The sequence below is a fragment of the Watersipora subatra genome, chromosome 4 (assembly GCF_963576615.1).
Source record: "Watersipora subatra chromosome 4, tzWatSuba1.1, whole genome shotgun sequence".
Classification (NCBI taxonomy): Eukaryota; Metazoa; Bryozoa; class Gymnolaemata; order Cheilostomatida; family Watersiporidae; genus Watersipora; species Watersipora subatra.
The window spans coordinates 61,613,051-61,685,139 of NC_088711.1; the positions used below are offsets into that span (position 1 = coordinate 61,613,051).

A 72,089-nucleotide genomic window follows, 5' to 3' on the forward strand; every position below is an offset into this window, starting at 1 on the left:
CAGAGAGTTAAGTTACATTTTTATATGGAATACTTCTCAAGGTATCTTGCTGCCTACCTGCATTTATTTACAATACCATAACAGATAATATTGACACAAACAGTCATGCCAAGCTATTATTTTTATTAGACTAAAATACATTTACTAAGTTTATATCATGATGTCTATTATCTAGTCTAAATACAGAAGGTCTGCTAGTGATTATAATAATTTATTGTTATAGAAGATGACTTTAAAAAGTCTACCAGAGGAAATGAGAAAAGATTTTTAACTTGGTGCGTCTATTCTCAGTTTATCCTGTGCAAATCTCTTGTACTTATGGTAACTTGGTACTTATGGTACTCACTGCTTCCCGCAGTGAGTTACCCATAACTTAATGCAAAGTTACTATAAAATATGTAAGAATATTAGGAGAATTCAAAGAGACTAAGGTCAGTATCATTTACATTTCTGTTGAATAAACCCAACAATATTAATACTGCATTTCACTTTAACCATGACTCACAGCTATAATTTTCATATTTAATATGTTAATATTTAATTTAATTTTATTAAATAATTATATTTAATATTTTAATTCAATCTTTTATTTAATTGATTAATGTTTTTGCTTTTATTAATTTGTTATTTTTGCTTTTTGTTTGTTTTATTTGCGAATAAATAAAAGGGAGGCCAAAACACATTCACAATTTTATTGTTCCACTTGTGCACTTTCAGCACACATCAATCTACCATAAGAGTTATGGAAGTTTTGTTTAAAGCTTCTCAGAGTCATTTCAAACAAAAACAGTTGCAGTGTTCAGTCTGCAAAAGTTTTTAAACTTTTGTGGCAGTGTCGGTCCAGCTGAAGTTAATTAAAGATATGAAGAAATATTCAGAAAAGTAGCAAACAGTAACCATAACAATGGTAAAAAAACTTTTATTGATGAATTAGGACAGGGAAGGTAAGAACTGTTACATAGTGCAAAATTTAATTCAAGAGAGTAAATCTATGTGATTTCATGATGCTAGTAAGTAGTGGGTCAAATCAATCTATCTTTCATTTCTGTTTGTACTTCTCTTCAGTGACAATTTCTTGCAGCTACTAAATAGATTTGGTGGAGTAGAACTCATATCCAATGAGTTGTCAATCCTGCCATTTAGTAGGACTTTTAAATTTTAGGTTTGATAGGTTTTAAGGAGTTATCTCCTTTTACACCAAAATGCCATTGGTTTTTTGCTGAGCGAGTCACAGTTTTTCTATTTATTGCACAGCTCAAAGACTTCTCTGCTGAATTTTTTTCTTGTCGTGCATGCTGGGTTTGCATTTTGACATGGCTTGTTTAGCCCACATACTGTAGAAAATTACTAGTTAATTAAGATTAGGCTCTCATAGTCTTGTATTATTATTATTCAAACAGTTAAATAGGGAGAGAACAGGAAACAGTAAAGTAAAAGAGGTTTGCACAGATAAAAAAACAAGAGTATTGTAGGGAGTTGCCCTTCCATTGATTAACATGAGGAAACAACTTCAAACTGTGTGCATGATATGATTTCCATTAAAAACTAAATAAACAATACTCCTACATAGTTTTTACAATTAGCAGAGGGAAATAATTGATACACGTAACCAACGAGTGAATTATTATTGTCAATGAACGAGTAGTTTACGGAGCTTTTCAAATCGGGGCTGAGAGAGCGGTTTTGTGAAAATGTCAGCTATGTCTTTCTCAGTCGGGCAATAAGAAGTTACTATGACACCGTTTGTGATAGCTTCTCTACAGTAGTGATACTTGATCTCAATGTGCTTAGTTCATTTCGTGTTTGAACCTGAGTTTGCTATTGCGATAGTTGACTGGTTGTCAACATAGACATTAATTGCTGGAGTCGGGCAGTTGGTCACAGTGTCGTATAGCTGACGAAGCCATGTGGCCTTCCTTGTAGCATCATACAGCGCTACATATTATGCTTCGGCGGTAGATACGGCAACAATACTCTGCGATTTACTGAACTAGCTAACAGGTGTAAGGCCGTGCATGAATACTAATTCGGAGGTTGAGTGTCTGTTTTCACAATTGTCCGCCCAACTAGCATCTGTATACCCGAACAGTTCACCAAGGTTATGTTTTCAATGGGAACACAGATGTCTATATTGCCTATGAGATATTGAATTACCCGTTTTACAGCTGTCATGTGCGTTTCGGTTGGTGATGGGTGGTACCTAGATAACACTCCCACCGCATGAGATATATCAGAACGAGTAGCAGATGCTGCATACAAAATACTACCTACCATCGATTGGTACACACATGCATTTGCTAGCTTACTACCATTGTCTTTCATAAACTTCACATTGGTAGCCATCGGGGTAGAAACAGAGTTAGCATTTTCCATTTCATATTTGCTTAGAACTTGCTCGATATACATGTAATGTTTTTTACTTAGCGTGATGGAGGATGGAAATTCCCAGGCAGTAGTGCAAACTTCCCAGATCTTTCATCTGCTACTATGAGACTAATGCTTGTTTAATCTTGCTCATCTCACATTTAGTATCTGACGTAATAATTAGGTCAATGATGTATACAGCAATGATGGTTTTCACTTCACATATGTTTCGTACATACACACAATGATCAGCATTTGAATTACTGAAACCAAGAGATTTGAGAAAGTTATTTAACACAATGCTTTAAACCGTACAACGACTTACTGAGTTTACAGACTAGGTGTTCTTGTTCTGTCTTCTCAAACCCTGGTGGCTGACACATATAAATTTCTTCCTCGAGTTTGCCATTTAAGAACGCCGTCCCAACGTTCATCTGGTGCACTAGCATACCTCGATCTACGGCCTGAGCAAGCGCAGCTCTGAGAGATGAGTGTCAAACTACTGAAGAGTATGTTTTATCATAATCGATGCCAGCCTTTTACGCATACCTTTTCGCCCCAAGGCTAACTTTGAAACGATTGACTTGACCATCGGCACTGTACTTTGCCTTAAATACCCATTTGCATCCAATTGATTTACGTTGTGAAGGCAGCTCTACGAGTGTCCATGTTTCATTGCTCATGAGAGCATCATACTCATTCTCACCTGCAGCTAACCATTCATCTCGCTGCTCCCATTTTTCTACTTCGATAAGGTTCAATGGTTCGACAATCTCACTAACATGACAAGCGGTGTCTATACCTAGCCGCTGTGGTAATTTGCAAGAGCGGTCAGATTGGTGAAGTTGAGTTTTGTCAGCACTAGAAATATTTACTGTTACAGTAGCAGGGTTGTCCACCCTTGGACTTGAGGCTGGGATGCACGATGCAGCTGAGATACACGATACATCAGTGATACCCAACTGTTGTTCATTGAATATAACATCCCTTGTCACAACCACCGAATTAGATTGATGGTCGTACAAGCAATAGCCTTTTGACCTTACACTATAGCCCACAAATGTCATGGATTCAGCTTTGTCGTCAAGCTTTCTACGAATAGCGTCTGGTATATGAGCATATGCCATGCAGCCGAATACTCGAAGGTGATCTCTATTAGGTTTCTCACCATACCATATCTGATAAGGTGTTGTAGGCGCTTTGTGTGTGCGAGTCGGAATTCTGTTTCTTAAATAAACCGTGGTGGCAACAGCCTCAGCCCATAGAGATTTGGGAAGATGTGTGTTTATGATCATAGCACAAGCAGATTCACATACCGTTCTGTTATAACGTTCGGCCACACCTTTTTGCTCTGGAGTATGTCTAACAGTCAGTTCATGATGAATACCTTGGGATTTTAGATGGTTTTCGAATTCTGTAGAGATATACTCGCCACCCCCGATCAGAGCGTATTGTGTGGATTGATTTTCCGGTTTGGTTAGTTACTGAAGCTGCAAACTCACAGAACCTAGAAAATACATCAGACTTATCTTGTATGAAATATGTATGGGTATATCTACTGAAATCATCGATAAAAGTAACAAAGTATTTACTACCTCTTATGGATTGTGTTTGCATAGGACCACACAAATATTTGTGTACAAGTTCAAGGACACGCGTGGACTTGATGTCGCTATTGGGCTTAAAGGGTTTTCTCGATATTGTTCATTTTATACATGGTTCACACCAACCTAGTTTTACACCAGAGAGATTAGCGCCACTCACCGGTTGTTCCTTTGTCCATACGATGTACAGCGGCTTCATGAACATGACCAAGGCGTTGATGTCATAGCTCACCGCTGTGAGAAGTGATGTGCGCATTGTCATTTGACGTTTCTATATCCAGGTATTACAGTTTATCTATGAGTGTTCCTTGACCACATAGGTTTTCGTTGGTTTTTAATCCAACATTGACTATGTTCAAATTGAACAATCAAGCCCTTTAAGGCAACAGCGCAAACAGAGAACAGGTTTGTGCTTAGGTCAGGCATGTACAGAACATCATATAACGTAGCTTTGCGATTTACTCTACGATCTAACTGGGTTGATACTTCCTATCCCAATGGCGTCTACGGAGCTTCCACCAGCTACTTCTATTTTATGAGGTTTGTCAAATTGAGTGAACTCACTGAACAAACTTTTATAAGGAGTCATGTGCTTTGTAGCGCCTGAATCTATGAGCAGTGTTGATTAGTTTTATTGGTGGAGTCACTACCCGTACCAGCCAAAAAAGCTGACTCACCCGTGTCAGGATAGTTACATGTATCTGCTGCATGCTTAGCTTGGCGTGGAACATCTTTGGGTTCTGCATTTTTGCTTTTTCCGTTTCTCTCTCTACAGAAACGTTGAACGTGGCCGATTTTATTGCAGTACCAGCAGGTAACCTGGCGTCTAATTTGTGGTCTGGTAGTCAAGAGAGCAATATCAGGGTTGACGACAGCATTTCTTTCACTAGAGGCTGATACAGAGCTATGTTCTTTTTGTTTCTGTTCTTCATTTTGAAGAGTTTGTTGAACAAATTCTAGCGATGGCGTATCTTTCTGCGTTTCGAGAACAGTAACTTCAGCGGAATAACTCTCCGGAAGGGAGTCTAAAGAGTTACAACTTGGTCCTTTTTAGCAATAGGTGATTTGATAGCAGCTAGCCGATTTGTGAGAACTTTCATATTCTTTAGATGACCTTCAATTGAAGCGCTCTCAGAGATTACTGAGCGAAGGTAGCGCTTCTTCAAGAACATTTTTTTAGCTAGAGTGTCTCTCTCAAATTGTTTAGACAGTTTGTCCCATGCCTCCTTGGCCAATTCACATTCAGTTATAAAGTAGAGCAACTCATCGCCAACCGCAAGCACAATATGAGATAGTGTCTTGCTCGAGTTCTTATTATAGGTAGCTTTCACAGCCCCATTAGCTGCGCTTGCGGGAGCAACTGTAGTTCCATCAATATGTCCAAATAGCTCCTTAGCAATCAACAGATGTTTAATATTAAACTTCCATGTGGCATGGTTGCTGCTAGAAAGTTTGTCTACATTCCATTTATTGTCCATAATGATCACATATGACTAATCTAACTAGTTATGCAATACATATAACGTTCCTGGGCCCATAACCTGTAAAAAGTTACTAGTTAATTAAGATTAGGCTCTCATAGTCTTGTATTCGTTCAAACAGTTAAATACAGAGAGAAAAGAAAACAGCAAAGTAAAAGAGGTTTGCACAGATAAAAAACAAGAGTATTATAGGGAGTTGCCCCTCTATTGATTACCATGAAGAAACAACTTCAAACTGTGTGCATGATATGATTTCCATAAAAAACTATGTAAACAATACATACATGGTTCTCATGAAAATAATTTGATAAATTTGACCAAACACACAAGTTAACCATTTAGTCACTGTGTAGATAGCCAAAACTACTTTATAAAATGCCTAAAAGAAGACTTGGTTTCAGTAGTATATGCTTTCAACTTGTCCGTAAGGCCTCTCAGATTCACAGACTATGCTATCAGACATTGACTAATAAAAGCAAAATTGAGGTTGCTAAGAAAAATGCGGCGAGGGGAGTGAGTACTTTTCTAGACTTGAGATACTTTACCACTCAGCCATTTAAGGTGAGATAATGGGCTTATACTTACTCTACAATATTATTATTTTGGAATTTAATTACATAATTTATAATTACTATTAAAATGAAAGGAATGTTGACATGGCAAGCTGTACAAAACTGTAAAGGTGACTCCTGATTAAGCAGCTTTTTCAGTTTAAAGATAACCAAACTTCAATCTAGCCAGTTATTAACTATTAGTCTTGACCTTGTTCATCAAATAAACAAAGTACATGTAGGTGTCTATTCACTTTGGATTATTGGTTTTTAATGACTCACTGATAGGGGTTTTAGTTATTTTTCTGGTCATTAATGTTGTCCTGACATTCATTTAGCCCCACGAATGGTATCAGAAACCTGCTACTTACAGTACACCTCGTCAAGATGAGCCACCAAAGAAAGCTTATACATGTACAATTATTGCAGTTCTTATGCACACAACATTGCTCAAGAAACAAATAATTAGCTAGGAATACATATACATGTGGGTCTAGTTTAACAAACATCAACAAATAAAGAGTGCATTACACTAGAAAAACTTCAAAAGTTATTTAAGCGAGCAATCTAACTTCATATGATTTTTATCCCTATCACAAGCAAGTCATGAGGATTTCCTGTTTATTAAGCTCATATGCATAAGTTTAAGCTCATTGTCTTTAAATATAACCTAAATATAGCTTGTCTTACTTTACAATCACAATCCTTGTTCTCTACTGATTTGAATTCATCTACAAGATGAGTATAGCCATTGTTGTTTAAAGCAACAGGAGTACCTTCATCATTGATGGGCAAAGAAATATAAGTTCTGTGACCCTTCCTTTTCACCAGCAGTCAGACCCTCTGTGAGCCATCTTGGCCTTACTTTAGGTACGGTGAAGTTTTCCACTCACGTCACCACATCACCACAAGGGACTCGGTCTTTGCTACCATGAGGGCTTCTGCTTTTAAAGGTAGTTTTCTATTCTGAGGACTACAAAATTTTCAGGCATTAGCTTGTTGCTTCCTGAGTCGCCCTGTTTGTATTCTACAAACAATACACCCTGTTTGTATTCTACATTGGCATGTTCTATCTTACCTCCTGTGAATCTTCCCACAGTTTTACAGGTTACAAGAGTCTCTGACTCCTTCAATAAGATGATAGCCAATGAACATCTGAATGGAGTGCCTCTTCTTGTTATAGCCAACAAACAGGACTTACCAGAAAGCATTCATATTCCTGACATAAAAGCAGTGTTCAACACGAACGCTAGTAAACTTGGACTTTGGGACTGCAGTGTCATGGCTGTCAGTTCTCTTAAAGAATATGGTATTGATGAAGGTATAGAATGGCTGGTAAAGTGTCTGTCTCGCAACAGAAACCACCATCCTCCGACAGAACCTGAGCAGTGATTCAAATTAATATATTAACTGATTCCTGTTTCTCTTTTTACGTCTACATAAGATTGGATATAGTAAGATTATTTACTCCTGTAATATTTAATGTCTGAGGTGTGACCAAAAACCTACTGTAGCTTTATTTGCTGGTTGAGCAAAAAATGTTTAACACAGATTATAGGGTGATGTCCCATGTCAACATTTTTCCAATTGCCCTTTTTAAGGCTTCCACTTTGTATCAGTGAAAAGTTTGTTTTGCTTATTGATGCTTACTTCGCATTGTCTTTAAATTGCTTTAAAACTGTAGCCGTATATGGAGTTGACCTAGCATAAAATGTGTGGCTTTCAACCATCTGAGTTTTTGCTGTGAAATATTTATTACATACTAAATAGTAGCCCATTTTTTATTCTAAAGAGTTAGATCCTAATCATGTGTAATCAAGAAGTTCTTCTCAATTAATAAACAGTAGAATAGCTATTAATAACATAAAACGTGTGGTCACTTACCTACATTGAATGTCAAGAACCAGTGACCAACTCATTGTTCTATTTATTTAATCTAATAAAATATTGCTGTCTGATAAACAAACACTTGTTTGCTGCAACATGCATCCTCATCAATTAGTCATCAAGAGGCTCTTCATGGAAAATAGTCAAAGGCTGCTATTTATGTATAATGAAAACAATACTAGTTCTAGAATAGAACTTTTGGAAATCACTTGTGTAAGCAGACAACAACAGTCATGAGTGAGCCAGTCTTGGCTTCACCAGTTCAGTGTACTGGCTTCTTATTTAAGCTATTTTGTAATCAGCCCACACTTTTATGTGAACAGACACATTTGATGTTTGAAATATTGGTCTGCAGTTGGTTTCTTCTGTTCACCAATTTTAAAAGCTTGCGCAGGTTAAAAATTTAGAATGATGGAAGAGGTACTGTACTCAGGTTTTCTAGCTCGGTGGGGACAGACCTTGACCTATTTTTTTATGGTAAAAGGCACAGGAACCTTTTTCTGCCCTGTTGTCATATGTAAGCTATTATACATATTGCATGCAGAGCCAAGTCTTTAGTAGCAAGTGTCATAATTGGTCTATCTTCACCATCTATGAATTCTTTTGCACACCTTTTGCTTATGCAGAGTACTGACCATATACACCCTCCTGTCTGGTTTATACAAGCATCTCACACAAAAGGAGCAGTACTATGTACTCATTCTTGGCCTTGACAATGCTGGCAAAACAACTTATCTTGAGCAAACACAGACAAGGTTCAATAAAATCTATCGTCCTACAAATTTAGCACAAATTACTACAACGGCCAGTCTGAACATTGGTAAGATATATATCGGTAAGATGAGGTTCAACTTTTGGGACTTCGGTAATCAGTAGGAGCTACAGTTACTCCGGATAAGTACTATGAATAATGCCATGCTGTTGTCTATATGATTGTCTCAGCAGAAACCGGCAGGTATTTTTAATCGCTTATTACTGCATTGGCATGTTCTATCTTACCTCCTGTGAATCTTCCCACATTTTACAGGTTACAAGAGTCTCTGACTCCTTCAATAAGATGATAGCCAATGAAAATCTGAATGGAGTGCCTCTTCTTGTTATAGCCAACATACAGGACTTATCAAAAAGCATTCACATTCCTGACATAAAAGCAGTGTTCAACATGAGCGCTAGCGAATTTGGACTTTGGGACTGCAGTGTCATGGCTGTCAGTGCTCTTAAAGGAGGTGATATTGATGAAAGTATACAGTGGCTGGTTAAGCGCGTGTCCCGCAACAAGGACCACCATCCTCCGGCAGAACCTGAGCAGTGATTCAAATTAATATATTACCTGATTCCTGTTTCTCTTTTTTCGTCTACATAAAATTGGATATAGTAAGATTATTTACTCCTGTAATATTTAATGTTCAAAATTTATGCTTTACATTTATATAGTGATAGTTGTTAGTCAGTGATGACTGGTTACATAAAGATATATATTGTTCCTGATAAAGAGTTGCAGTCTCCTTTAACCATAGCAGATCACGGATTCGTATTTTCTCTACGCCAAATAGACTATTGCTGTATAGCTTTGTATATTTGTTTATAGAACAGCATATCATAGCACAGTACTTGAAATAAACTAACTGCATTTAACTCACTAACTATTGTGGTTGTTGTGTAGAGTGTTTTCTAAACAGTATGCGTCCAGCTCATCTATGTATATCATACCAACGATGGCTGCTGCTGGAGATTTTCACATCTGGTCATATCCTTCTAGAGATCTCATCATTCTGGAGAGTCTTATGAATCATCCTTCTCATATTATTACGGCCATTCACATAATGCTTTCTTACAGTTTCTCTTTCATATAAATATGTCCTAAGTATATTATTTGTTAAACTTCATATTCCAAGTTACTTGATCAGGTGCTATATTTAGTTGAAATCACAATCATGTTAGAGTGTGCTTAGATTGTTGCTGACCGATATACCACAAGTCACAAGTTTTTGTTTTTGTTTTATAATCGACACACATGCTGATAGGGGAGTGAAAAAAGGCTGCAGTTTTACATCAACTGTTAAAGCGTGTCTATAAATTGTGTCTATGTGAAACCTTACGTAAGGCTAATGACTAAATAATACAAATGTAAGTTAACATTTGGTTCAAGTTTATTGGCATATACTGGAACATGCGCGTCAATGCCTAAGAAAATGGCTTTCTGTAAATGATATATTACTTGGAAGAGAATTAGATGTGTGAAAACAAGCACCAAATTAAGTTTGTTTATTCATCATTGATTTTTTACGACAGGCTATTCAGTAGTCTGTGGTGACTGCAACTTTACCAAACCCTTTGATGCCTCGGTAATACTTTGTGTAGATAATATTCCTAGTGTTTGGATAAATATATTTGTTGTGTTTTTGAAACATACACAAACATTGTCATCATAGTTCTGTGAACCGCATTTATTATGTTAATATAACCTATATAAGGAATAACCACAGCTATACAAAAAAGTCAAAGTCACACTACAGGGTGTTTGAAACAACATTTACATATATATATATATATATATATATATATATATATATATATATATATATATATATATATATATATATATATATAGCATAGGAAGATAGGAGGAGCACTCATATTAAAGAAATTAATTAATATATTAACTAAGACCACGTGATATATTATCTAATTATATAAACAGTATAAGAGAATAACACTCATTCACATCTGAGTAGGATGATCCTAGTTAGTAAATGTTAAACTATGGAGTCAGTTATATATTAGTTCTATGGAGATGATGATGTTTGTCTTTTCTTCATGACAGCGAGCATTTTTATATTTTATATTGTCAACTATTGTTATTGTAAATTCTATCAACATCAACATGGTAAGTGAACTTTCAGTAACCAGCCTTTTGGATGTCTAATGCTTGCTTCTTATATTTTCTCGCATCTCTGTAGTGACCGAGTGAGTTGTGTGCTAAGCTGATGTGTAAGTAGCAGGACACAACATGCTTATGATCTGTGTTCTCTCCATACACAGCCTTTAGCATTTCTAGTGCTTTTTCGTGACATTCTAATGCTTTTCTGTAATCACCCAGTGAGCTGTGTGCTGACCCAATGTTATTGTAGCTGGTGGCAATAATGGTATGGTTGGTGTTTTCTCCATACACAGCTTTTTGCATTTCTAGTGCTTTTTCGTAATATTCTAATGCTTTTCTGTAGTCCCCCAGTGTGTTGTGTACTGATCCAATGTTACTATAGCTAACAGCAATATCGATGTGGTTGGTGCTCGCTCCATACACAGCCTTTAACATGACTAGTGCTTTTTCTTCATACTCCATTGCTTTTCTGTAGTCACCCAGTAAGTTGTGCACTGATCCAATGTTACTATAGCTAACAGCAATATTGGCATGGTTGGTGTTTTCTCCATACACAGCTGTTTGTATGACTAGTGCTTCTTCGTAATATTCCAATGCTTTTCTGTACTTGCCCAGTGACTTGTGTACTGAACCAATTCTACAGTAGCTAGTAGCAATATCAGTATGGTTGGTGGCCTCTCCATACACAGCCTTTTGTATGACTAGGGCTTTTTCATAATATTTTAATGCTTTTCTGTAGTCACCCAGTGAGTTGTGTGCCAAGCCAATGTTACCGTAGCTAGTAGCAATATCCACATGGTTTTTGTTCTTTCCATACGCAGCCCTTTGCATGACCAGTGCTTTTTTATAATATTCTAATGCTTTTTTGTAGTCACTCAGTGATATTTGTGCTGATCCAATGTTACCATAACTAACAGCAATTTTGGCGTGGTTCGTGTTTTCTCCATACACAGCCTTTTGTATGATTAGTGCTTCTTCGTAATATTCTAATGCTTTTCTGTAGTCACCCAGTGTGTTGTGTACTGAGGCTATGTTATTGTAGGTACCAGCAATATTGATATGGCTGGTGTACTTTCTATACACAGCTTTTTGCATGACGAGTGCTTTTTGATAATATTTCAAGGCTTTTCCGTAGTCACCCAATGAGTTGTGCACTGAGGCCATGTTATTGTAGCTAGTAGCAATATCGGCATGGTTGGTGTTCTCTCCAAACACAGCCTTTTCTATGACTAACGCTTTTTCGTAATACTCCAATGCTTTTCTGTAGTCACCCTGAGAGTGGTGCAATGATCCAATGTTACGGTAGCAAACAGAAATATGGGTATGGTTGGTTTTTTCTCCATACACAGCCTTCAGTATCACTAGCGCTTCTTCATAGTTTTCTAATGTTTTTTTGTAATCACCCAGTGAGTGGTGTGCTGAGCCGATGTTACAGTAGCGAGCAGCAATTTTGGTGTGGTTGGTGTTCTCTCTATACACAGCCTTGTCCATGTCTAATGCTTCTTCAAAATATTCTAATGCTTTTTTGTAGTCACCCAGTGAGTGATGTGCTGACCCAATGTTACAGTAGCTAGTAGCAATATTGGTGTGGTTGCTTTTCTTTCCATACACAGCCTTTAGTATGATTAGGTCTTTTTCGTGATATTCTAATGCTTTTCTGTAATCACTGATTGAGTCATGTACTAAGCCAATGTTACTGTAGCTGGTGGCAATATCAGTATGGTTTGCGTATTCTCCATACACAGCCTTTTGCATGATGAGTGCTTTCCTGTGATGTTCCAATGCTTTTTTGTAGTCACTCAGAGAATTGTAAGCTGATCTAATCCTACCATAGCTAACAGCGATATTGGCATGGTTAGTGTTTTCTCCATACACAGCCTTTTGTATCACTAATGCTTTTTTGTAATATTCCAATGATTTTCTGTAGTCACTCAGTGTGTTGTGTACTGATCCAATGTTACCATAGCTAACAGCAATATCAGTATGGTTGGTATTCTCTCCATACACAGCCTTTTGTATGACTAGTGCTTTTTCAAAGTATTCTAATGCTTCTCTGTAGTCACCAAGTGACTGATGTGCTGAGCCCATGTTATGGTAATTAGCGGCAATATTGGTATGGTTAGTTTTCTCTCCATACACAGCCTTTAGTATGATTACTGCTTTTTTATAATATTCCAATGCTTTTTTGTAGTCACCCATTGCGTCATGTTCTAAGCCAATGCTACCGTAGCTGGTGGCAATATCATTTTGATTGTTGTCCTCTCCGTACACAGCCTTTTGTATGGCGAGTGCTGTTGTGTAATGTTCTAATGCTTTTCTGTAGTCACCCATTGAGTTGTGTACCGAACCAAGGCAAACGTGGCTGCTAGCAATATTGGTGACGATTCTGTTTTTTCCATGTACAACTTTCAAAATTTCAAGAGCTTGTTCAGAAACATGTAATGCTTCACTGTAGTTACACAGTGATCGGTGTGTTAGACCAGTATTACGGTAGCTGTTAGCAATATCAGTGTGGTTTGCACACTCACCATGTACAGCCTTGTGCATCTGTAACCCTTTGGTGTGATACTCTAATGCTTGCCTGTAGTTACCCATTGACTGGTATGTTGAACCAATTTTATCGTAGCATTTTCCAATATCTGTGTTGTTAGTTCTCGCTCCATACATGTTTTGATTCATTTTCAGTCCTTGAGTAAAACACCTCATTGCTTTTTTCTGTTCACATAATTCCAAATATACTAAACCAATATTCTCATATGCGGTACTCTTATCCCTGTGATTGCTTTCAGATTCTTTTTCCATATTCAGATCTCTGCTTTTCGGTACACTTTTACTTTTCATCATATCTGACAGGCATTCATCATCCTTTACCTGTTGACAAAGGTGTAACCATCAGCCATTTTTATACTAGACATTGATCATTATTTCTTGCTGATGAACAGATGCGAAAGAGAAATGTTAAGTCTATATCGATTTCTACACACTAAAATGTTATGTAACAAGTTTATATAGGTAGGTTGGCAAGTTAGTACAGAATCAGAGTTCTCCAACCTATTGTACCTAGTAAATTTATAGCAACCAAGTACATACAGGTTATAATATAGTTGTGAATTCTCTAACAACTTGTCAGAGATTTAGTAGAAGCAAAAGGGAATTACAAAAATAGCTGGCTGTCTAGTCTTTTAATTATAATAATGAACAAATATTTTCCAAATTTTGAGTTGGAATTTTAAGCATGTTCTGTTTCAAATGTTTTCCAATCATGTTGAGTTCACGTAGCTAATTTTTGAAGAAAATTGCTAGTTTAGCATAGCAATTTTGGCATTACAAGATTAATAATAATTAATAATTATTTGGCATCAATCATTCACATTCATCTTTGGAACTTGATACGTAAACTACAGGGGGACCAAAGTAGGTGAAAAATCAATGTTGGATGTTGTCTACTTCAATAAACTCAATGATCTGTAGCTATTTTTTAAGATAGTTTTAAACTTGCAGCTGATAGTTCTAGTTAGGTTAAAATAATGATTTAAAAATGTATACAAATTGCATTTTTATAAACAAAATTTTTAAAACACAATGTTGCCATAAAATATATTGATAATATAGTAATTGAGTAAAATATAGAATATAATAGATATTCCTCTCCAACCAACTTGATTGTGAGGGTCAGTAACATTGTAAAACAATGCATTGTTATTATTTAATTAAACATATAACATGTTAAATAATACATGCTAGCTAATATCTATTACTATTTACTGTAATGTCTATCTTAGGGATATTAAAGACATACTTCTTTAAGCAGTTGCTGAGCACCTTTGTAGTCTCCTATCTCTTTACTGCAGTGTGCAGCTAAAAGTGCCCAAAGACTATGTCGATCATTTCCCTTGAGGAAGTGTTTAAAATATTCTAACGCGAGTTTGTAGTTTTTAGTGTAGTACAGAAGGTACACGCATAACTCGATGCGTTTTGTTTCAGAAAGTTCAGTTTGTGAATTTAGTTGAGGTGATAATGGCTTGCGCTTGAGCAATTCACAACACAAGGAGCAGCTGATTGAGTCAACTGGTTTACCAAGTGCTTTGCTTATCTCTGTTTTGGCTGCAGAATATTGACCTGTGAAATAGAGAACTTCTGCCTTTACCCAGAAGTCATTTTTAGGGACTCTAATATCTTCAAGTATTGAGGATATTTCAAGTTGCTCTTTGTTTTCAAATGGATCAGCTGGCTTAGGCATTTTTGAGTTGACAAATTCCTTGATGGGAATGAGTAAGCAGCCCATAAGTACTATCAAGTGTGCTGAAACAGCGTAAGATAACTCTCGATTACCCTGATAATACTTGTCAATCTGTACATAGTCGGTCTGTGATTTCATCTTGAGATAAGCTGAAGTTCGTATGTATATAGCAAGAGCGAGGAGAATATTTAGGTACTGATGAGTGTCTGGTGACAGATGGCCTTGCTGTCGAAGCTCTGAATAGATATCCCAGGAGTGACAACAACTGAGTCCAAGACACATTTTCATGTTGTTAGCAAGTAGAGTCGGATATCTGAATATCTCTTCCTTCACCTTGACATTCAGATTAGCTGGTGGTTGAAACTCAGCAAACTCAGGCAAAAAATCATATTTATCCATGTCTTTTACAAATGATTCTAAACGTTTCATTCTGACAGACTGATTTTCTTTCGCACACTCTTCATACGATGCTCTTTCAGTAGTAAACTGTGTGTAGAGCTGACTGGTACCTTCTGCTTCTTCACTAGAAAGTATAACAATAGTAGAGGAGAGCATGTCAGATTTATCTCCTGCAAACCCATCAAATGGTTTCTCTGCTTCTTTTTTGTAGAGTTCCATGAGCTGTTCTACCGTTAGTGTCAGACTCAAACCTCCCTCCTTACCATTACCTGTTGGGATGTTACCAGAGTTTGTAGTGATTCCATCTATTCTGTAGCCACTAGCAGCCATCTTAGTCAACTTACTTAGCTCACTGTTTGTCTTCAACTCATCGATATCAAAGGACTTCAAAGGACTCTCACCTAGATTTCCTATTCTGAAGTAGCTGTCTACTGCTAGTTTTTCAAAATAATCTGATTCCTTCTCCACGATGATAGCGTATTCTAGATCAGAATAAGGAGTTGCATCGCCCTTTGCTATGGAACCTAATCCAATGATAGCAAACTTACACGGAGCTTCTTCATCCTTCTTCTTCAGCACATCAATGCTTGCTTGGAGAATTTTTTTAGATACAATCGCGAGTCTCTCACTGCAGGTTTTGCTAGCTGAGAAAACTTTCTGACTAAATTCTTCTGCATTTCTAAAATTGTCCTTACTGAATATGTCATCATCACTCACAGAATTTCCTGAAGCATCAAGAGCACTAAAGTCTTTCCTGGCATTTTCTCTATATTTCTCTAGAAGTTCCTTATGTTTACTGATCATCTGCTGATGTTCATCATAACTGAGAGGATGGTTTCCTTTGTACCAACTTTCTTCTATGTCATAGACTAGTCTGCGTCTGTTGTCAGTTGGATTAAGAGTCACACTATAGTTAGCTAGCCCATGTGCCTGTAAAGCAATATTTTAGAAGCTATAATTTTATAAGTTTAGATTTAAGAAAAAATAAGTCTGCAAAAAGATTTTTAAAAAAGTCTCATTTGCAGCAGTTTAAAAGAAGACACAGTATATATATGGCTAATTTCAGGAGAAAAAGCTAGGGGTGTTGGAGCATTTTTAGGGCACGGTTTTTCGCAATGATGATTGACTGTAAAACCTGTATTTTAATTCAATTGCCCTCTATTTTTCAGCCCTTCTCCCATGGTGGCATTTTGTTAGAGGGAAGGCTCAAATAAAGTGTTGCCTTGTTTTTTTCTAATCCCTTCAGAGTTTTGGTAAGATAAATTTAACCCTTTCACTGGCGACGCAAATGCTGCCTATACTTAGCACTCTCCTTCGGGCAAAGCTACGCCAACTTTTCTTGATGCAAGAAATCTGGTGTACTTCTCTTTTAACTTGTTGTAGATCTTTAAATAAATATGCAGTGGAAATTTGATAAATATCCCTACAAATTTATATTCAATCAATGACTGTATAGCCAGAGTTGCAGTTTGTTGAGCTCTCAATTGTTTATTTCATTCTTTATTTGAAAGCAGTTTTTATACCTACACTATATTTAACGATGCTGAAGTAAAGCTTATTGCACTCATTGATATGTTTGCTATTGCTTTTAGTCAAAAGTAGCTTTTTATGTGTAAGAGAAGATTTATGAGCATCAATCTATTGTAAGCCAAGTTTAGATAACCACAATGATGGTAACAAATAAATTGCTATAAACCTAAAAGTTTATCAGTTCCATAATAAAAATCTATTAAATCCTACAAATGTGTAATCAAAAACAAGTGACGTAACCAAAACATGTTTATAACACACACAAAAACGAAATTGAACTTTTTGAAATAAAAGTATTTGAAATGTTTTTTTGGCCAGTTGCGTTCTGATTGTTGCTTGCATTTGGAACCATTTTATATTTTTTTAGCTATTAAATAATTTTCAGCCTCTGTTGGCTTCAAATATGTTGATGCATTGCTGAACTAGTAGATATCAGCATCTAAACTATTTCTTTAGCAGAGCAAAAGTTTTACCCAATGCTATTTGAAAAACTTTTTGCTGCTCAATAATGTGAAACTTTTAGATGCATGTGAGCTACACACAAATTTTAGTCTCAAAATAGTATATAGGCTACAGATTCCATCGTGACTGTCAACCAGTTTTTCAAGTATGTCGAAAAATCAAGATCGTGTTAAATAATGAACTACTAGCCTGATACAGTTACTAATTATTGCCATAGTGTTGCTTTCATAGTTTCAACAAAAAAACCGTAAAGCTTTGGAATTAAAAAACGGACTTCGATGCAAATGTTGGCAATAATAGCAATAATTTTTATTGATGTAGTTTATTGAGTAATTACTTAACACCATTTTCTGAACACTTTTATTGATCAATTATTATTATGGGCTCATTAAGATCAAAGAATGTCAAAGTGACAGTCATGTAATCATGTAGTCATGAACTACTAATAGCCTGATACAGTTATTAATTACTGCCATGGCAAAACTTTTAAAGTTTTAACAAAAAAACCGTAAAGCTTTGAAATTAAAAACCGGACGTCGACGCCAACGGTGGCAATAATAGCAATATTTTTTATTGATGCAAACAAGTAATTACTTAATACAATTTTGTGGACACTTTTTTATTGATCACTTACTATTATGGGCTCATTAAGATCAAAGAATGTCAAAGAGACGGTCAGGTAGAAGTGGCATTCAATTATAGGCTGGCGTTCGATTTTCATCCCTGTTCCTATAGTGGCAGCGTTCAAATAAAGGTAGCGTTAACACAAAGGTTTTACTGTAAGCTATTTATTGCTGTTAAGTGGCTTGGTTGCTAAACATTGGTAAAAGAGAACGATAGGAGGATGTTAAATTACAATGTGTATTAGATGGATTAATTTTAGCAAGGAAACAAAGAGGTGGAAGAAAAGGGAGATGAGAGGAAAAGGAGAGGTGAGGCTAGAAGAGTTACAGTAAAAGAGTGGAAAAAGAGTGGAAAAAGAGGAGAGGTGATGAAGGAGAAATGATAGGAGAGGGAAGAGGCAAGCAAAATGAGAGATGAGAAACACAGGACAAGTGATAGAGCTAATGACAGGAAAAAGAGAAGGGTAGATAAGGAGAGAAGAAAAATAAGGGGGAGGAGAAAGGGGAAAGGGGCACATGGAGAAAAGTTGGAGAGAAGGAGAGATGAGAAGAAAAAGAGATGGGGTGAAGGATAGAGATAGGTAGAGAGTGAGAGTGAAATAGTGAGACAGCATAACAGAAAGAAAAAGATAGCGAGAGAAAAATAGAAAGAGAGAGAGATAGCGAGGGAGAAATAGAAAGAGAGAGAGAGCGATAACGAGAGAAAGAGAGAGAGAGAAAGAAAGAGAGAAAGAGAGAAAGAGAGAGAGAAAGAGAAAGAGAAAGAGAGAGAGAAAGAGATAGAAAGAAGAAAATAGAGAAATAGAGATAGAGAGAGGAAAGACAGAGATAAGAGCGAGGGTATAAAATTCTAAGAAATGTATCTTTAAGGTAATGTTTAAAGCAAGTACCTGCAGGTAATGTCTCCAAGTACCAGAGTCCTCAGCTCTCTTTTTGTACTCTCTAGCTAATGTGTCAAGTTGGTTTAATTCATCATCTGTCATCATTTATTCTTCAGGTTTTTCTCCAATTCCAAAGCTGTAATGCAACCACATTGAATGTTGATGGAACAAGAATGTTTACATTTTACAGTAATTATTTACACAGTTATACCTACAGTGTATATGTTTTTCCTCTTTTGAGTTCAAACAAAGAGATATAATCATCAAAAATGGCTCTTTGTCTACTGATGGTTAGTTTCGTCCACAACCAATTTACTTTATTAGTTTCAGGTGCAGAAATTATTTTAGCAAGATTTACAAGCACAGGTTGTCTAATTTTTAAGAGTGTTAAGTTTTAACTACTATTATTGTATGCAGAAACAATTATACACTCTTATTCATACAAATCTGTTTACGGTCATAGCATTTTTAGTCCATGAGAACAGATGTTCTTAGTTTTGGACAAAACATCTCTGCATGGCTAGGAAAGGCTCTGTTAGAATAGGCTCTCTATTCCATAAAGGTTATTCAAGGGTCACTCACAGTCCTGCATAGGCATTTAATTATTTTAACAGCAGACTCAGCCTTACCAATGCTTTGTGAGTGCTTCAGGGCCTAAGTCATGTGCTTGGACTGCCACTGTTCAGCGACTTGTCTAAACTCAAAGTTAGCGTAGGAGAGAGCATTACCGCTATGCACACACAAGAGAACTCTGTGTTTAGCAAATATTTCTTTACATCCTTAGATTACTGTAGTAGCTCTATTGAGATGTTTGAGGTCAAAATATGGTCTTATTTTTTCATTTGCTTTCCTAGATGCCTCTGAAAAGGGAATCCAGTCTGTAGGTTCCTCAACTCTGCTTGTCACCTCAGCACTTTCAAGCTCTATTATATTAGCTATGACATCACAATTTGTGCTAAAAGAAATGGGTAAAAGTTTAGCTCTGCTAAATTTTGCTTTGAATCTAGTATCGGCAAGTTCTGCAGTACAGAAAAAAAGTTGAGATCGGAAGGCATTGTGGAAGGTATTGAACAACCAGAAGATGTTCGTTCCATCAAAAGCAACAATCAGAACGCAGCTATCTGAGCAAGCGATGTAAATACTTTTGTTCAAAAAACGTTAGTTTTTGTTTCTGCATGTAATATAAGTAAGCATGGTTTGTTTATGTCACTTGTTCATAAATATATATTTGTAGCATTTGATTGATTATAACTTATATAACTTATAAATTTGCAGATTTATAGCATATTATTTGATAGCACCATTGCAGTAATCTGATCATACAATGGGTCGACGCTCACAACTCGTCTTCTATTGTACAGAAAAAGCTAGTTTTTGCTGCAAACTGTAGCAAACATACTAATGAGTGCAATGAGTTTTTATCCACCATTGGTAAATATAGATATTAAATGAAAATATGTCTTTAAGTTTAGAATGTTATAAAATTGAAAGTTTCAATAAATTGCAAAGCAGGACCCAGGCTATAATATCATTGCAGATTAATTGCAAGCAATATATATATCAAACTGGCAGAATAATTTCTCAGCTACTCCATGCATATTTATTAACAGATTTTTGAAAAGTTGGAGGTAAGTTAGTAGGTTGATTGCATCCAAAAGGATTACTATTGCTCCACCGGAAAGAGAAGATTAAATATAGGCGACATTCGCTTGACCCATAAAAGGGCTAAATTTATCTTCCCAAAGCTCTGGCGGAGCCATTTGACAAATACAATACTGTTGTGGAGTGTGATCCACTGAGAGCTGAGCTAAGCTGAGCCGGGCTGTGCTCAGTCAGGCAGAATAACAGATGAGAGTTAAGCCAGTCAGAGCCAAGCCAAGCCCAGTAGAGCCAAGCCAAGCCCAGCTGAGTAGAAACAAGCCAAGCTAAGCCAAAGACGAGCTGGGTCAAGTCCAGCCAAGCAGAATGAGAGGTGGGGCCTACTCGCTATATAAGCCTGAACATATGTGTTAGAGAGCAGAGCTGTGTTTGGCCGGTGCATTGCCTGTTACTTAAGCATTCTTGTACAACTTATGAACTAAGCAGAAAATATATGTATAAACTCATGCACCGAGTCTTGTACTAGTAGAAGAAAGTGAAAGTCGCACAAAACTCTTACAGTAATGGCCTTCGATTGGCAGGCCTTCTTGTTTCAGGCATTGCAACTGCACTTTTGATACAAATACTTGATGCTGTGGTTCATAAAACCTATCATATTCAGGTATCCATTCAGCATAGTCAAACTTATCATTTTCACTTAGCTTAAAATTTTCATTAATAACCCTTTCTCTATCTCCTATAACTCTCAGCAGTTATATGGCCACTTCAACCTCGATGTCAGTGTCTGACTTTTTAGTCGCTTCTAAAAACTGTGTGAATAATTTCTTAAATTTTTTCAAACCTTTGGTTAAGTTGCCATATTTCTGTGCATCAGACATTAATAGACTCTCCCTCCATATTGCTAAATCTTTTCTTCTGACACCATATAAGCTGTATGATCAACTTACCGGTGTAGTTTTGGCTGTGAATGTAGATAAATAGTCTCAGCTCAGTCATTATGCATGGCCATGTTGTCACACTGTATATGTGATACCTGCTCTGCTTGTAGCCTCATAAAAGGTTAGAGTACAAGTGCTTTTTATGTCTCCTCCGCTGCGAGGCACACCTATGAGTGACTGGGTGCTTACATTCCCTTTACAGGGATACACAATGAATTCCTTAACCTATTAATGTGCTTTTCTTTTGTCTGGTACAAGTATAATAAGCAATCAGCATTCCAATCCAATAGCAAAATCAAGTGCATGTTTGCAATCAATATGTTGCCATGACTCGTATGATAAGCATTTGGGGCTGTGAGCAAATTGAGTTACTTTGCAATCCAGTGTTTTAATGAACACATGCGCGATGCGTATTTGACTTCATAGGTAAAGCGTTAGCCTAATTAATCCACTATATAAACGGCAATCGGTGTCTGTGTGTCCGCCTTATAGAGTACCGTAATTTTTGGACTATTATCGCTAATCTTTTCTGATAGTTTGAGCCATGCGACTTATATAAGGGTGCGAGCTATTCTGTGTTTTTTCTTTCACTGCTAGGCCGCATTAACAAGAATCTCTGATTATTGCGCCTCTATACATAAGCTATTCATAGTTTTCTCACAAAAATGATGTGATCTCCGGTTAGTGCGCCTCTTTACAGTGCCCAACGGCACTGTTCTGCTTTAAACAGAAATGTTGCTGCCGTGTTAAAAAGCACCTTCCTGAGTTCTGCAGCCTATACAAAAGTACCCATACAGCTATACAAGTGTACTACTCATTAAATTAAATAAATTAATGAGTACTAATTTCCATGCAATTGATATTTACTGCCAACGTGTACCGAGAAGGTCACGTGAACTTTTGTTTCTTGCGGCCACTGGAAAAACGCAGTTCTCATCTACTAAACTTCTACATCAAAAAGGTAAGTACTTCTTATTCAATGTTGTATTGTATACGAATTGCCACACTTCAACTGCTTAATAGCGTTGGATTTGCCACTGTTTGTGATAGTGGGACAAGTTCATTTCCTTCAGCAGCTGAGTTACTAATTTTTTTTCAGCTACGAGTAGGCCTACTGAAACTTACTACTACAGAACTTGCACGAGTACTCAGAGGGTTGCAATAGGCGATGGTGAAAAAAAAGAGAGCAGCTGGTATCGACTTACTGTCACCCTGCTTTAGCCATGACCAGCTGTATGTCGCCTGCTGAAAAGTAGGCACAAGCCAAAAACTGTTTGTTCATACACCCTACAGAAAAACAAAAAATGTTGTTTATCCGCAAGTGTTGCGTTGAACTAACATTGTGTTATTGTTATGTCATGCTATGTTTTTCATGTTCTGCTATACCACATGCAGCATTTTCTAACATATTTTTCAGTATATATATATACTTTCATGCATTTGTTTTCCTTATTGTATCTTATAAAAAAGGCTATCATGTTGGCGTTATGTTTTATTATTTTAAGGTACTAATGTTGTATCTGCCTTGACATCATACTGTCTGTGCTGTTATACATGTAGATATTATCGACACAACCTCATTACTGTTTTTATATACCATGTCAAAACACAGGCTATGAAGAACTGGTGAACCATGATTAGGGTTTTAAGCATGTAGAAGTCTCCATTCAATAAATGCTGGCGATAGCGAAAAACTTTGTATAATTTTATAAAAGATGCAAAATTTTTCTATACTGCCAGTTTTAAAAACTTCAGTTCGCCTAGCAATGTCAATTGCATTATCAGTTCTCTGTACACAAATAGGCCAACTCCGAATTGAGTGGTTTGAGACTGATGCATTGAAGACTAGCTGTAAAACGCAATGCAAATTTCCATTGTTCTCTCCAACATTATTGACATATATGGCTGCATATGTATATGCATAGTGTTATCATGGCCAGAAATTTCAGTAGTCTGCATATTTGGAGTTGTTTTACAGTATGAAAGACAACTCTCAATAGATCTCTTGCTGTACATGAATCTGCTCCCGTGAATGGGTAATGCAGCTAGCGGTTTGGGAATGCGCGGGAGACCTTTTTTGCCCCGAATGCAGCAAGAGTCCCCAGGCGCGGCTTTCCGGATGAATGAGTTGGCGGGTGCGAGGCGATTGATTGCAAAGCGATTGAGTGCTAGGCGGTTGATTGCGAGGTGATTGATTGCAAGTGGGAGGCAATTAGTTGCGAGGCGATTGATTGCGAGGCAATTGGTTGCGAGGGCGAGGCAATTTATTGCAAGGTGAGTCCGAGGCAACTGATTGCGAGGTGAGTGCAAGGCGATTGAGTGCGAGGCTATTAATTGCGAGGCGAGTGGGAGGTGATTGCAAGGCAAGTGCAAGGCGATTAATTGCGAGGCAATTGATTGTGAGGCGATTGATTGCAAGGCGATTGATTGCGAGGCGAGTGCAAGGCGATTGATTGCGAGGCGGGTGCGGGCGGATTGATTGCAAGGTGATTGATTGTGAGTGCGAAGCGATTGATTGCGGGGTGAGTGCAAAAGCGCGATTGTCAACTATTCGGCGAGTAAAGACTGGTCAGCCGAGGCGGGGCTCGGCGGCAAAAGTGCGCGATCGTCAACTGCAAATATAGACGGGTATGGATGGATGCATGAATCTAGACACATGAATCTAGAGTATTTATTAGATTTTACAAGCATCTCGCTGTAAAACACATTGGAGATTTCCATTGTTGTCCCCAACATTATTGACATGTATATGTGTACGCATACTCTGATCAGGGCGACAATTTCAGTAGACTGCATATTTGGAGTTGTTTTGCAGTATGAAAAACAACTCTCAATAAACCTTATGCTGCATGTGAATCTGTTCCTGGAGGCGGGTAATGCAGCTAGTGCTTGTATAAAAACCGATTTTTGTTCAGTTTGGTGACATTTAGTCCATTTCTTGTGCTCACATGCATAACGCAAATACGGTATCCACTTTTTGAAAGCTGGTTACTTGGAGTATTGAAAGCTCGCATATCTGCCAAGCCAAACACGCCTGTATGAAAAACGAATTTTGTTTATTCCGGTGGCATAATAATCTATTGCATACTGGGTAAATTCATATACTGCTTTATATTGGGTTAAAACCTTTGCACGCTATAATAAAAAATGTCAGATGTCATTAAAACCATTTTAGTCAAATGTAAAAGTGATAGGTAGAAAATTAGTAAACATTGTAAATTGATACAAGCCGTCATGCTCCTAAGTCCCAGCCATGACTTAACTACTACTAACTATTAAGCTGTAATACACCCGAGTCTAGTTATCAGTTGACTAGATATAGATTAACCATTTGTTCTACTATATAGGAAATCTACTAAACTTCAACAAGCCAATTATAAAGACCGTTCCTATAATACACTCAAAACTTGTTGTCAGGTGATGGGATTGGACTAAATTGGCTACTATTTTATGCTACTATATAGCTGTTCATTTGTGGTGGAAGCCAATCAAAAAGGCCAGAATGGCCCGCTGAGTTTCTTAACAGCTGGCCAGATTTTTGAGCTGTTACTGACTGGATGCATGCACAATCAGTCCACCATGATAAACATAGCCAGCCAGTTAGATACAGCTAATAAAGCTGGCAGGGCTAAAACTAACCCGGCTATCAAGCTATGGCTAATATCGCAATAAACTGCTCGGGCTAAAGGTGGCAAAATTTATGACATGCTGTCCCTACTAAAGTCATGTCCCCTACGCACCATTAGCCAAGCTTGAAAAACAGACAGGGCTTACCAGCTGCGATCATATACATGTATAAGGAGGCCAGATGAGCCAAGGAAAGCAGAGATCAACTGGCAGTCTCCCGCATGCATTTCTCTTGTATGTGCACCCATTGAATTTTATTATGTCTATTTGTATATCATACACATGTAACTTCGCCATTGTAATCAAAGAGTATGGTTCTTGTGGAGCAGTAAAAGGAGGTAGCGGGTTTATTCAAACGTTACTAAACACACATAGATCACCATGATTTGCTGAGCAGCAACTTTTATGCTCATAAATTATGATAAAATTTGACTAACCAATTTAAAACAGTCAACCAATTTAATGAACATATGTAATTTTTTTGCAGTCAACTCTACTGAAATTCAATGCTTGATATTTTTCTCAAAACTTATAAAATCACATTGAGCTTTGTTTCCCAACTATACTACTGTTCTTGTCTATTAAAAATATAAAAAGTTTTTATAATTCAAACTAAAACCTAAGAATCTAAGAATTGGTAAAAATCTATAAACAGCCATTAATTCAAAGTAGTCTGATCAGCTTTGGCTGGAGTCATTAATAGAAACACAGAGAATTATGTTAAATTTTCATATGGAATACTTCTCAAGGTATCTTACTGCCTACCTGCATCTATTTCTAATACCAAAACACGATATTGACACAAACAGTCGTGCCACAGTATTCTTTTCATTAGACTAAAATACATCTGCTATGTTAATACCATTATGTCTATTAACTAGTCTGAATACAGAAGGTCTGCTAGTAACTATAATAATTTCTTGTTATAGAAGGTCACTTTACCAAGTCTACCAGAAGAAATGAGAAATAAGATAAGTTTGTAGAATAATTGGAATTGTATGATGAACTAATGACCTGCTTTTTACCTGGTACTCTTATCCTCAGCTAATCCTGTGCTTATCTCCTGTACTTAGTGCTGGTTAAACCTGTTGTTGCGGTTATTGTTGAGGCTTCCTATGCGCTGCGCTGTTTGACCTTTGTTCTTGTGGCCTGACTTACAGGGGAGTTAAGTTATAATAGGACCTTAGCTTACCACAGTGAGTTACGCATAAGTTAATAAAAAGTTACTATAAAAATTAATATGTAAAAAAATATGTAAGAATATTAGGAGAATTGTTCAAAGAGACAAAGGTCAGTATCATTTGCATTTCTGTTGAATAAACCCAACAATACTAATACTGCATTTTCACTTTAACCATGACTCATACTTTTAATCCTCATATTTAATATTTTAATTCAATCTTTAGTTTAATTGATTAATGTTCTTACTTGTATTGATTTGTTATATTTGCTTTTTAGTCGGTTAAAATGGTTTCTTTGCTAGTATTGTTTGTAAATAAATAAAACGGAGGCCAAAACGCATTCATAATTTCATTGTTACACTCATGCGCTTCCATCAGACGTCAAACTACCCCAAGAGCTATGGTAGTTTTGTTTAAATCTTTACAGAGTTATTTCAAGCAAAAGGCAGCTAGTGTTTAGTCTGTAAGAATCTTGAAATCCTTGTGGTGGTGTTGGTCCAGCTGAAGTTAGGTAAAGATGTAGAGAAATATTCAGAAAAGTGGTAAACAGTAACCATAACAATAATAATAAATTTATACTTATGAAGTAGACTGGGAAGAACTGGTACATAGTGCAAATTCTAATTTAATAGAGTAAATCTATGTGATGCCACAGTGCTAGTAAGCAGTGGGCCAAATAAGTCTATCTTTTATTTCTGTTGGCAGTTTTCTTCAGCGAAAGTTTCTTGCAGTTACCAGATATATTTGATGGTGTAAAACTCTTGTCCAATGAGTTGCCAAAACTACCATTTCCATTAATAGAAAAGCTATTACATTTTAGGATTGATAGGTTTTAAGGAGTTATCTCCTTTCACACCAAAATTTAATTGCATTTTTGCTGAGTGAGTCACAGTTTTCCCATGTATTACAAAGCTCAAAGAGTCATCTGCTGACGTTCTTTCCTTGTCATGCAGCTGCTTTGACAAAGAAGCAAGCAAGCCAAAGCAAGCATGACAAGCATGCTTTGAGCTTTGACATGGCTTGTATAGCCCACATCCATTGTTCTCAAAGAAATAATTTGTTAAATTTGACCGAACACACAACTCAAGCACTTAGTCAATGACTAGATAGTTTAACAAACTTTTTAAAGAGCCTGAAAGGCCTGTTTCCAGTGGTGTATGTCTTCAACTTGTCAGCAAAGCCTCTCCGACTCACAGATCATGCTAACAGAGGCTGACTAACAAAAGAAACATTGAGCTTGCTAGGAGAAAACACTTTAAGGTGAGTGAGTATTTTTCTAGAATTGAGATACTTCACCACTCAAACAGTTAAGGTTAGATGTGATTTATAATTATTCTATGCAATGATGAATTTGCAATTTAATTACATAATTAATAATTATAATTAAAATGAAATGAATGCTGACATGGTAATCTGTACAAAACTGTGGTTGTGGCTGCTGATCAAAGTGCTTTTTTCAGTTTAAAGATAACTAGATTCCAATCTAGCCTGTTATTAACCATTAGTTTTGCTCTTCTTCATCAAATAGACAAAGCATACATGTATTCACCTTGGATGATTGGTTTTACTAACTGAGTGATAGTGATTTTACATAGTTATTTTTCCAGTCATTAATGTTGAATCATTTATTAAAACAATTATTAATCATTGGTTTTAACTGACTAAGCAGTAGTTATTTTAGATATTTCTTTGGTCATCATTGTTACCCTGACATTCATTTAGCCACATGAAGGGTGTGAGAAACCTGCTACTCATGATACACTTTGCCATGATGAACCACCAAAGAAAGCCTATACAGTTGTTGCAGCTCTTTTACACACAACATTGCTCAAGAAACAAATAACTTGCTAGAAATAGATATACATGTAGATCTAGTTTAACAAACACCAACAATTAAAGCATGCATTAGGCTAGCAAAATTTCAAAAGTTATTTAAGAGTGCAATATAACTTCAAATGACTTTTATATCTATCACAAGCAACTTAGCATGAATATTTCCTGTTTGTTAAGCTCATATGCACAAGTGCAACCTCATTGCAACATAGCCTCATATAACATAGCTTCTCTTACTTTACAATCACAATCCTTGTTCTCTACTGCATTGAATTCATCTCCAAGATGAGAGCCACTGTTGCCTAAAGCAACACGAGTACCATCATCATCGATGGGCAAAGAAATATAAGTGCTCGACCCTTAATTTCTGCCTACAGTTGGAACCTCTGTGAGCCATCTTGGCCCTACTTTAGTTACTGTGAAGTCTTCGACTCACGTCACAACAAGAGACTTGGTCTTTGCCACCATGAGAGCTTGTGCTTTCAAAGGTAGTCTTCTATTACGAGGACTACGAAAAATTTTCATGCATTAGCTTGTTGCTTCCTGAGTTGCTCTGTTTGGATTCTACAAACAGTCTGAGATGTGACCAATAACCTACTGTAGCTTCATTGGCTGGTTTTGCAGAAACTGTTTAACACACATTATAGGATGATGTCCCGTATCAACATTTTTTTCAATGGCCCTTTTTAGGGCTTCCACTTTGTATCAGAGAAAAGCATTTATGATTATTGATACTTACTTCGCACTGTTTTTAAATTGCTTTAAAACTGTAGCCGTATTTGGAGTTGGCCTAGCATAAAATGTGTGGCTTTCAACCATCTGAGTTTTTGTTGTAAAATATTTATTACATACTAAATAGTAGCTCATTTTATTCTAAAGGTTAGATCCTATTCATATGTAATCAGGAAGTTCCTCTCCATTGATAAACAGTAAAAATAGCTATTAATAACATAAAAATGTGTGGTCACTTACCTACATTGAATGTCAAGAACCAGTGACTAACTCATTGTTCTATTTGTTTAATCTAATAAAATATTGCTGTCTGACAAACAAACACTTGTCTGCTGCAACACGCATCATCGTCAATTAGTCTTCAAAAGGCTCTTCATTGGAAATAGTCAAAGGCAGCTATTTATGTATAATGAAAACAATATTAGTTCTAGAATAGAACTTGGAAATCACTTGTGTAAGCAGGCAACAACAGTCATGAGTGAGCCAGTCTTGGATCAGCTTTAACAGTTTAGCTTACAAGTTTCTTATTTAGGCTATTTTGTAATCAGTGCTCAGTGCACACACTTTTATGTGAACCGGCACATTTGATGTTTGAGATATTGGTCTGCAGTTGGTTTCATCGGTTCACCAACTTTTAAAAGCATGCACAGGTTAAAAAATTAGAATGATGGAAGAGGTACTGTACTCAGGTTTTCAGCTCAGTGGGGACAGACCTCAACCTATTTTTATGGTCAAACGCACAGGAAAATTTTCCGCCCTGGTATCATATGTAAGCTATTATACATATTACATCCAGAGCCAAGTCTTCAGTAGGAAGCGTCATGCTTGGTCTGTCTTCAACATCCATGAATTTTTTCGCCCATATTTTTCTTATTAAAGGCACTGACCATATACACCCTCCTCTCTGGTTTGTACAAGCATCTCACACAAAAGGAGCATTCTATGTACTCATTCTTGGCCTTGAAAATTCTGGTAAAACAATTTATCTAGGGCAAATGCAAACAAGGTTAAATAAAAACTATCGTCCTACAAATTTAGCGCGAATTACTACAACGGCCAGTCTGAACATTGGTAAGATAGATATCAGTAAGATGAGGTTCAACTTTTGGGACTTCAGTAGGCATGAGGAGTTATAGTTGCTCAGGGATAAGTACTATGAACAATGCCATGCTGTTGTCTATATGATTGTCTCGGCAGAAACCGACAGGTATTTGTAATCGCTTATGCATTTTTTAAAGCTGAAATGCATCGGCATGTGCTACCTTACCTACTGTGAACCTTCTCACATTTTTGCAGGTTACAAGAGTCTCTGACCTCCTTCAATTAGATGATAGCCAATGAACATCTGAATGGAGTACCTCTTCTTGTTATAGCCAACAAACAGGATTACCAGGAAACATTCACTTTTCTGACATAAAGGCGGTGTTCAACACGAGCGCTAGTAAAATTGGACCCAGGGACTGCAGTCTCATGGCTGCCAGTGCCCTTAAAAGATATGGTATTGATGGAAGTATAGAGTGGCTGGTGAAATGCGCGTCCCGCAACAAAAAACCACCCTCTTCCAGTAGAACCTGACCAGTAATTCAAATTAATATACTAGCTGATTCCTATTTCTCCTTTTACGTCTACATAAAATTGTATACAGTAGGATTGTTTACTTCTGTAATATTTAATGTTCAAAAATTGTGCTCTACATTTAGATAGTGATAGTTTTTTAGTCTGCGATGACCGGTTACATGAAAATTTATATTGTTCCTGATAAATAATTGCAGTTTCCTTTAACCATAGAAGATCATGGATCTGTATTTTCTCTACACCAAATGGACTATTGCTGTGTAGCAGTGTTTATTTGTTTATATACCAGTATATTATAGAAGAGTACTTGAAATACAACTAACTGCATTTGGCTCACTAACTATTGTGGTTGTTGTGTAGAGCGTTGTCTAAACAGTATTCATCCAGCTCGTATATGTATATCATACCAAGCATGGCTGCTATAGACTTTCACATCTGGTCCTTCTAAGGATACCACTGTTTGTGAGGGTCCTATGAGTCTTTCTTTTTTAAGTTTCATGGCCATTCACAATATGCTGTCTTACAGTTTCTGTTTCATATAAATATGTCCTAAGTATATTATTTGTTTAAACTTCAGAGTCCAAGTTACTTGATAAGTACTATGCTACATTTTGTTGAAATCACAATCATGTTAGACTGTGCTTAGACTGTTGGTGACCGATATACCATGAGTCAAAAGTTTTCTCTTTTGCTTTATTTTCGACACACATGCTGATAGGGAAGCGGAAAAAGGCTGCAGTTCTATATCAACTGTTAAAGTGTGTCTGTAAATTGTGTCTATGTAAAACTTTACGTAAGGCTAATGACTAAATAATACAAACATAAATTAACATTTGGTTCAAGTTTATATATTTGGTTTGGCATATATTAGAACATGCGCAACAATGCCTAAGAAAATGGATTTCTGTAAATGATATATTACTTAGAAAATAATTAGATGTGTGAAAACAAGCACCAAATTAAGTTTGTTTATCTACCGTTGATCTTTTACTACAGGCTTTTCAGTAGTCTGTGATGACTGCAACTTTACAAACTCTCTGATGCCTTGGTAATACTTTGCGTAAATAATATCCCTAGTGTTTGGAAAAATATATTTGTTGGCTTATTGAAACATGCACAAACATTGTCATCATAGTTCTGTGAAGAGCATTTATTATGTTAATATAACCTATATAAGGAATACTTACAACTATACAAAAAAGCCAAAGCCACACTAAAGTGTATTTAAAACAACATTTACATATAGATATATACAGCATATAACTATGAAGATAGGAGGAGCTCCCAAATGTAGAAATTAATTACTATAACAACTAACACTAGGTGATATATTATCCAGTTATATTAACAGTATATGAGAATAACACACATTCACATCTGAGTATGATGATCCTAGTTAGTAAATGTTATACTATGGATAGTCAGTTATATATTAGTCCTACGTAGTCAGTTGTGTTCTCTTGTTTACATTGATATCTCTATGGAGATGATGATGTTTGTCTTTTCTTCATGATAGCGAGTGACCTTTTCTTGTATATCGAGGCACTTTCTTGCTTACCCATGGATGTGTACAATGAACTAATGTTGTCGTAAATTTTAACAACATCAATATGGGTGGTATCAGCTCCATAAACAGCCTTTAACATGACTAAAGCTTTCCTGCAATATTCTAATGCTTCTCTGTAGTCACCCAGTGAGTTGTGTACTGATCCAATGTTACTATAGCTAGCAGCAATATCGGCATGGTTGGTTTTTTCTCCATACACAGTCTTTTGAATGACTAGTGCTTTTTCATAATGTCTTAATGCTTCTCTGTAATCACCCAGTGAGTCGTGTACTGATCCAATGTTACTATAGCTAGCAGCAATATCGGCATGGTTGGTGTTTTCTCCATACACAGTCTTTTGTATGACTAGTGCTTTTTCATAATGTTTTAATGCTTCTCTGTAGTCACCCAGTGAGTCGTGTACTGAGCCAATGTTACTATAGCTAACAGCAACATTGTTATGGTTGGTGTTTTTTCCATACACAGTCTTTTGTATGACTAGTGCTTTTTCAAAATGTTTTAATGCTTCTCCGTAGTCACCCAGTGAGTCGTGTGCTGAGCCAATGTTACCATAGCTAGTAGCAATATCCGAATGGTTTGTGTTCTCTCCATACACAGCCTTTTGCATGACTAATGCGTTTTTATAATTTATTAATGTTTTTTTGTAGTCACTCAGTGATTTTTGTGCTGTTCCAATGTTACCATAACTAATAGCAATATCGGCATGGTTGGTGTTTTCTCCATACACAGTCTTTTGTATGACTAGTGCTTTTTCATAATGTTTTAATGCTTCTCTGTAGTCACCCAGTGAGTCGTGTACTGAGGCTATGTTGTTGTAGTTAACAGCAATCTTGGTATGGTTAGTGTCCTTTCCATACACAGCTTTTTGCATGACGAGTGCTTTTTGGTGATATTCCAATGCTTTTCCGTAGTCACCCAATGAGTTGTGTACTGAGGCCATGTTAATGTAGCTAGTAGCAATAGTGGTATGGTTGGTGTTCTCTCCATACACAGCCTTTTGTATGACTAGCGCTTGTTCATAATTTTCTAATGCTTTTTTGTAATCACCCAATGAGTTGTGTGATAATCCAATGTTATTATACCTGGCAGCAATTTTGGCATGGTTGGTGTCCTCTCCATACACAGCCTTTAGCATGACTAGTGCTTTTTCGTGATATTTCAATGCTTCTCTGTAGTCCCCCAGTGAGTTGTGTACTGATCCAATGTTACCATAGCTAACAGCAATATCAGCGTGGTTGGCATTCTCTCCATACACAGCCCTTTGTATGATGACTGCTTTCGTGTAATGTTCCAATGCTTTTTTGTAGTCGCCCAGTGAATTGTGTACTGAGCCAATGCAAATGTGGCTGCTAGCAATATTGGTGACAATTTGGTTATTTCCATGTACAAGCTTTAAAATTTCAAGAGCTTGCTCAGAAACATTTAATGCTTCACGGTAATTACACAGTGATTGGTGTGTTAAACCAGTGTTGCGGTAGCTGTTTGCAATATCATCGTGGTTGGCATCCTCACCATGTATAGCCTTGTGCTTCTCTAGCCCTTTAGTGTGATACTCTAATGCTTGTCTGTAGTTGCCCAGTGACTGGTATGTTGAACCAATGTTATCATAGTAATATGCAATATCTGTGTGGTTGATTTTCTCTCCATACATATTTTGACTCATCTTCAGTCCTTCAGTAAAACACTTCATTGCTTTCTCGTGTTCACATAATTCCAGATATACTGTACCGATATTACTATATGCGGTGCTCTTATCCCTGTGATTGCTCTCAGATTCCTTTTCCTTATTAAGATCCCTGCTTTTAGATCCACTTTTACTTTTCATCATATCAGACATACATTCATCCTCTTTCACCTGTAGGCACACATGTAACTATAATAACCATCATATAGTAGCCATCAGCCATTCTTATTTCCTACTGATGAACAGATGCAGAGGAGAAATGCTAAGTTTATACTGATTCCTACACTCTAAAATGTTGTGTTACAAGTTTAGATAGGTAGGTTGGTAAGTTAGTACATAATCAGAGTTCTCCAACCTCTTGTGCCTAGTAAATTTATGGCAACCAAGTACATACAAGTTATAATATAGTTGTGAATTCTCTAGCAACTTGTCAGAGATTTAGTAAAAACAAAAGAGAATTACAAAAATAGCTAGAGTCTATTCTTTTAATTATAATAATGAACAAATATTTTTTAAAGTTTGAGTTGGAATTTTAGGCGAGTTCTGTGTCAAATGTTTTCCAATCATGTTGTGTTCATGTAGCTAATTTATGGAGCAAATTGCTAGTTTAGCATAGCGATTTTGGTAAAAAAATGATTGCAATGGAGTAAATACAAAACAAGCAATACTTTGGGAAAATGCATCCAAAATATGATATGTTAATCATTATATATTCATTATACTAACCATCATTATATGGTTTTGCTTGTAAATGTTGTCAAAATTAATCAATTCTACATAGAATTAAAAATAAAGCACTTCTCAAATTACAGACTTTATATCTGTAATTATATGGTATTAACTATTCACATTTATCTTTTGAGCTTGATAAAAAAACTACAGGGACCAAAGTAGGTGACAAATCAATGTTGCTCCTTAACACAAACATTATTATCTGTTGCTGTTTTCTAAGATAGTTTTAAACTTGCATCTGATGGTTAGGTTAAAATGATGATTTAAAAATGTTTACAAATTGCATTTTATGAATAATATTATTATAACACAAGGTTGCCATAAAATATATTGATAATATAGTAATTGAGTAAAATGTAGAATTTACTAGAGGCTCCTCACCAACGAAAATGGTTGTGATGGTCAGTGACATTGTAAAACAGTACATTATTATTATTATTTAATTAAACATATAAAAATGTTAAAAAATATATACTAGCTAATATATATTACTATTTACTGTACTATCTATCATAAGAGTATTTAAAACATACCTCTTTGAGTAGTTGCTGAGCAGTTTTATAATCTCCTATCTCTTTACTGCAGTGTGCAGCTAGAAGTGCCCAAAGACTATGTCGATCATTTCCCTTGAGGAAGTGTTTAAAATATTCTATTGCTAGTTTATAGTTTTCAGTGTAGTAAAGAAGATATGCGCATAACTCGATGCGTTTTGTTTCAAAAAGGTTGTTTTTAAATGAATCAGATGGCTTAGGCATTTTTGAGTTGACAAATTCCTTGATGGGAATGAGTAAACAGCCCATAAGTACTATCAAGTGTGCTGGAACAACGTAAGATAACTATCGATCACCCTGATAATATTTGTCGATCTGTACAGAGTCAGTTTGTGATTTCATCTTGAGATAAGCTGATGTTCGTATGTATATAGCAATAGCGAGAAGAATATCTAGGTATTGATGAACGTCTGGTGACAGATGGCCTTGCTGTCGAAGCTCTGAATAGATATCTCATGAAAGACAAAAACTGAGTACGAGAGACATCTTCATGTTGTTAGCAAGAAGAGTCGGATATCTGAATATCTCTTCCTTCACCTTGACATTCAGATTAGCTGGTGGTTGAAACTCCGCAAACTCAGGCAAAAAATTATATTTATCCATGTATTTCACAAATGATTCTAAGCGTTTCATTTTGACAGACTTCTTTTTCTTCGCACACTCTTCATACAATGATCTTTTAGCAGTAAACTGTGTGTAGAGCTGACTGGTACCTTCTGCTTCTTCACTAGAAAGTAAAACAATGGTAGAGGAGAGCATGTCAGATTTATCTCCTGCAAATCCGTCAAATGGTTTCTCTGCTTCTTTTTCGTAGAGTTCCATAAACTGTTCTACTGTTAGTGTCAGACTGAGACCTCCCTCCTTACCATTACCGGTTGGGATGTTACCAGATTTTGTAATGATTCCATCTATTCTGTAGCCAGTGACAGTTTTCTTAGCTGGCTTACTTAACTCACTGTTTGTCTTCAACTCATCAATATCAAAGGACTTCAGAGGACTCTCACCTAAATTCCCTATTCTGAAGTAGCTGTCTACTGCTAGTCTTTCAAAGTAATGTGATTCCTTCTCCACGATGATGGCATATTCTAGATCAGAGTATGGAGTTGCATTCCCCTTTGCTATGAAACCTAATTCGATGATAGCAAACTTACACGGAGCTTCTTCATCTTTCTTTTTCAGCGCATCAATGCTTGCTTGGAGAATCGTTTTAGATACTTTCGCTAGTCTCTTACTGCAATTTTCACTAGCTGAGAACAATTCCTGACTAAATTCTTCTGTTTTTTCCAGAGTTTTCTTGCTGAATGTGTCATCATTGTTCATGGCAATCATCTGGTCATCAAGAACACTAAAGTCTTTCATAGTATCTTCTCTGTACTTCTCTAGAAATGCCTTGTGGTTACTGATCATCTGCTGATGTTCATCATAGCTGAGAGGATGGTTTCCTTTGTACCAACTTTCTTCTATGTCATAGACCAGTCTACGTCTGTTGTCAGTTGGATTAAGAGTCACACTGTAGTTAGCCAGGCCATGTGCCTGTAAAACAGTATTTTAGAAGCTATTTTTTCTAAGTTCAAAACTGATAGCTCTTGCAAGCTAAAAAGATTGAATATGGAAAAGGATTTCAGCAAACAGACTGTTATTCATCAGTTTAAAAAAAACACAAATTATATTTTGCTAATTGCTAATATGAGGAAAAGAAGTTTTTTCTGTTGGGGCATTTTCTGCACACAGTTTTACTACAATGATGATTTAGGCTAAATTTTTTTCTTTTGGGTGTGTCAGTTGCTCACAATTGGTAATAGAAAATGATGAGACTGTGTTAAAGTACAGTGTATTCATTAGGCTACGTTTAGCTAAAATAAAGGAGAGGTGAGAGAAAGTGGAGATGAGAAGAAAAGAAGAGGTGGAGTTAGAGAAAAAATAAGTGAGATAGCAAGGAGTGGAAAAAAAGGAGGGAGGTAATAGAGGAGAAATGATAAGAAAGGGAAGAGGCAGGAAAAACGAGAGATGAGAGAGATAGGAGATGAATGATAGAGAGGTAAGAAATAACGATATAACATGCTAGAACGCGTATTTTCAAAGTGATATATTTAGAGCAAATACCTGCAGGTAATGTTTCCAAGTACCAGAGTCCTCAGCTCTCTCTTTGTACTCTTTAGCTAATTTGTCAAGGTGGTTTAATTCATCATCCGCCATGATTTATTTCTCAGATTTTTCTGCAATATTTAAGGTGCTATGACAACCATATTGAATGTTGACGGAACAACAATTTTTACATGGGGTTTCTACCATTATTTAAAAAACCTATGCTGACAAGGTGTTTAGGGGATGCACCCACAAGTATCACAGACTATCTTTACTTTAAAATGTCTGTTCTGTTAATCACACAAATATCATACTGTAGTATTTTACCAAATTTCAATGATTGAGATAATATGATTAGTAATGTGATATATAATATGCTCTGTATAAAAATCTTCTATGTTTTAACGAACTGCGGCAGACCGCAGAAATGTTTTTCTTTTTTATTACTATAATCCTTTGTTTTTGTCTCAAATTACAAAGGCATTCTAATATTGCAAACTTGCTTTATGCTGTGTGAATTACATCCTTTATATGGTATAGACAAGTAAATGTGAGCAGGTATCATAAATTTATTTGCTTGTTCTAATTTAGTGTATCAGTGTGCATGTCTAAACTTGCAGTCACTTGTTTATTGAAGAATAGTCTAAATAAGCAATGACATTGAATTGAACAGAGAATAGTCTCATTTTAGACCAATTTCTATCAGAAAAATTATTCGTCATAGATGTATATTTGGTGTATACTTTCATTTATGTCAAAGTATCAGACTGAGTTAAACAAATAACAACTTTGAGTAAAAAAGTATTAACTAGATACTGTTGTTAATTATTTTGAAGATACCGCTTTCAAAGATTATATAAAACCAACAAGCGTATGAGTTAGAAAACGGGTTTTGGTATTTCATAACAACGGCAGCCATTACGCCGTACTGTGCTCCTGAAGCATATTCTCATCATCCATTAAAGCGTTTCAAAGTTTAACATAAGATTGTAAACCACCTAATAGAGAATTATGAACAAATCTGAAAACAATCGATCGGATTTAGACCTTTATTGCTTCGAATCAGAGTGCAGTTCTGATGATTGTGATGATCGATATTCTCAAGTATACCGTCACTAAAACCATGGCAACCACTACAGCAACAAAAAAAAATTTACATATTATTGATGTAACCGAGTCATTATTAGTACCATTTTGTGGAAACTCCTACTGATAACCTTTTGCTTTCATTAGTGCAAGTGCTTTTGTATTAGGAATAGAGTTGTATAAGAGAAGGGTTTCTCTTGTTTACACCACTGTCCAAAGTTTTTCTTGTCAAAGTTCTTTGCCTTTGCCAAGCTTGGCTCCTTTTATAGTGAACAGAAAACCTTTCATAGTAGCAAGCAACCAAAGAGAATGTTCATGACAATCTGGTATCTTATCTTCCGCATGATTTGAGCTTGTGCTTTGTAGTAACTAGGTGGGCTTCTGTGAAAATTCTACTATCTTACTGTAGTAAACTAAATATAAGGAAGCTGATAGGTGCGTTTGTAAGTCTCTCAAACATTTAATTTTATTCAATGTTTTTCTATGTTGTATGAATTAATTTGCACATTGTTTTGTTCCTCACAACAGGTAGTTCTTTATAGTATTTTATTGCATGTTTGATGTAGTTCTTAGAGTAAAACCCAGAAAATGCAAGCTAAATCTTTTCAATGGCAGTTTTTGTTGTGGAAAACAGATCTTACGACAGCAAAATTGTATTTAAGATTTTTACATTCCGCTTTGTCTAATAGAGTGCAGTTTGATTAAAAATGTAAGTCTATTATCTGGTCCAATAACATACAAACAGTTTCCCCGCTGTGCCAATCAATTAGTAAACTAAAGTATAGAAAAGGTATTTAACTTTACACTCTCCGTCAACTTTAAACTCACTTAATGAAACATTCTTTTCAGAAAGCAAACAGGGAAAAAGCTCAGTGTGTTAACTGCACACGGTGATGATGGGCAATGGCTTGTAGCCACAAATTTTGTAATATTCTAGGCTGGTGTTCAGGTTTTTATCGCTGTTTTTTTACAAATTCTTTGTTACAATGTTTATTACAGACTTTAATGGTAGTATCAAAGTATCATGATGTTATGGAAGTAAATACCAAATAGAGCAATACAAATTCATCACTTTTGTTGTCAGTAGTCTAATAGGTGCATCCATGTTATCAGTGCTCAATTATTTTCAACCCCAGTGAGAACACTCTTCTCAGATTATTCAGTACTCACTTGTTATTGCGAGTCCATGCATAATAATTCTACTATCATTCAAAGTGAGTGATTGGCTTAGCCAGGTGGCAAATCTGAATGCCATAAGAAATCATCAGGTGTGTTAATAAAGTACAGGCAATATGTATACGCACAATTGCTTTGCCAGGTGGCAGAGCTGATCGTCGTAAGTTCAAATCCTGCATGAGGCAATCTTTTATCCTAGCCTCCAACCTTGGCTAGGAGGCTAGGATAAAACAATTATGTTTATCATATTATAAACAATTATGTTTATAATTGGATAAACAATTATGTTTATCATATTATTATAGACTCTTATTATAGTAAATGTTACTTCTAGTATAATTTTTTGCAATTGGTTTGTTTTAGGTAAATAATGTAGTTATCTCCACCTTCAACACTTTGAAGTCTAACCTTGTATCTACAAGCAAGTCCCCTGATCCTAGACTATAGTTCCAACATTCAACTGACTGTGAAAGTACTTATGACTACCTAATTTATTTTAACTGAGTTTTATATCAAAGCTCTCATTTTAGAGCTCGAAGCTTTTAGAATACAATATAAAAATATATTAAAATACAGTAGAATTTTTTCAAAGATGTGATGATCAAGAGGTAACAAAAACAAACAATGGTTTCTTCTAAGATAGAAGGCTAAAATTTTGCAATTCTGTTGTAGACTTGAAGTGCAGAAGTGCAAAAAGTACTAATGTACAGCAAGCGGCCATTTTTCATTTTTTGGTCGGTAAAAGTGCCGTTGGTATTTTGCTAATATCCAAAGGATTAAGTGTTCAACTTGAAACTTTGAAATTATACTAAAACATAATATAGCACAAAGCAATTAAATTAAAGCAAAAGTTTTGTAGTCCCACATAAACTAGAAGTACAAAAACATGCAGAGGACTAATATTTCATTTTTCATACTTCCATCGGTTAAAAGTGATCTCAGTATTTTTATAATCTGTCAAGAACGAATAATCCACTTGACTTGAAACTGGAAAATTTGTATACCAGACTAAGTACCTTCATTTTCTTAATCCTACCTGAGTGGAAAGTACGAACAAATAAATTGAAACTTCGAAACTGAGTTTACTCGGATGTAAAATCAGGGAGCACAATATTTCCCTGAATTAACTCTGACACAGGCTTCAAAGTATTAATGAATTGTTAGCTGAGGAGAGCCTAATTGTGAACTAGATTACTTCATTATGACATCATATGAAGCTGTCATTATGGTGTTTTAAAGATGATTAAAATCGACTGGTTAGATCTAACTTAGTACATAAAGAACAGAAACAACGAATAGAGATGCCCCGATTCTAAATTCACCAGCTGATTCAGATACCGATCCGATATACCGATCCTAATTGAAAAATAATCCGATTCAGATACCGATTCAGATCTTTTGTGTTGCATAGATAGTGGCTCATTTTATTATGCAAATACAAACATAATGCAAAGAAAACATGAATATTATTGTATTTATTTGTTTGCATTTATGGAAAAAAATATATACATATTCACATACTGACATACCGTGCATGTAGTAACAAAACAGTCCATGTTTCTTGTAATTTGTAAATGAAGGTAATTACTGTTAGTGGTACAATTCTATCTGTGATAACGAAGTCCCTCTTCTATTGTTGAATGAACTGCTGTGTCTGTACAAGTTTAGAGCAAATCAATGTTTTTTTTAAAAACCGTTAGTGATTCAATTATCTCAGTAAGACGTCTCTTTTCTTCCATCATTATCGATGTAGCCGAGCGTACTGAAGGGGGATTCCCTTGCAACAGATGTTGGAGGACAGGCTACATACCGATACGCCACTGGGGTTACCGTTTTTTGTACAATACAAACGATACATTGTATCGTCAGGATCAAGAGAGTGATGGATAACTTTATGCGTCGACTGTTTAAATTACTTTCGTAATGCTAGTAAATAGAAATATTACACTGCGTTCTTGTTTCCCACTTTTGTTATCTTGTTCGTGATTGCTTGCAATAAAACCTATCGCTGTAATTGGGAAATACCACACTGTTTGTTTACGTTCTGGCTAAAAGGTTTCCTTCGCTGTGTTGATCAGGCTATAGACATGAAATAAATTGTGTGGCAGGCCTGAAATTCATTAAGTAAAAGTAAGAAGCTTACAGCTGATGATTTTTTATTAGTATAGCAGGCTAAAATACAGTTTTCTGCTAAATGGTTGATCTGTAAAAAGTATCGGAAGGTTCAGATTTTTTAAGAAAAGATCGGCCGATACCGATTCAGATACTTGACACTCATATCGGCACCGATACCGATTCCGATACCAAAATCGGGGCAACTCTAACAACGAATATTTCCTCTCTTCAAGTCTCTAAATAAAATATTTTACAAACCATTTGAAACAAAGTAAAACAATAAAAATTGGGAAGATTAGATTTGCTATCAGATAGTTAAACATTTCACATTTAAAACTGCTCGCAAGAAGAGACTCTGCAGCTTCTTTTGAATGCTTCCCGTTACTGCTAAACTCTGGACAAATCATTTTGATCTCAGCTGAGTTGTGTTTATTGCTAACAGAGGATAACATTGACACAAATACATACAGTTAAAAGAGGATGTTGTAAAAATAGTTTTTATCTTTGACGGTGTGTAAGTGAGGTCGTTACTAACATTGCTTTGCTGTGCAATGATCGCTTTCTCTATATTTTATTTTTATTCTGACAACAGCAGAATATGATATTTAGCGTCCACATAGCTTTGCACTTATGGAACACAATGACTTCATGACATTATGTGCCGAGCCATTTCTATTTCATTGTACCCACTTGTTAGCAGATCTACTTAAATTTCAGCAATGAATAGCTGTGTATACCACTGACCACTGCATATACGCTGATTAATTCTATAACACAGAATCCACACTGGAGCTGGTACTAACTCTTTTTTATGTGCCAGCTGTGTATCACCTGGTGTTACAAGGAATCTTCATGAATCTTCATTTCTGGTGTTACCAGAAATCTCGGTAAAAGCGCCAAATAATTATTCTCTGATGGTTCTAGTAATTAAGGAAATTTTTTTCATATGAGCCACTATTAAATTAATAAAAACAGTTTGAAGTTATTTTCAACAAAAGGTATTGGGTATTGATTTGTTTTAGACTGTTTTTTTAGCATTTTGAACTGCTGACAACTTTAACTGTTTTTAATTTTTGTACAAAAAACAATATGGCACAATGTCTTGTTGAAGAAAGCAACTACAAAAGTAGTATCTATTACATGTATATATTATTATTTTGATATATCAAATTGGCAATAGCTCCGGATATAGGAAGGTGGGTGGGAGTTATGTCTAGAATTTGATGTGTTTTACGTGAATCTTTGAGAGGAGATAAATGGCAGCAATTGAACATTATAAGTTGCTATAATCTACATTCTTTTGTTTCTCTCTTCTATATCTGTAGATTGACTTACCAATATTTAGAATAAACAGAGTAAAAAATGTAAATTCTAGCTCAACAACACATATGTCGTATAGCACACATTTAGATCATAGAGCCAGGTTTCATATCAAAGCTGACTATCGAGTGTATAGTCATGGCTCATGCTGATTGTTGCTGAGTTTCCGCCACTATGAACATTTCTATGCTTGTTCATTTTACCAACAGTTGAAATGATAGGGAAGTCAATGTGCAATGGCAGCTTCAGTAATTCCTGATTCAGGCTGGTGTCATATGTATGGCATGTGAGGTGTTGCATAGCTGCACCAGACAATACTCTTGATGAGTGGGCACAGGATTTAGTCTTGTCGTTTAGCAATTTCATAGCTATCACAGTTCACATGAACCGCACACCTGCATACGCTTAAAGGTTGACTCGCAACAAAATTAACATTCCAGTTATTTGGTATCAAAATGTTCACCATATCTTACTCTGCTGTGTTGTGGGTGCAAAATATGTAGAAATGTGGTTACAAGCTCTTAAAAGCTCAAAAATGAACAGTTAATCACAGCCATTGCGAAAACACCGCAGATTGGAATTCCTATTCACAACGGCTCAAATGGGAAGTACATGTAGTTGAACACGATAGCTTTTCTTTACACTTTCATGCAACCTCATTTGTCGAAATATTTTCACAAATATACTTCACGCATTCAATAAAACTATGTCTATTGCGCTTATGTGTTCATTTCGTCATTATTGTAATGCTGTCACTTTGAGCACTGATATCTTAAAACCTACCTTAAAAATTCGTTTAATTTTTTAACCTCAGCTTGAAGGAGTGAATATCATCCTCTGATAAACATTACGAGCCAGTTGGTCACTTGTGATAGTCGAAAACTGCTGCAGAAATGTATGCGCTATCTAGCAGGAAGTATGGGTCACGTGATCAGATTACGACTAGATGATTAGACCAGACTGAAACGAAACTGTAAAGCAGCGAGCATCTATAATTGATACGGGCTTTCCGGTAGAACCCCAAGTGTTTATCATAAACTAGTGTTACGAGAAATTTTATTTTGAGCCTTTTATTTGACTTTTAATTTCACGTGATAACATCACGTGTCAAAACAATAACTACAACATTTGAGTACGCCGTCAAAATAAAGAGATGCCTGCGGCTAACAGATGACCACATTGAGGCACATACATATACTGTAGTTAATGTTGCAAATTGGTTTTTATCTTTGACGGTGAGTAGGTAAGAGTGTTTTTACCAATGCTTTGAAATCATTGCTCTCTCTATATTTTACTTTGATACCAACTAGATTTACATGTATATAATATCTAGCGTCCACCAGCAATGCTAATTAGCTCTGTGGACGCTAGAGATGCAAGCTGCTTTCGCACTTGGTGTATGGTAAAGAAGAGGGGACCCAGTTCTCAGTATCTACCACTTAAAACTGGGTCATCTTCCGAAAAGTCAGTGCAACACGTCCAGTCTGACAGAGCCAAGTAGCCATTTTACTTTCCCAGTATGTGAAGGGTAGAGGCGGATCTTTAATGTGTCCACACTCTCAGTGTGGTACAGAGGGTTGTATGGGATTCAGTTGTAGCCTAGATCCAAAGGACCCAGCAATTTGAGAGCTTGCTAAGGGCTTTTTTCAGATTGGCATTAAGCAGGACTCGATCAACCAACCTCTTGGTTGACTATCAACCAGTCAAAAGGTACCAGGGTGGCCTAGGTACCACTAGGCCATCCTGACACCCTTTAGTTATTGAATGCAATGACTCCATAACATTACGTGCCTAGCAACTTCTATTTCATTTTACCCACTTGTTAGCATATCTAGTGAAATTTCAGCAATGAATGGATGCGTATATTATCGACCGCTGCATATACGCTGGTTAATTCTATAGCATTTATTTCCAACAAATATTTTTGTTGCCAACACAAATATTTACCTCTACGTTGTACAGTTATGGTGTGAGTAACTGAGTGTTGGCTGGAATCAATTCATGACAAAACTGAGGAATATAGCTTGTGCACTACTAACGGCTTACACCTAAGGCTGAAACTAGCAACAGTTTTATGCTTGTTAGTTTTATTAACAGTTGAAAAAAAGGGAAGTCAATGTGCAATGGCAGCGTCAGCGTAAGCTGAAACATGTACTGACTTCACTCATTCTGTTTAGGCTGTAATACCTGGTTCAGGCTGATGACGTATGTATGGTGCGGAGGTGCTGCAACCTCGCACTTTACAAAAACTATGGTCTTGTCTAGTGTGTACGGGACTACGGGTTTAGTGGTGACATAATTCATTTCTTACCTATCGCGGTTCACATAGAGCGCACACCTGCATAAGCTTGCATAGCGGGTGCAGGTGCTCTGATTAATGATGCATATGATTTCCTTTCATGAGACAAGGGTAAACAAGTTCACAGAGCTATTTCCACCTACTGCAAAGCGTTAACGCTAGTTACCTATATTATGTGTTAGTAAGATAATAATGTATCCAATGCTTTGAGTTGAATGTTTAAGCAAGTCGAATATTTTAATTAAGTTATAAGCAAAAAGACTTGAGGAAAAGGTGTTGAGAGGAGAGGAGATAATATCAAATAATAGTGGAGATGTTTACATGTATAGGTACACATGTAATATAGAATGTGCTCCAATCATAAACGAAGGTTTTTGGGAACTCGTAAAAAACCAGTTACCAATGCAAAGTTTAAAAATTGGAGATTTGTAAAATTAAGTCTGAAACACATGATTGATAGAAACCTCGCATATATACATATCTTTAAAGTAAGTGTACGAATTTCAAAGGCTATTTTTAGCCAAAGGTAATCTTTCACATGTCTGATACAGTGTGTCATATTAACATCTGTTGATACCCTTAATAAATTCTCTCGGTTGCTTTTTATAGTATTATTATTAGTGTTATTATTATTATCTGTCTCTATATTATATTGTTATAGAATTTATCTCCAAAACACTCTACCTACCTTTAAAGACAGAGAAGGATTCCTGAGTCACAAGTTGATGATATAGGATTAGCAGCTAGTAGACACACATTTATGTATAAATTACTATCAATGAGACAGCTGATTACAAGACACTTTCCAATCTCTTTCAGATCTTAAGCTCACCTGTTTCTAGCTGTCACTAATGAATATTGATAATCATTTCTCATTTACTTGTTGTTTAAAGGTAATTGTTACTAAGGATAAACATAGGCTTTACAAACATTGACAAACAATGGATTTTATACATTGCTTTATATTGAGTTCCAGCCTTTGCACGCCATAGTAAACATGTCAGCTGTCATTCCAGCCCTTTTAGTCAAACATAAAAGTGGCGGGATAACAAAATTAGTGAAAATATTAGTACTGACTTAACAACAACCTGTAATACACTTGATTTTTGTTATCAGTTGACTAGATATAGATTAACCATTTGCCATACAGGAAATATACTAAACTCTAGCAAGCCATTGATAGTAATCTTTACTGCCAGCTTCTTTAAAGTGAAAGTAGACACATAATTTTAAGAATGTTTTATATGATTGGTAATGCATGATACTATGTTAATTGAACGAAAAAACAAAATTTTCGCAGATATTTTTACTAGTTTAGCAAGTTCAAAGTTGAAAATATATTTTGGTGCATTTACGTTGGACCACCGCTGAATCCTAATAAAGCCGTTTCCAGTAACGAGTTCATTACTTATTCGTTAGTAATTCAATGCATTTTAATTTCTTTTAACCACAGTCAGTTAATTATGATGGGTAGATGTCTCTTTGCTAGTTGTGAATTTGACACTAGAAGTCGTAGCACAACCTTTTTTAGAGTTCCTCTCTCTCAGTCGCCAGATTTAACAAAACTATGACTGTCTAAGGCAAAGCTTGCCGACTAAACTTTTCGCTAGTGCGGTCGTGTGCATTAGGCACTTCCATAAGAGCCAGCTTTATTCGGAGTAATTTGGGACAACTACAAGATTAAGAGTGAAAGAGGGAAAGGTTCCATTTCCTAATGGTGTTGTACCGTACAGCAAGAGAGCATCGTCAAACATGAAAACCTCAACCATAAGTAATTTATGAAGAGTAAGTAATTTATGAAGAGTTTTAAATAAAATTAATATTAATAACAAATATAGTTATTTTATAATATAAATTAATAAATATGATAAGTCAAAATATGTAGTACTTGTACTGTACATTAGTACAAAGAAATGATTTGATATGACTGGGTGACAATGAGACTCAGGCTGAGTTGCATAGGCTACGTTTGATATTAACCTGATTCACTTAAATTAACTTGGTTAACTGAGTAGGAGTTAGTAGGGGAATTTAAATTGTCTGTTTGGTCTGAATTGTCAGAAATGCTATAATTGTTCATAAAATATATAACTAATATTATCATAAAATTTGGATTCCATTATTATTTATGATTCATGCTACCATTACTAATATAAGCTTTACAGATCACTTGAAGCGATTAGCCCACATGATTATATTTGTAGTATTTGCGTTGTTTTGTAACACTGTTTCATCAGAAAAAAAACCTAATTTTTACAATCTGATTATATAATAATAAATTGCAGATTTAAATTAGGCCTCAGTTTGTTATTGTTTGTGTTGGCATTTATTTTTTCCTCTATAATTTTACCAATCATCCCATGCAAGTATACAAACCATGTCGCTAATATTCACAGGAGCTTTCCAGAACACAACAAGTTTATTCAGTGCTCTCATGAACCAATTGATCCGTGAGTGATGAAAAAATATATTATTTATTTATTCAATGTTGGCATGAAAGCTGTATGTTGAATCTAATAATATATTCAGAAATATCAAAGCACAGGCGGATCTGTAATATAATATTTTATATATCACTTAGAAAGCCTTTGGTTTGTGATATAAGAATATGTAGTCATTTGTTGCATAATAGTCAACAGACGTTGTACAAATGGTTAAATATTCTGCAGCTGGTTGAAATTTGAATAAACAAAAACTTTGCAGGTTTATAATATCTTGAAAAATAACAACGAATAATTTGATGTTTACAGAAAAATGGAAAGAAAGGTGAAATGGTTAATTCCAGGAAGAGCAGGGCACAAGGTTCTTTGTGATGCGTTAGGACAAGCGAGACTGCTAAACACGTTGCGTCTGTTGAACCATGGTCAGCACACGGGTGCTTTAGAAAATCTCCACAGCCTCATTAGAAAACCTCCACAGCCTGTGCGACTTTTTGAAATTACTATGATGGTGTAATATACAAATATTTGAATTGCAGGACAGAGCAGCTCCACTTTCAAAATGTCTTATAAAACCAGATGGTAACACAACGAGAAAAATGCATAGGTCAAGAGTTACATAAAAGTTAAACTCAATCCCTAGTTTTATGTGAGATATTTTTTGATAAAATTAATATAACAGGCTATTCAAATTATAAAATTATGCAGTTCTTTGTATAACACGATTTAGATTTATGTAACGTAACCTGTTAAATGTGGTGTTTTTATGTCATGGCACAAGTCAAATGATTGAAATATAATTATTTCTCAAACCATAAATTATTCACTTATTCACTGTACAAGTCATGAAAATCAGCTAAGTAACGTTGCTGTCAGATTCAGTTAAAAGCTTTATAAAAACCATATTTTGCTCAACTGAACTTACATTAATTTAGGCCACATTGTGATCAGGCCACATTGTGCGAATGTAGGTAACAACGCATGAAATAATAACTTTCCGGTTTCTTCTTCCAAGGTACCCGTGGACGAAATCTATATAGTTTCTATAAGCATGGTATCTGTAGTTTAAATTAGTCATGTTAGTAAACAGAAGAGCATCCTCTCTGAAGCCAAGATACCTTTGATGCTTGAACCGTGAGAGTTGTATGGCAACTTTCCCCAATATCTGATGTATTAGTAAATTACACTGCAAGATGCAGCTATTTATACCGGGAATATACTGATCATCCTGAAAGTTTGTGTTCGCCAAATTTTCAGTGTAGCAACATACTTTTTTAATAGCTGTCGGCAAGTCAGAATAATTGCCACACCTGCAAAATTTATCTGGAGTTGTTAAGACGTCCGTGGAGGTAGTTGTAGGCGAAGCAATTGTAGTTGAAGCAGTGGTAGTAATAGTAGTACTCGTGGTTGCTATACTAATCGTTGTTGAACATGTCGATGACGAATCTGACTGTCTGTTTTGCTTGCACTCATTGAATAGTTCACCACTGATATATTTATATCTTTGCCCATCTTCAACTTTGTCATCAATTGGGTAGCTTCTATAAGGAGTTGTTGTTTTAGCTGTGAGTCTTTTTAGCCATTGTATTGGGAACGTAATAGAACAGCGACAGAAATAAATTAAATTTAAAATATTTTAGCGATATGTGTATTAGCAACGACAGTCAAAGACGTGTTCTACATGTGCACTTGTTTCCGGATTATCACAATTGCGAGAGACGTGCGATGTCCCTCACATTAGATCACGATTCACATCAAACGCTACACGTGTCTCGTGATTGAATGAATGATTAGGATTCCGTGTTCCCAGTGGCGAGTCCGTTTCACACTCATTTTCGCAATGGCGTTATCTGTACGATTTTAGCAAAATATGCGATTGAAAAAAGACTCTGTACTCAGTTATATGGAAATTCACGGGCATTTTTTGTTTTTAAAATATTATTATGAATATTTATCTGCTGTAACAAATAATTTATATTTTGCTAAACGTAGTAAATTACACAAAACAAATAGGGAAAAAGTTGGCTTTCATCAGTAAATTGTGTTTACTTTCCCTTTAAAAATGTCACTTGTTTCCAGAGAAAATATTTTTAAAACACGTGTGTTAAAAAATTGAGCTGCATAGAGATGCTGTAAGGACGTCACTAATGAAGACGACAAAAATCCAACATTCGATCGCTAAGATTTGCGCAATAATATAAATATTGATGTTTACATCATATGCAGTACTTCGTTGTTGATACAATGTTTTCAAAGTTACCCCTCCTTACAATGGAGGTTTGAATCGTTTCAAAGAATTAAAGATACCGCATTTTAAACCATTTACATGCTACGAAGATGAAAAATACGACAAAAATTTGTAGCATGTAACACTAGCGCATTAGATGTCTGTGCTATTTTCTTAGACGCTATCTTCCTAGTCATAGAGTCTGTACGTATAAGTCTCACAAAGAGAATGAAGTTGCCCCAAAACCTAAATGATTCTCTGAGTCCTTTCATTGCTTGCTGAGAGTTGACATCTGTTTTGATGAGTTTCCTACGACTCTTTTTCCTTTTGCCTGCAAAGGACGAAACTGCATCGCAGCCGGAAAAAGCTTGCAAACTTATGAGGCTTTCACATTAGTAAATTATCTCTGAGCTTAGTAGCCATGGCACTGAGACATCTAGTAGACACTTCTCATCCTTTTGTTCTGTAAGCAAAATAGAGTCAGCAATTAATATTCTTACCATGGGCAAGTGCCATGATGGCAACATCTATGTGAAAAGATTCGATTGCCGCCTGTGAATAGTCATCAGGAGCATGACATGCATACAGCGCAATATGCTGTCTACCTCCTCGTAATCATCAGCCAAAGTAGGCACCTCTGCAGTAGTGGTTGGCTGCGAATAATGATTAGTATTAAGCCAGTAGCGTGATCTTGTTGTTGTAGTGTAGAGTATCAGGGTTTCATGCCTGACTGCAGTCTTCAGTGTGAAACAATAAATGCCAACATCATTTCCTGTTGCTTCCAGACTTCACCTTTTGCTTCGGTCACTCCTCTTGATTCTTTTCATATAATAGTGTAAAGGATCTGACTCCGGTAGCTGAGTCAGCTTTACTTCCTAACAAGGGAGTCGCAACCTGGGCTACTGGCCGGCCTTGTCCGAGGCCTGATTGACCTGCCCGTGGCGGTCAAGTCAGTCCAAGACAAGAACCTAGTAGTCAGGCTTGCTCCGAAACCAAACCCCCGGCCTGCCTCTGGATCTCTATCTCAGGCTAGTCTGGATCCACTAATGGCTGGTCTTAAGACTGGATCTCTTTTGCCATGGCAAACCCGATCGAGTCTAGACAAGGCCGTGGGTCGCCTCCTAGCCTTCTTAGAGTCACCCTGGCAGTTCCGTCTGTTGGTTGCACTGAGCCTGCTTGTACAATCGATGAGCCAACCAGGCAGGCGTCAATAGAATCAGTTCGTATGAGTGTATAGCAGTTCATTAATGATGTCTTCAATACAAGTATGCACAAGTATGAGTGGAATCAAGCACACCCTGCCTGTCTACCGCGCTGGCTTATATAGCCAGCGCCTATCGTTTAACTCCGCCTACTGATCTATTTATATCACAAAGGATATGCCAGATATAACAGGATGGTTATGTAACAAAAAGGCAGTTCAGTAAAACAGTTATATAATAAAAAGGCAGTTCAGTAATACAGTTATATAATAAAAAGGCAGTTCAGTAATACAGTTATATAATAAAAAGGCAGTTCAGTAATACAGTTATATAATAAAAAGGCAGTTCAGTAATACAGTTATATAATAATAAAAAGGCAGTTCAAGTATGCAATAAAGGAAGTTCGAGAGGTTCGGTTAAATGATAGTGCGGATATATATATGAGTGCAGTAAATAGTACACAGGTATGTCCCGGTCCTCCACAATAGTTTTGATCACAAAATCCACACAAGCAGCCTTGTACTTCTTAGCATGAGCAATAAGCAAATCAAGAATGGTATCAGCAAGTTGACGGAATGTTGAAAGAATGGCACTGGCTGGCAGGGCTTGAATGATTGGCAGGGCCACAATGATTGCCCCACATCCTCAATAGCTTGGCGTCACTGCATTTATAGTACATGTAGTTTGATAATGTCTGCCATAGATATGAACTGGTCCTCTAAGAAATTTTCTAACTCTGTTGTCCTCAAGAGACCTGGGCCGAGTTATCCAAACACTACAGTTAGGGCACAGTCTGCTCATTCCTTTACCAAAAGTTCCAAGGTACCATAGGTAAATGTTAAACAATCTTCTTAATTGCTTCTGTCTAGGTAAGTTTGATCAACATTTTCACATCTTACTCAGTCGTGTATTGTGCATGATGCAGATATACTCGTCATAACATTTGTTATGATAGGTCGTCTCTAACTCAACCATCTCTTGATCAAAGTGCATGAGTATACATTCTTCCTGTTTGATATTAGCAACGTTCTTCAACCCACCTGCATATGTAGGCAGGTGTACCACTTGCAAAATTAGCGCGATATTTATGCAAAACCATCAATAGGAGTTTAACTCAGTTGTGTGGGTCATGATAGCTGTTTGCCAGGTGATGTGATGCCAATAATTGGTACTGTACCAGTACAAGTTAGACTGCAAAACAATACACAGCACTTACAAATTACTTATCAAAGTCAAAGCAACTAAGAAAATAATGCCTCAGTTACTTAACATGGTAGATAGACATATCCTTAGTCTCAATTTTGGCTATATGACGGACAGCTTTGCGAGTAGTTGACTCATTTTATTTTTACAAATCATGCATACGTGCTCAAAAGTAGGTCTTGATGGAGCGAAGTGAGCAGCAAAACTAGATCTAGTGATTTTTCTTCGTGGCTCATTTTCATCATGACAAAGTGTATTATGAGTAGCAGGTTTCCAAATCTCTTCATGTGGCTAAATAAATGCCAGGATAACAATGAGTGGAAATACCTATCAGTTAATCAGTTGAGGCCAATAAACAAGGGCAAGCCAAATGGCTAATGCCTGGCTGGTTGAAATTTAGTTAGTTTTTACACTGAATATAAGCACCTTGATCAATAGTCACCACTACTGGTTAGTACAAATTACCATGTCAGCAATCTTTTCATTTAACAATAACTAGAAATTTCCCTGTCATACAGCCCACTACCAAAGTGATAATGGGAAAAAAGAAAGGGTACTGCTGGTTGAGAAATGCAATATTAGCAGTCAAATGGCACTGCAGTGCAATAGGAGAACTGTAATGGGAGCTGCAATGATAGCTGTAATGTACTGGGTGTTATTATGTGCAACAAACAGCAATAATGAAAGGAAAAGATTATATGTTTATATCTCTCCCCTGCAATAGTACAAATGCAATATTAGAAGTAATTTGGCAAGCTGCTGTGTAATGTACACAGGCTGGGGGGCTGTATATCATTGGTCATAGCAACCACTAGCAAAAAGTTGTGATATTTATCTAGATTTCTGTATTATATCTAAAAAATTATGCTGAATTTAAAAATTTTAACAGATTTTAGCTTGTATTTAGATTTTAACATACATGTAATATGTTAAAATATGCAATATTATTGCACACCATCGGTCACTATATACTTCGATCTTGTAAATTCAAATGATTACTAATATAATTAAATATTGTAATAATCTTATAAGAATCGTTAAAAAATATCATCATCATTTCCTTTACTTTCACTGCTTTGAACATCAGTTGGAATACCAAAGTACTCGTTATAAGTGTCCAAAATGTCAGAGTCCGGTAGAATCAGCCAAAAAGAAACGGCTACTTTTTAGTACTTCTACAATTATTACAAAAACCTTCGGCAATTGAACAATGCCATTGACAGGTGAAATGTGCACGTTTTCCTTGTGAAATGCACATGGCTTAATAGTTCTGCTATTTGTTGCACGGCTTTATTGGGATTTTTTGCCGGTCTTAATTTTGATTAAAAAAGGCTTTTCACGTTTCAATGGCAATTTTAGGCCAAATTAATCTGTCTAGTTATGTATTATCCGATCAGATGGGTAAGTTTTAGGATATTGTCTACATTTTTCAAAGACTTGGTAATATATTTAAATAGGTTTATACCGGTGTGTGTTTTGTATCATTATTGTACTTAAATGACTCTACACTAAAATGGTTAAATTTTTTGATGGGATTTCGGTACAAGGGTTTGGTTACGGCGGTTGACGGATAATTTTTCGAGAGTTGTGTGCGCATATGCATTTATCATAAAGCTCCCAAACAATCGCTTCGCTCGTGTTTGGTCGTGGGAAAATTGAATAACTATTCTTATATAATTAAATATTGTAATAATCTTATAAGAACCGTTTGAAAAATATCATCATCATTTCCTTTACTTTCACTGCTTTGGACATCAGTTGAAATACCAAAGTACTCGTTATAAGTGTCCGAAATGTCAGCGTTATCTGTAAAAACGGCAAAAAAGAAATGTTGACTTCTCCGTACTTCTACGTTTATTACAGAAACCTTCGGCAACTCGGACAATACCATATACTGTTGAAATTTACACGCTTTTTTCGTGAAATGCACGCAGCTTTAGGGTTTTATCCTCTGTCGCACGGCTTTATTGGCATTTTGTTGGCCGCTCTTAATTTTGATTAAAAAAAGCTTGTCAGGTTTTAATGGCAATTTTAGGCCAGATTAACCTCTCTATTTACGAATAATCCGACAAGATTGGTAAGTTTTAGGATATTGTCAACACTTTTCAAAGACTTGGTAACATATTTAAATAGGTTTATATGTGTTTTATATCATTATTATACTTAAACAACGACTATAAACAAAAATTGTTAAATCTTTTAATAGGATTTCGGTACAAGGTTTTGGGTACGGCCGTTAATGAATACTTTTTGGAAGTTGTGTGCACATATGCATTTATCATAAAGCTCCCAAACACTCGCTTTGCTCGTGTTTGGTCGTGGGTGTTATATTGCTCAGGGGAGCAATTAATCACTCACCGTGAACTCAAAATCACAAGAGGCCGTCAGCTTTGTGTCCAGCCGCTATTATTGATGAGGGTATATGTCTCCTAGACGTCTAAGATGTAGCCATTTTTCCAGTAACTATAATTTCTAGTAGCCTATTTAGCCTGTGGTTCTTTATTCCTGAATGTGTTACAGTATGAATATATAACAATGAGATTATTAATTATGTAATTAAATTATATAAATATAATAATTATTTTATAGAATAATTATAAGTCAAATTATCTCACCTTAAATGTCTGCATAGTAAAGTATCTCAAGCCTGAAAAAATACTCACTATAGCTGTACCATGTGATAATTTAGGGTTGGCGTCCACGAGTGCGATAGAACTAGACACAACTGTGGTGAGGTTGAGTGTGTTAGTTTGTTATTTGTGTCAGTACTCTGATGTGCACTGTGAAAGCTTAAATAAATGTCGCGATTTTATGAGTAAAATTCACAAAAATCGGCATAGAAACTGTGAATGCCATGAAAAAATATTTTTGGAAAAACTGATTAGTAATCACTTCTTGTCTCTTATTATTCTGGTACGGCTAGATTTATTGCAGCGTTTATTGTAGCGGTTTATCTCGCTTTTAGTGGTATCTAACTAATAAAAAAAACAGATTTTTAAGATATACACATATAATTCAAGTTGGTTTTAAAAAAAATAACAAAATCAGAAATTGAATGATATATTTACTTGCCAAAAATACACAGAGACCTGTGTGCCCAACTGATCTGTGCTAGATGAAAATATATGGTCCTAAGCCGTTCCGGAAGGCTCCCTAATAAAACGGCAGTGAAACGATCGGCCGACACCGCACTGCTCCGTGACCGGATGCATCGCAACGACAATTCATTACCATTTTCATTGTGGCATCACTGTTTTTTCTTCCTCAGAGCCACAAGGCTAATTGGTTTCTTTATTGTTGTTTTTGATTAGTATCTAAAACTGTCCTTTACACTCACCCTCCTAGTGTTTTTTCTTAGCGAGCTCAATATTGCTTTTGTTGGTTTTGTTGCCTGTGACAGAATGCTCTGCGGATATGAGCAAACATATCATACAAACAAGTTCAATGCATTTCACCATTAGAAACACACCTTTCAGGTTTTTTAAAAAGTTTTTTTTCAGCTTTCCAAACTGTGACTATAAGTGTTTAACTTGTGTGCTCAGTCAATATTATCCAATTAATTTTTTGAGAACCATTTTTGTGGGCTACACAAGCCATGTCAAAGCTCAGACAATACATGCGTAACGTGAAAAAAAATAAAATTTTAATATAGTATACTTAGTATGTACATGCTTATATATAATTATATAATTAAATAGTACAGGAAAAAACTAAAACTATGTCACATGAGGAAAATAAATTAAATAAAAATATGATTTAAATTAGTATATTTATAATGTATAGGTAAATTACATAAAAATTATTTAAATTACAAACTCATTTTTGAAACCTAATAAAATGGAACTTATAATATGTAATCATGTTTTACGTGGTTCTGTATAATGTTGTGTAAGGTAGCACCCCTGACGGAATTTCCCACCTAACAATTAAATCTTTTAAACTGGCAAAGTGGCTTTTCTTGCCAGGCAAAGAAAATGTCTTCTATATCAATCAACTGTCAACTTCAATCCTGTGAATTTGTGTATAATCTGCTTATATATATATATATATATATATATATATATATATATATATATATATATATATATATATATATATATATATATATATATATATATATATATATATATATATACTCATGCTACAGACAGTACTGTTTCGGCTATTGAAGCCTCATCAGTGCAGCTCAGAGCTTAGGCAAGGGACACAAATCCCATTACCAATGAGAGTTGACTTCCTGCCATGAAACAACTAAGTTGCCTCGCAGACTTTAAGAAAGCTAATGTGCTGGCACCAGAGTGCTCAAATCACAAAAGTGATGAGCTTTGCACAAAGGCTAATAGTGCCGCACCTCTCACAGAGTGCTCAACCAAACCGAAGCAAGGGAGCATATACTCATGCTACAGACAGTACTGTTTCGGCTATTGAAGCCTCATCAGTGCAGCTCAGAGCTTAGGCAAGGGACACAAATCCCATTACCAATGAGAGTTGACTTCCTGCCATGAAACAACTAAGTTGCCTCGCAGACTTTAAGAAAGCCAATGTGCTGGCACCAGAGTGGTCAAATCACAAAAGTGATGAGCTTTGCACAAAGGCTAATAGTGCCGCACCTCTCACAGAGTGCTCAACCAAACCGAAGTAAGGGAGCATATACTCATGCTACAGACAGTACTGTTTCGGCTATTGAAGCCTCATCAGTGCAGCTCAGAGCTTAGGCAAGGGACACAAATCCCATTACCAATGAGAGTTGACTTCCTGCCATGAAACAACTAAGTTGCCACGCAGACTTTAAGAAAGCCAATGTGCTGGCACCAGAGTGCTCAAATCACAAAAGTGATGAGCTTTGCACAAAGGCTAATAGTGCCGCACCTCTCACAGAGTGCTCAACCAAACCGAAGTAAGGGAGCATATACTCATGCTACAGACAGTACTGTTTCGGCTATTGAAGCCTCATCAGTGCAGCTCAGAGCTTAGGCAAGGGACACAAATCCCATTACCAATGAGAGTTGACTTCCTGCCATGAAACAACTAAGTTGCCTCGCAGACTTTAAGAAAGCCAATGTGCTGGCACCAGAGTGCTCAAAAGTGCATCAGAGTGCTCATATATATATATATATATATATATATATATATATATATATATATATATATATATATATATATATATATATATATATATATATATATATATATATATATATACAGTGCTGTCAGAAATTATGAGACCACCCAATAATTCTCGCCTTTGTTCAACTTTGCACCTCTCCTGGCACCATATTAATTCATTCATTTGCCACATATTGTACATCATTAGATGCAGAAACCTTTCCTTGTTTTAGTAAAGTAAATCAGGAGTCTTTCATTGTTCTTTTACAGCATTGGTGATAGAATTAGTGTCATCAAGTTATCTCTTCAGTGTCCGACCACATAGCTTGTTAGTGGTAAAACGTGATGTCATCACTATGTGTTGTGCATTCTGTAATCTCACAAAGTCAAATAGTTTGGCATAAAAAAATAAAAAATGAATAAAATAATAAAATGAATAAAAAAATGAAAATATCTTTTCGTTTTTTTATTCATATCAGTTGCATATGCCCTTCGATTGAGATAAAAAATAAGTATGGATTGTTATGTGATGGAAATTTGCTTCATATTAATTAGTAGAAAATTCCGCATCTAATGGTATATGGTTTATGATAGTTTTTTGTAAAACTAAGTCAGTAAATCATTGCTACCACCTTGTCTCTTAAAATGTGAGGTGGTCTCATAATTTCTGACGGCACTGTATATATATATATATATATATATATATATATATACCCTATTTGTAATTCTGACACAAGTTGTCTTCTCCTGAATGTTTGTTTAGTTAGTTCTAAGTTCAGTAGTTGTCTTGCCTCGCTTGGGCACCAATTTTTGTTCCTCTGTAGTATGAGTGTTAGCCACTTTTCTATTGCCAGTATATAGCCTCTCTTGGATGTCAATTTTAAATATCGTAGTCGCTGTCGTATCAACAATAGTTTGGCCTATCTCAGTTTTCGATATAATGTATATTTGGCAATAATAAGCCTCACTTAGTCATAAAATAAAACAATTGTCAAAATAGTTCGCAGTATAATATATATCTCGTCAAAATGATAGTGATTAAAGTTGTCCTCAGAAACATATTAGTTTAAATTATAGTAGTACTCAACCAAATGGATTTATCTCTTCGTGGTAAAAATAGCAATAAAAGGGTTATACAACTTCACCCATCTGGCCTCCTTGGCCTACTTCTCCTTGGCCCGTCTCTCTCTTTCTGGTAAATAATAATAACAGGGTAGTAATGGTCCACCCGCTTGGCTCCTTTGGCCTGCTGTCTGAATTAATCACTTTCAGAGGCTCTTTTTATACAAGTCGTTCGAGAATAATAACTTTAATTTGCTTCTTGTCAGCTTTTTGCAAGCTGTGTGCAAATGCTGACTAGGCATATCGCAACAAATCAGCTGGGGTGGAGCGCATGAGCTCATTTTTGTGGAATTGTGGGATTTTTGTTGGGAACTTTGCCATTTTTCTGAGTGTAGAATTTATAAAAATGTTTTTATCTCTTTTGTTTTCAGCTTTAAAATATTAGAAAAATTCTAGAGTATGTATTTTGCTCCACTCTTTGTACTTAAAATTTCATTTTTTAAAAGAATTTCTTTTAGCTGTGAAAAATTATTAAAACTTATTTTTTTTAAACTTTGCTAAAAACCAGCTCCTTGAGAAAATCGATGATTAAATGGAATCTCATGGAGACAGTTAAAAGGACTATTTTTCATGAATTTGATAGTTTCTGAGGACCGCTTTGACATTGCCAGTGTACAATAAAATAAAATTAGCATCAAGCGTGAAATTTAAAGCTAACACATAGTAAGAAAAACATACAATACAAAGATTAAAATGTAAACTCTAGCCATGCATTTCTTGTTTATGTGACAATCAATCTTTTCGTTGTAGCTCAAGGATGTACGCATGGAGGCTTTCCTTTATTCCGTATAGGCTCTTTACAGGATTGGATAGCTGTTCCTTTCTTATGTTTCATCTTCTGATGTTTATGCAATATCTTAATGTTTTGTGTTGAATCTGAGTAAGCATATAAACAAATGTATATACTATGGTGAGATACAGTGATTTATGGTTTTCCTATCCAGTTAGCATCTGACATCCTTTGGGTGGTCTGTGTGTTTTCCCTAAGATGAATAGTGTAAAGGTATTGTGCCACCCATACTTACTCCACCAGTATAAGACTCGATGTATAAGTTTATACATGTATTTCTGCTTTGTTCATAAGAGTACAAGAATAGTCAGGCACATGCAAAGAACAGGCCCAGAACAGCTCTACTCTCTAACACAAATGTTCAGGCTGATATAGCGGGTAGCCCCCCTCTTGTTCCACTTGATTAGACTAGACTCGGCTCGGCTTGGCTCTACTCGGCTCGGCTCTACTCAGCTCAGCTTGACTCTAGTCAGCTCGGCATGGCTTAGCTCTGAACGGCTTAACTCTCACCTCGTCATTCTGCCTGGCTGAGCACAGGCCGGGTTAGCTTAGCTAAGCCCTAGGCTCAGCTCTTAGTGGATCACATTCCACAATGCCCTCCCCTCCATTGGTGACCACGGATTCCAATCTAGACCTTGGGAGAGAGCTTATGGTAGCCACCTGGCATACCTTCTCTCCTGTCAAGGTTCTGTCCAGGTCCTCTGTCTCCATCTTCCCGGGGCAGCTCGTGCCGGCCTCGGCCGTCGCCTTCTCCCATTCTCAATCTCTCTTGTGTTCTGCCACACCTACCGGCTTCGGTGCACTCATTGCTTCCTCAGCTTCTTTCGAGCTTCTGGTGGCCGAAGCAAATAGTTCTGGTAAAATTGCATCACATGCGTTATCCAGGTTCTCCAGCAAACTGAGGGCGTTCGGGGTGAGTGAGTGCTCCAACAGGAAAGCTTTGGTAGCGGCCGTGAAAGGCATTTAGCTGTCCTCCTTTTCCACCTCCAGACCGTTTGCTGGCGACTCCATCGAGTAACACACTCCGTTCCCATACCGGTTCGACCTTTTAGTAGATCAAGCCAGCTTTAGGTTGTGTCGGACAGGTTCCGATAAGGTCTCCGGTGTCGAAGCCGTTACGGTTTTTTCTGGGTTTGACTTTAGTTCTCCCGGAACTTTTCCGAGTGTGACCGGATCAGTTGTCCACGAGCAGGGTCTTTGATTGTTCCTTTCTTCCGGTCCGGCTAAGTTTTTTTTGCGAGAGTTGCCTCTTGCCCTCGAGTTTTTGCGGCCTCCATCAGCAATTTTTTCCTGCTGGGGGGTGGCATTACTGGCAAGGGGTTATTTCGGACTTCCTCTGAATTTTTCTCTGTCCTGCTGTGTCATGCTAGAGCTCCTTCTTGGCTTCAGAGTGGCTGGGGCTTGTCCCAGTCTTTCTGGACAAGCGTGGTATGGCTTCAGTCTCGCTTCGCTCTAAATTGAAAACTGGCCCTGTCTCTCTACCAGGTAGGTGTGGTTGCCCCAAGCCTTTAGGACCTGGTATGGTCCCACGAACATTGCCTGTAACTTGGGATTTTTTCCCTGTTTCTGGCATTTGTTCGTGAGCCATACTCAGTTGCATGGGGCGTATAGCGGTGGCTCCTTTCGGTCCTCCTGTCTCACCTCCATTTGATTCTGCTGTAGTGTCTCATGCACTGTCTGCAGCTTTCACTGCACTTTGAGGGCATGCTCGTAGGCAGGGAAGAACTCGGCCGGTCGGATGTGGCTCTCCATCTAGTCTGGCAACCTCAACTTCCGTCCCAACATCAGCATGTTGGCTGTTTCTCCGGTTGCGGAGCGGGGGTGCGTCAGTATGCACTCATCAGCTGGGAAAGCAACAGATCCAATTCATCCTGTTTTCGGGCTAAGAGTAATGCCCGCAAGGAGTCTCCAAGTCCTTGGTGTTTCCTTTCCACGATTCCATCGGCCTGTGGGTGGTAAGGAGTTGTGTGTGTCTTTCCCACTTTCCAGAGTTGACACAGTTTGGCCATCAGTTGGCTCTCGAACTGCTCCCTCTGGTCCAAGTGGACCTGCTCTGGCAACCCCAGGTAGCAAAACACCCGCTAGTCCAGCGCATTTGCGACCACTGGTACCGTGGCATCAGGCAGTGCCAGTGCTTCCTGCCATCGGGTGAAGTGGTTAGTGAGGACCAGCACCCACTTGTTTCCTCTTGGCGTGACCGAAAATGGCCCTACCAGGTCTACAGCCACCTTCTGGCAGGGTCGTCCAGCGTAGAGCCTCCTTTTCCCTGTGGCCATCTTTGTTCCTCCATGCTTTGCAACCTGGCACACCTCGCATTTCTTGTTGCGCTGTCTGACTGTTGACGTCAGTCCGGGCCAGTACCAAGTCAGCGGGAGGCAGTTTGTTGTCCTTCCTACCCCAGAGTAGGTCAGGGTGTGTGTTTGCCTCACTGTGGTCTTGCACATGGCTGGCGGGCAGATTGCGCATCATCTAGCGTAGCATTGCGGGGCCACGCATGCCTCCAGCACGCCATCCTGTCGTATGCACAGAGAGCCCCACACGTGATGCAGTATATCCAGCTCTCTGCATCCGACTTTTAGGTGTTCTGCTGACACTTCCTCCTGTTGCGATGGCACGGTACATGATGGCCACTGGTCTCTGTCCGGTAGCCTGTAGCTTTGCCAGCTCGCCCTTTGGCCCTGATTTCCCTGGCGAGGCTGGTAACCCCTCAGGGGAACTTCCGGCGCTCAGGTTCAATCTCGTCACTGATGGGGTGAGAGTCCCATTCGAGTTGCCGGCCGGCCCTCGGGGTATGTGACATTGCCCAGGGTCGATCCTGTCCTGTCGAGATTGGGAGTCTCATCCAGACAACTGGTCGGTACTCATGTGGCTAACAGCCCTGGTTCCCTTGCCAACTTCTTCCGTGAGGGACCTCCATCCTTCTGCTCAATGCTCGCGCAATGCCGGCAGTCCTCGCAGGTTTGCCTACTCAGCCCATCTGCGTTTCCGTGGCGAGTTCCTGACCGGTGTTCCAGAATGTAGCGGAACTCCACTAGGACCTTGAGCCACCTGGTTCAAAGGTTTCCTCCTCCTGTACAACCACCAGAGCGAAGCGTGGTCTGTCCGTAGAAGGAACTCTTGTCCATACAGATAGAGCCAAAAGTGTTTCACCACCTTGACTACCGTGAGCAATTCTCATCGAGTGACGCAGTAATCGCGCTCCAAGAGGGTGAGAGTTTTGCTATAATAGGCAATGACCCTCTCGCAACATTCTTGTATTTGGGACAGCACGGCTCCTACTCCACATCCACTGGCATCTGTGTCTAAGATGTACTGCCTCCAGGGGTCTGGGTAGCCCAAAAGCGGGGTGGTGCTGATACTGTCCTTCAGCTTGTTGAAGGCGATCTGTTCCCCTTCCGTCCATCTACAGGACTCTCCCTTTGCAGTCAGCCAGTGCAAGGGATGCGCTATAGTGGCAAACTCCTGGATATATTGTCGGTAGTAGCCGACTGTCCCAAGGAATCCTTGGAGTTCTTTTACTCTGCGTGGGTTCAGCCACTCCGTGACTGCTTTTACCTTGTCGGGGACCATAGAGACTCCACCCTGGCTTACTATGTGACCCAGGTAGCAAACCTGGGGTTGCAACAGTTCACATTTGGATGGTTTTAGTTTTAATCCGATCTTGTAAAGTCTCTGGACGACGTCTCCCAGCCGGTGCAAGTTTGTATCAAAGTCCATTGCGATGACAATAATGTCATCGAGATAGAGTAACAGCATTCTCCAGTAGAGGCCATGTAGGATGCGGTTCATGAGCCTTTGGAAAGTGGCTGGGGCAAACGTCAATCCGAAGGGCAACACCTTCTACTTCCACAATATGGATCGTGTTGAGAAGACCGACTCCTCTTTTGCTTCTGCATCCAGGGGTACTTGACAATACCCCTGGATTGGCAAATACCCATGCCCATGTGGTTCAACGTGCTGAAGTAATGACTCCCAGACAGTGCCTCTAGGCTGTCGTCAATCCTGAGTAGGAGTAGGTGTCCTGCTTGGTGGCGGTGTTCAGCCGCCGATAATCGATGCAGAAATGCCATTTCCCGTCCTTCTTTTGGACCAGCACCACGGGGAGCTCCAGGCTCCTCCAGCTGTTTTGATGAGCTCCATTCTGAGTAGGTCCTGGACTTTTCATTCGGCCTCCGCTTCGTTTTTCGGCCTGAGCTTGTGGAGAAGGGCTGCCAGATCGGACGAGTGCCCTCTTTGAGTAGAATGGAATGTTTCACTTTAGAGGTCCTTCCTGCGTCGTCGTCGCCCGTACTGAACACAATGGCATATCGACTCAGCAGGGAGGCTAGCCTCGCCGTCTGACTCGCCCCCTCACAGTGCGGTCGGGCCGACTGAAACAACTCCTTAAGGTGAGCCGGCACTTCACTGGCTGAAGTCGGACCAGTTTCCTACAGTAAGGGGTCGTCTTCCTCGACCTGTGGGGTCTTCACCCCTGTGTATGTGCCAATGGCGGCTCCAGACCGGAAGGTCAATGGCCTCTCCGTCGTGTTCATACAACGGGTGATGACCTGTCTCTTGGGTCCTGGCTGATTCAAGCTACTTGCTACTGGGAGCTCGTCAAGAAATCCTTCAATCAGCTCCATGGGGCAGTAACTCCGCGTGGTGATGCGACAATGTATGGCCATTTCGTCCGGGCTGGAACCACCACCCCCTGATCACCTGTACTTTGCTTTGTAGCAGTCATGCATGCCGGTCTGTGCAGAATAGATGCCTGCCATCCACTCGGACCATTGGTTGTTCAAATTCGAGAGAACAGTGATGGACCACGAATTATGGCATTCCCAGTATGGCACCATCGCTTAGACGACAGACTAGAAAAATCTCCTTCGTCCTCTCGTCCCTCAGGCAAATTGTCAACCGGATTAACCCGTAGAAGGGGAGCCGTGTTCCGTCAGTCAGTAAACCGTGGCTGTCACTATTCACAAACCGGTCTCGCACGGCTCCTGGCAGTCGGTCAAAGACCTGCTTGTTTATCAGGTCTGTAGTGCCTCCTATGTCTAAGAGAAACTGAATGGGCCATCCCTCCACTCTTCCTGGAAAGGAATAGCTGGTTGAGTAAGATTGGCTGAGGGCTTGCACTCTAGTGGTGTCTTCCAAGACAACTTTCGTGAAGCCTGGAAGACTTTCTTTCCGCGGTGGGGCGGAACCAGTTCTTTGGACTGTCTCATGTTTGTGGTAGACCAGTGATTCCTGTGAGGGCCACTCCCAAGGTGGAGAAGGTGCCAGTCCTGCCGCTTTTAAGACAGGCTTTCGACTGTCTTTTCCGGCGGGGATAGTTTTTGATGTCTGGGGTGGAAGGGATTTGGAGGTCACTCTCCTTTGTTTCAGACTACGTCCTTGCCGCTTACACAAAGGGGTGTAGGTGGTATCCGGAATCGGGAAAGTTTCAGGGCTGGCCTCACTCAAGGACTGGTAGTAATTTTGTGTCTCCAAAGGCCCTTCCTGGGAATGAATTCTCCTCGGTCTAGTCCTTGCTGGTTGAGACCATCCGTCAGCTTCCATCAAATCCCGCGTGGCTTTAATACATTTCCGGGGTTGTTTGGCCTTGGCACAGTCAGTAGTCGAAGCTACTGCTGTGGCCTTTCCTCGTTTCCTGAAGCCGGTTTTGAGTAGCCGGAGCAGTTCTTCCGTACGTGCCCTGATTGGCCACAACTCAAGCAAAGGGTAGCTGGTTGGTTCCTCTTTTCGGCTGGAGTGTGGACCAGCTTTTGGAGCCGTTCCACCTTCTCTGTGAGAGATTGGACTAGCCAAACTAGTCACCCAATAACGTCGGTTTTGGCCTAATTTACTGGTGAGAGGCTCTTCCTTCTAAGGCTCGCAACGAAGATCCGGCAGGTTTGCGCTCGCCTCCATGAATCTGGAGGTAATCATTTCCGATCTGTACCGCATCAGGGAGTGTGGGCATGTGTATGGCCAACAGATGTCACTGCAGGCTAAGGTTCCTTAGTGAGCTACAGAATTTCTTCATGGCCATGCTATTCCAGTGATGGTTCGGCAGGTTTCCGTACGCAATACGTACCAGCCTTTCGACTTTTATAGCATGCTTCTGGAGTGTCGTTCCTTCCTTTCGTCTAAGAGCATCAAGGTGGCTTAGTGCCTAATTTGGCGAATAGCCAGAATCTTTCCCGGAGGGCGTTGAAGACAGCCTCTTGATCCTCGGCCCGCCTGCAGTCCTCAGCCTGTTCGCCCGGTGCTTCTCAGAGGTGCAACAGGGTTGCTCCTTCCATCTGCCGGTTAGCGTAGGCTACCTCCACAAAGCGAGCAATAAAATACTCTACATCCCCTTTCTTGTGTACTGGGGAGTCCTGAAGCTTGGTGCCAGTTCCTGAACCATTGGCATCAATAGCAACCGTTTTAGTGCTTTGACTAGTTGGCCGGGTCCTGGATCGGCGCTTCGTGCTCTCCTAATGGCCATGTTTGGCTTTCAGTAGGTTTCTGCTCTCTCTACAGAGCCGTACTTCTACTGAGTCTGCGGCCGTCGGCTCTTTTCTGGGTTTCTTCCTGTTGCCAGGAAGTTCTTTTAGTGGGAGCAGTGCTGCCTCTTTAGGCAAGTCCTGTCGGAGCCTTCAGTAGGCTTCTGCTCTTAGAGCAGCGCATCTACTGGGTCCGCTGCTGCAGGACTTTCCGCAGCTCTCTCTGAGTTTCTTCCTGTTGCCAGGAAGTTCTTCCAGTAGGAGCAGTGTTGCGGTTTTTTAGGCAAGCCCAGTTCATCCAAAATCCAGTGATCTGATGCGAGTTTTGTGGTGGAGTTTTTTGGGATTGTCAGAGATTCCACTGCTGCCACCAGTGTAAAGGTTTTGTGCCACCCTTACTTTCTTCCACTAGTACAAAACTCAGTGCATGAGTTTATACATATATTTCTGCTAAGTTCATAAGAGTACAAGAATGATCAAGCACAAGCAATGAACAGGCCCATAACAGCTCTGCTTTTTAACTCAAGTGTTCATGCTTATATAGGGGATAGGCTACCCCTCTGTTCAACTTGGCTGGGCCCGGCTCGGCTTTGACTCGGTTCAGTTTGGCTCGGATTTGACTGGAATCGGCTTTGACTTGGCTTGACTTTGGCTTGGCTTAGCTGAAGGTGTGCACCATCAACCACACTACATCCCCTTTTCCCGTGTACTGGGGAGTCTTGAATCACGTTGTCAGTTCCTGGGCTCTGGGCATCAATAGTACCCATTCTAATGCTTCCACTAACCGGTCGGGTCTCGGGTCAGCATTCCGTGCCTTTCTATTGGCCATTTCTTGAGACTTTCAGTAGGTTTCTGCTCCTGTCCTAGGGCAGTTCATCTACCGAGTCCATGCCGAAGGGTTTTTACACAGCTCTTTTTGGGTTTCTTCCTGTTGCCAAGAAGTTCTTCCAATAGGAGTAGTGCTGCTGTTTTTCAGGCAGGCCCTATTAGAGCTTTTGGTAGGTTTCTGCTCCCAGCGCAGTTCATCTACTGAGTCCATTGCTGCAGGGTTTTACACAGCTCTCTCTGGGTTTCTTTCTGTTGCCAGGAAGTTCCTTCAGTAGGAGAAGCGCTGCCATTTTTCAGGCAGGCCCTAGCATCTTTCAGTAGGTTTCTGGTCCTTTCCTAGCGCAGTTCATCTACTGAGTCCGCTGCTGCAGGTAGGGTGTTACGCAGCTCTCTCTGTGTTTCTTCCTGTTGCCAAGAGGTTCTTCCAGTAGAAGCAGCGCTTTCGCTTTTCGAGTTTATTCAGTTTGAGTCTCGGGATGGAGTTTTTGTGGAATCATCTTATCTTGCTGCTGCCACCAGTGTAAAGGTTTTGTGCCACCCTTACTTACTCCACCAGTATAAGACTCGATGCATAAGTTTATACATGTACTTCTGCTTTGTTCATTAGAGTACAATAATAGTCAAGCACATGCAATGAACAGGCCCAAAACAGCTCTGCTCTCTAACACAAATGTTCAGGCTGATATAGCGGGTAGCCCCCTTCTTGTTCCACTTGATTAGACTGGACTAGGCTCGGCTCTACTCAGCTCGGCTTGGCTCTACTCAGCTCGGTTTGACTCTACTCAGCTTGGCTTGGCTCTGACCGGCTTAACTCTCACTTCGTTATTCTGCCTGACTGAGCACAGTCGGCTCAGCTTAGCTCAGCCCTAGGCTTAGCTCTTAGTGGATAGGATATCATTCCACAACACCAGGTAAATTTCCTTTCTGCATGTATTGTTGTCATCAATGGTCATAGTATTTAATGATTTCTTTGGCAAAATTGTTTCTCATGTCTTCTTCAGAATTGATATCTGATACATGCATGACAAGAAACATGAATTACAGCTGGCGATGCTTTGATCTTGACATTTGTAATAAATGGACAAACTGTGACTCATTCGGTAAAAAACCAATTATATTTACGTATAAAAGGAAACAACCCTTTAAATATATCAAACGTAATGAAAATATATCCTACTAGTGGGAATGGTAGGCTTGGTACCTTATTGAATAAACATTCTACACCATCAAATATATGTAGTAAGTGCAAAAATTGCCACTGAAAAAGATGCCAACAGAAATGGCTAGATAACCTGCTTTGCCTCATGACTTATAAGTTTAGCAATACTGACACTAGCCTACTCAAATTAGTCAATGATAACTACCTTAATTTCTACCGTTTGCAAGCTGTTTTTTAATATCCGTGCAATTTGGGACATTCACCTAGTAGCTAGTATACACCTATATACATGTACACTATATATTTCTCAAAGTTTGTTTTCTGTATGTCCAGCTATAGCTATTAAAATCTTGATATTAAAATTCCGCGTTTTGATGGATTCAAGCTCACGATGACTGCAATCGCAGTTGTCCAGTTGTGCAGTTGTCTAATCGCAGCAATCCAATGCTCTAACCACGACAGCTCTGATAAGTGGCAAATACTACATAACATATACATTCTTTTTTTGTGTTTCCACGCAGAAATGAGGCATTAATTTAAACTCTATGAACTCTTTTAGCTCAATGAAAAGCAATGCTTTTTCATCCTTGCCGTATTAGCGCTAATTTGTTTTCGGCAAAACAAAGTCAACAATAGATTATCTTGAAATTAAAATTTTGCCATTGTTGTACTGATTAAGACGAAATAACGATTTTTATTGGGTTTTTTCAGTTTGTTTTAATTGCATTGTTTTAAAATCATCTGTTTGGTAGTTTACATACTTCCTATTTATTTCACATCTACATTTTGTCACTTTTCGAATTTATTTCAGCTGTTCCGAAGATATTCCCCTAGCCACACTGCGTTTCCATAATTCTGATTATAGCGCATTAATTTATAGACATTTCTCGATGCTCACCTGATGATCGGCAATCATTATATATGAACTAAATCTATTTTTTTATTTAGTTACGTATTTTACGTTATTTTTTTAAATAAAAATAACTTATTCAATCTCTTCTATTTAAAACATCTTTGTATGAACATTTTCGATTTTTAATTTAACGTTTGCTTTAATATCGGTATAGGGTATTAACCTAGACAGTTTCCTTTCCTCAACAGACGAATATCGAGTTTGTTAATCACATGTTTCACAAAAGTTCATTTAAGTGTTAATGTATGTGCATTAGCGTACACATCATTCTTTCCGCAGCTTACAAATTAGTAATTTGTGATTAATTTCACATCTTATAACAAACCTCTCTTAGATTACTGTAAGAATAAGATTACCTGTTAGATTATCTGTGAGATTTACTCTAGGCCTACCATTGTGTAATATTGCAAATATCAGTTATTCCTTGCTCTCTTACATTTATATGTATATATATATATATATATATATATATATATATATATATATATATATATATATATATATATATATATATATATATATATATATATATATATATACTGACAAGCATGTCCTAGCAAACCAACCAGATATAGTGGTGGTAGACAAGGAGAACAAGAGGGCTACTATAATAGATATAGCAGTACCCAATGACTACAATATAGCCAGCAAAGAAAAAGAAAAGGTAGAAAAATATCTCCCTCTTGGAGAAGAAATTGAAAAATGCTGGAATGTAAGAACAACCGTAATCCCAGTAGTCATTGGGGCACTGGGCGCAATAACACCGGCGCATAAAATGTGGCTTGCCCAAATACCAACAACAATCAACTCAGGTGAGTTGCAGAAACGTGCGCTATTGGGAACAGCTAAGATCTTGAGACGAGTGCTCAAACTCCCAGGTCTCTGGTAGGAGACCCGAGTTAAAGCAGAATTTACCACCCATACGGGGTATCCGGGGTGAGGAAACAATTTTTTTTTTTTTATATATATATATATGTATATATATATATATTTTATATATCTAAGATCTGTGAGGTTTACTCTAAGCCTACTATCATGTACTATTACAAGTATCAGTTACTCCTTGCTCTCTTATATTTACGTTTATTCTACGACCAAACACGAGCGGAACGATTGTTTGGGAGATTTATGATAAATGCATGTGCACACAACTCATGAAAACTATTCATCTACACCGTCACAAACCCTTGTACCGAAATCTCATCAACAAATTTAATCAATTTTGAATGGAGTCTTTTAAGTATAATAACGATACAAAACACATATAAGCCTATTTAAATATGTTACCAAGTCTTTGAAAATTGTCGACAATATTCTAAAACTTACCCATCTGATCGGATTATACACAAATAAACAAATTAATTCTGCTGAAATCGTTATTAAAACTTGACAAGCCTTATTTTTTATCAAAATGAAGACCGGAAAACGAAACGCCAAGCGACAGAGAATAGAACGATTAAGTCGTGCGCATTTCACAAAAAAAAACGTGCGCATTTCACCAGTCTATAGCATTGTCTACTTCCCGAAGGTTTCTAATATTTTTTCATTTTTAATATCTTGCAAAAATATTTAATTATAAGAATAATTATTTGATTTTATAAAATTATCATAAAAATAACTATTCAAATTTATTTGTCCGAAGGTTTCTGTAATAAACGTAGACCGTTTGAAGCGTAGACCGATTTACAGGTACGAAACTGTGGTACACAGTCTATCAGCCTATGTTTTTTCCCAATTACCAAATTTTTCATTAAATTATTTAAAACGTTAGCCAAAATTCTTTACATCTTATGTGCAAGCTAGGGCCAAACTACAACGCCCCTTTTTGACAAAAACATTTTTTTATTTTGCCCTAGTTTGCAGAAAACTTCCAGATGTGTGAACGCTCATACTTGCTTTCTGCTAGATCGCTATCAAAACCAGTCTACGTTCAACACAACCAACTTTCAAACTGTGTATATTACACAGCAGTTTGCCATTTTACATCTAATATTGCAATTCAGAGATATAATAAACATATTTCCTTATTGCCATTGTTAAATTACATACATTACAGTAGGTTAGGCCTACAGCTTTAATTAATGTTCATTTTATTGTTGTAAAACATAGGTTCGAGATAGTAGTAGATTAGGTGTGAATTTTTTACAACCTTTTGTTTTGCATAATTGACTTACTGAATTTAATTTCAAAACAACTTGACAACTACCATGGACATACAACTTTCTAGAACACCACGTTGTGGCTGACGCAGTGGCCGTCCATGTGTCTCTCAATTATTACAGCTCAATAGGAGGATAAATAGAAGGTCCTCACAGCAACCATCTACATCAAATGCTAATTTTCAACAACTCGCTACTCAAATTAATAACGACAACTTATCTGATTCAGAGAATTCTTTAGTAGATGTTGTAAGCGATGTAAATGACATAGACTTGGCAGCACCTTTGTTTCTAGATGATGATCATGATTTTATGAACATCATTGGCCATGAAAATATTGCACAAAATAATATTGCTCCTCCCAATGCTGCCCCAATGCATCCCAATGCTTCATTACATTCCTCATTATCAATCTTTAGATTGTCTTGATTTTCAAGAACTGCGTAACAACTTTCTAGGCCAGTGGTTCTTAACCAGGGAGAATTTTGGGATTTTAGGGAGGGAATTTGGCTGTTTGCCAAAGGGGATTTCCGTGGCACAAATTTTTCTTATATAAAGGCAACGAGGAGCGAATGAATTTCAGTAGTTTCAAAAAAGCCAAGATCTAAAACTGTGGAAAAGGTAAGGATTGCTACACTACATGCATATACATACCTGCAATATTAATTGTTCAGTTGCTGATTTGGTTTGCATAAAGGTATAACATTTTGACAATTTGCTCTGTAGCCTAACATATGTATAATGTTTTGTTCATGTAGATATTGAACGTATTCAAATATTTTGATTGCATATCCCATATTGTAGGTGTTACAAATGTCAAAGACACAAAGACAAACATATGATGATTCTTACCTTAACTATGGATTCACTTGTATGATTAAAAGCGGCATCGAAGTACCACAATGTGTTTTGTACGTGAAAGTGCTCGCTAACGACTCCATGAAACCACATCAACTTAAGTAACACTTAAGAAATAAACATGCAGAACACATGGATAAATCAAAGCCGTTCTTTGAAGCTAAAGAGAGAGAACTTAAGCGGGCAAAACTGGATTCCACTGGCAGCTTTCATATCCAGGCACAGGCCATTGCCAAAGCATCCTGTGCTCTGTCTTACCGTATCGCCAGAGATAAGAACCCACGCGCCATTGGTGAAACATTAGTTAAACCTTGTCTGATGGAGTGTACTAAGATTATTTTTGGAGACACAGCCGCTCAAAAGATAGCTGATTTATCCCTCTCAGATAGCACAGTGAAATCGAGGATCGATGATACGGTGATATGGTGGTATCGATGATAAGATCTTTATGTCTGCGGACATAAAGAGGCAAGTAATTGAAAAGATCAAGTCATCTTCCATGTTCACCATTCAACTTGATGAGTCCACTGATGTTGCTTCCATTTCACAGCTGATGGTGTTTGCACAGAGAGACAATGTACACAGAGAGACAATTCAGGAAGAATTTCTGTTCTGCAGTTCTCTAACAG

The 72,089-nt window shown here is 37.6% G+C and overlaps 3 protein-coding genes and 2 pseudogenes across 3 annotated transcripts in view; 3 read left to right on the forward strand and 2 right to left on the reverse strand.

Annotated features, from left to right (window-relative positions):
• The first annotated feature begins 7,137 nt into the window (after positions 1 to 7,137).
• Positions 7,138 to 9,199, forward strand: LOC137394437 (ADP-ribosylation factor-related protein 1 pseudogene; annotated as a pseudogene).
• A 20,281-nt stretch (positions 9,200 to 29,480) lies between these two features.
• Positions 29,481 to 30,395, forward strand: LOC137394438 (ADP-ribosylation factor-related protein 1 pseudogene; annotated as a pseudogene).
• Positions 30,396 to 31,866: 1,471 nt separating this feature from the next.
• Positions 31,867 to 35,126, reverse strand: LOC137394439 (tetratricopeptide repeat protein 28-like). The gene is made up of 2 exons (XM_068081158.1): positions 34,905 to 35,126; positions 31,867 to 33,810 (listed from the first exon to the last, which is right to left on the reverse strand). Exons 1-2 carry the CDS (start codon positions 35,124 to 35,126, stop codon positions 31,867 to 31,869), a joined length of 2,166 nt encoding a protein of 721 aa, XP_067937259.1.
• A 27,139-nt stretch (positions 35,127 to 62,265) lies between these two features.
• On the reverse strand, positions 62,266 to 62,880 carry LOC137394441 (uncharacterized). Its single transcript, XM_068081160.1, has one exon. The coding sequence runs from the start codon at positions 62,878 to 62,880 to the stop codon at positions 62,266 to 62,268; it is 615 nt and encodes a 204-aa protein (XP_067937261.1).
• Positions 62,881 to 71,908: 9,028 nt separating this feature from the next.
• LOC137394443 (zinc finger BED domain-containing protein 5-like) overlaps positions 71,909 to 72,089 on the forward strand; it is a 1,094-nt gene continuing 913 nt past the window's right edge. Inside the window, exon 1 of the mRNA XM_068081162.1 lies at positions 71,909 to 72,089. This exon is cut by the window's right edge and continues 164 nt beyond it. Coding sequence (XP_067937263.1) covers positions 71,909 to 72,089 — 181 coding nt within the window.

Coding starts and splice junctions, on each gene's coding strand:
- LOC137394439 (XM_068081158.1), bottom strand. CDS start 35,126: ATGCCTAAGCCATCTGATTCATTTAAAAACAACCTTTTTGAAACAAAA. Junction 33,811..34,904: donor CTCAGCAACTACTCAAAGAG/GTATGTTTTAAA, acceptor GTGTGCCTACAG/GTGAAAGAGGATGAATGTAT.
- LOC137394441 (XM_068081160.1), bottom strand. CDS start 62,880: ATGAACCGCATCCTACATGGCCTCTACTGGAGAATGCTGTTACTCTAT.